The sequence below is a fragment of the Mixophyes fleayi genome, chromosome 2 (genome assembly GCF_038048845.1).
Source record: "Mixophyes fleayi isolate aMixFle1 chromosome 2, aMixFle1.hap1, whole genome shotgun sequence".
Lineage (NCBI taxonomy): Eukaryota > Metazoa > Chordata > Amphibia > Anura > Limnodynastidae > Mixophyes > Mixophyes fleayi.
The window spans coordinates 169,205,337-169,277,425 of NC_134403.1; the positions used below are offsets into that span (position 1 = coordinate 169,205,337).

General features: G+C 41.1%; 2 protein-coding genes across 2 annotated transcripts; one reads left to right on the forward strand and one right to left on the reverse strand.

The window, feature by feature from the left end:
• Positions 1-6,339: 6,339 nt before the first annotated feature.
• DERL2 (derlin 2) lies at positions 6,340-22,848 on the reverse strand. The gene is made up of 7 exons (XM_075194964.1): positions 22,673-22,848; positions 20,671-20,736; positions 19,488-19,561; positions 18,171-18,264; positions 12,872-13,067; positions 8,592-8,682; positions 6,340-7,287 (listed from the first exon to the last, which is right to left on the reverse strand). Exons 1-7 carry the CDS (start codon positions 22,763-22,765, stop codon positions 7,182-7,184), a joined length of 720 nt encoding a protein of 239 aa, XP_075051065.1. The 5' UTR covers positions 22,766-22,848; the 3' UTR covers positions 6,340-7,181.
• Positions 22,849-23,073: 225 nt separating this feature from the next.
• Positions 23,074-31,385, forward strand: MIS12 (MIS12 kinetochore complex component). Its single transcript, XM_075198073.1, has 2 exons — positions 23,074-23,446; positions 29,768-31,385. Exon 2 carries the CDS (start codon positions 29,785-29,787, stop codon positions 30,454-30,456), a length of 672 nt encoding a protein of 223 aa, XP_075054174.1. The 5' UTR covers positions 23,074-23,446; positions 29,768-29,784; the 3' UTR covers positions 30,457-31,385.
• The last annotated feature ends 40,704 nt before the right edge of the window (positions 31,386-72,089 follow it).

Genomic DNA, 72,089 nt, shown 5'->3' on the forward strand with positions numbered 1-72,089 from the left:
AAAGAATGGTCTATCTTGTTACCCTCATTTATCATCAAATGTTCTGGTCCCACTTCTCTCACTGATGACATCTCAAAGGTAAATGCTTTGTGGGCAAATTCTGCTAAGACAGCAGCCCTTTTTGGGATCTCTCAAATAACATACGTATCCTGTTGGCAATACAGCGAATTCCCCTCTAGCCAGATTAGAGCACCTTGATTCACTCCAAAGTGGAGCACCTGAGCATGAAAATGTTACAAGAAGCTCATTTGAATGTATCTTTCAATCTGATGACCTCCATGAAATGGCACACGTGAGCAAAGGAGGAAGGAACCAGCACTGCGTTGCGCTATGGTTTACTGAATTTATTGTATTGAACATACAGTCAAGTCCATAAATATTGGGACATCGACACAATTCTCATATTTTGGGCTCTATACACCACCACCATGGATTTGAAATGAATCTAACAAGATGTGCTTTAACTGCAGACTTTCAGCTTTAATTTGAGGGAATTTACATCCAAATCAGGTGAACAGTGTAGGAATTACAACGGATTCTATATGTGCCTCCCACTTTTTAAGGGACCAAAAGTAATGGGACAAACTAAACAATCCTACATCAAACTTTCACTTTTTAATACTTTGTTGCAAATCCATGGGTCATGGGCTGAGGTTGATCTTGGATTATCACTAACTTCTCTGGTTCTGGCCTAAATTATTCTCCCCCCACATGATTCTCCTGGTACTGAAAATCTGACATCCCAAACTAGTACCTGCCTTACACGTTCTAGATGAACTTCCCAGTGTTACGAGTCACGGCGGTGCCCAGCCGCCGCGACTCTCTCACCTGCATCCCGGCCGTTGCTATGACAACTGGGACGTCACTTCCTGTACTCGGCCTGGCCACTGCCAGGGCAACGGTCGGACGCCGAGCGCTCTGTTAGCACAAGCCTGTGGGCTGATTAAATCTCCCATTAATTAATTAGCTGGGGCCTGGTAGTGATCACAGGTTTAAGCCCTGATTGGAGAGTCTCTGTATATAAGGCAGGGAGGGCTTAGCCTCCCTGCCGGTTATAGCTTCCAGTCTCCTGTTTGCTGCCTGTTGGTGTGAAAATCTTTGGACTTTCGTTTACCGTGTATGACCCCTGCCTGTACCCTGGATTTGCCTTCTGCCTGTGCTCTTGACCTTCTGGCTTGAACCTTGAATACTGCCGATTTGCTTGTGACCCTGACCCTTGGCGTGTTTTCTGACTATTCTATCAAGCAAGTGACCCCTGACATCGGCTAGTTCTCTGGATACGCTGTCTGCCATTACTCTCTGTTCCTGGGTTCTCCACAGTCGGTACACATCACACGACCCTCCGTTTGTCTGCGGCCAAGTCTGTCCCCACCACTAGGGGCAACAGTGAACACCAGACTTTCGGAGCAGACTCCGGGTGGTGTTGTACTGGCTGGAGGGGTTCCTAACACTCAGGTCTTACTAAAAATAGAATTTTATCATTCTTCCCAAACGGCATGACCCTAAACTCATATGGGCCAAATGGGCTGGTAGAACACCAACTGTTCTTGAGCCTCTGTGATCAGTGGTATCTGCCATTACCCCTTAATCAAGCGGTTAACCTTTGGTATGCCTTCAACATGTGTTAATGCTAGGTGTGCTGCCGCATACTATAGCTATCAAATGACACCACAGGTCTCAAAACACCCAGGTCTTTTGAGACCTTGTATGGTCCAGTCCAGGCAATGTAGAGCTTGTTCTGACGTGCGAGCTCAAGAACAAGCATCCTCTGCTCTACATCAAAAACTCTAGCAGACACGGTTTGATCTTACTTAGTTTTCTGCTTGGTCTGCAACTCTACAAGGTTATTTTGAACCAGCCATATTAGATTATCTAACTGACCTGCGAGCCTTATCACATACTCCTACAAAGAAACCCGAGTGGCCAGCTCAACTACCCAAGAATCCCGGAACAGGTTGATGGGTCCTCGGACTCTGTGGTCATTCAGTAATTCAGGTTACAACCACATGTCCTCTTGACCTATAAGACCAATAAAACCTTAATTCTGGCATTTTTGGTAATATCCATATAAAAAGTCAACACCAGGACTCTTTTAAACTCTGGCACTGTTGTGAGCTTCCAATAAAAGGGTTTGAACAACAAGATGTACAATATTCTTAGATGAAGCTTTTCTTTACCAGTTTACACAAAAATGTTTTGTTTTTTTTATTATTCACTTGGGGTGTTTGTCATGTGATATTGATTGTGAATGTTTTCATAGAATTCCAAAGAGAGCTTGGATTCCTTTTTTATGAACAGTCTATTTCTGTCAAGGACATTTTCTATTGTTATGATCCTGATCTACTGTAGTATTGAGGTTGATTCACTGCCTGGGTTTTGCTAATTTCAAGCATATACACATTATTATATTGTGTAGACCACTTGAATGATCTGTGCAATGGTTTACCTTCCTATATAATTTTTTGTGTGCACTAGTACAATTTTCACCCTAAATACATGCCTTTTTGTTTTCTTAATTTAGATGATGTTAGTCTTTTGTTTACTTCAAGGGGCAGGGATATAGTGATCAGCCACAACATTGAAACCACCAGCCTAATATTGTGTAGGTCCCCTTCATGCTGCCAAAATAGCTCTGACCTGTTGAGGCATGGACTCCAAAAGACCTCAGAAGGTGCCCTGTGGTATCTGGCACCAAGACATTAGCAGCAGAGATGGGGCCCCCATGACTCAGACTTGTTTTTCCAGCATATCCCACAGATGCTCAATCAAATTTGACATCTGGAAAATTTGGAGGTCATTATCATTTATTTATATAGCCCCAACATAGTCTGTAGCACTTTACATTTGGGGACAAACACAATAAACAAACTGGGTAAAACAGACAAAGAGGTGAGAAGGCCCCGATTGCAAGCTTACAATTTATGGGACAAGTCAACACCTTGAATTCTGTCATGTTCCTCAAACCACTTCTGAACAATTTTTGCAGTTTGGTAGTGCGCATTATTCTGCTGAAAGAGGACACCGCAACAATGTCGACAACAATATTTAGGTAGATGGTGTGTCAAAGTAACATCCACATGAATGCCAGGACCCATGGTTTCGCAGCACAACACTACCCAGAGCATCACTGCCTCTGCCAGCTTGCCTTCTTCCCATAGTAAATCCTGGTGCCATCTCTTCACCAGGTAAACGATGCACACACACCAGGCCATCCACATGACATAAAAGAAAACGTGATTCATCAGATCAGGCCACCTTCTTCCACTGCTCCATGGTCCAGTTTTGGCACTCTGACTGGTCTGAAGCTACACACAAAGCTGCGATGCACTTTGTGTTCTGACACCTTTCTATCTTAGCCAGCTTTAAACATTTTCAGCAATTTGTGTTACAGTAACTCTTCTGTGGGATTGGACCAGACAGGCTATCCTTCGCTCCCCACGCACATCAATCAGCTTTGTGCGCCCATGACCCTGGCACCGGCTCACTCATCCTTCCTTGGAGTACTTTTGGTAGGTACTACGCACTGCACACCAGAAACACCCCACAAGAGCTGTCGTTTTGGAGATGCTCTGACCCAGTCATCGAGCCATCACAATTTGGACCTTACCAAAGTTACTCAGATGCTTATGTTTGCTCATTTTCTGCTTTCAACACATCAACTTCAAGAACTGACTGTTCACTTGCTGCCTAATATATCCCACCCCTTAACAGGTGCCATTGTAACAAGATAATCAATATTATTATCATAGAGTTGTAAGGCACCACAGTGCTCCGCAGCATCATACAGTAGGGAAAACACTACATACAAGGTAGACAAAATAAACGCAGACACGAAAACAGAGTATGGAGGCCCCTGCTCATTAGAGAGCTTACATTCTAGGTTGTAGAGGGCACATCTGAAACAAGAGGAGCTAGTGTGGCTCAGAGTGGAGATTGGGACAGTTGTGAGAGTGTATTAGTGTGAATAGTATTATCAAGGATAAGGTAAGCTTTAAAAAAAGAGATGGGTTTCTAGAGAATGCCTAAAGATTTGAAGGCTGTGGTAAAATCTGACTGGGCATGGTAGGGAATTCCATAAGTGGAAATAGAAGACAATCTCTGGTTCATTCAGGAAGGGAATCTTACAAATGTTTCTCTACACGCCAAAGCCTGACATATTGTCTATCACTTCTGGTACTTTGTCTTAGAGAAAGAAAACATTGTACATTATGCTTAGTTCCACTCACCGATATCTGTAAACTCTCCCTCTCAGCTGATAAACACCCCCGATTTAATAAACAAGCACTAAACTACTCATATGCATTAAAAAAAAACCCACAAGAACAAAAACAATCGCTTGCCCCTAACACTCTCACACTTCTGTCTCACATATTTATTGTTCACACTGTCATCCGAGCTCTTATGGTACTAATTTAAGGAGGCGCCGCCTGTACAAGGTTCTTTACTAAGCCATGTACATTGTACAGGGGACGCCTCCTTATCCAGCATCGTAAAATAGTACCCAACCCCCTTCAGCCTATATTCCCTCCCCAAAATTCAAGAGAAACTAGTTACATAGTTTGTTAATGACCTCATCACTGAAAAGTCCAAAGGTCACTATTTTATACTATTTATGTTATAACCCAATGAAGCCTTTAACATAGCAGATCATACAATTTTCATTATACTACATTGATTACTGTGGAAGGGAAATGCAGCACGTAAACAATTTTCTTTAGTTACTGCCTCTACTCATCTTCAGTCCCACTATCAGCTAGTGTACTGCAGGGGCATGTTAATGTCATTTGCTAGACTCAATATTTCACTGGTAAATTAACTTGCTGATGATAATGCTCAAATCTGACTCTATTCACTAGGTATCACAGCATCACTTCTGGACTGTGTTACAGAATCCCTCTATTATTGTCTCACCGATGTCATCCTGATATGCACAACTCCAACTTGTTAGGTGGTTCTCATTCAGTATAGGGGTCTTACATTTATCTTACTTATTTTTGTATAAATAAGTTGTTGATATTGTTAAAAACTTAAATGGGCATGTCTTTGTAGAAGTACCTGCCAGAAGTACTCGGACCAGACTCTTTTGACCTAGTTTGAGAAAACTGCGCCTGTATTGTCCGTTTCTAAATTACAAAAAAAAAAATGCTTCACACATCTGCCTAAAGGAGAGTCACAATTAATGACTAAAGTACAAATCAACAGATGCCAAGTTCTTTCATTGTATATGGAAATGCAGAAAAAGAAGGTTTTTGAATACGGTCATTCACATTCACTTGCAGAGAGACAAGTTATGAGCAAATCTACAACTGGACAAACTACACAGTAGAAACATATATATTTTGTGTCTAAGTAGCACTCTGCTGTTATTAGAATACCCATTACCTGCCCTCCGCCCTCAGTACCTGCTCGTACCGCTCTTCTACAAAACCTTCTGTGCAGCACCCACGCTAAAGAACACACGTCTACATTTTATTGCTTTCTTCTAGCTTTCACCTCTGTTCTAAGAGGTCTACCAAATCCAACAGAAAAGCATCAAAATTACATTTTCTTTACTAACTACATGGTAACTTTTCTACACTTACTATACAGGGCTCATAAATATCTTGTCTCCCTCTCCTTTGTTCTCATACTGTAGTAGGTTTGTAAACAAACACAAACGCAACATTATGCACTCATGTAGCACGCCGCACTTGATTTAGTAAACTTGCAATGGAAGCCCTCTAACAGTTTACATCTATCCATTTACACGTAGTGTGAAGTGAAATATCTACTATATAAATGCCTAGTGGCATGTGTGGGGGGAAAAAAACAAAAAAAAAACAAGCTGCAGCGGCACCTGCTGGGCAGAGTTATACACTGACCTATATATTTCTTGAATGAGAAGTGACAGTTGGGAGTGGTTGGTGGTTGCCGGGGGTGCAGTGGGGAGTTTTTAACACCTTAAGTAGCTTGATGAAGGATGTGGCGATGAAGATGAAGTATGAGGTGAAGGAGAAAAATGATGAGGTGGTGACATGTGGACAAAACCACATTAAAAAAAAGGGCGCTTGCGTCTGGAAGTAACGCTCTTCCCCTGGAGGAGGCCTGGGCTAGGCCCAAATGCATGACAAGAACCTTTTTAACACCTTAAGTAGCTTGATTGGACTAGAATGCATGAGTATCATGCACGGGTTAACTACACACACACACACACATACACATATACATATACACACACACACACACACACACACTAAATCAGGAAGGATATAAGCACAATACATAGTTTTAGCTCCCATAAGCACAGGAAAATTGTTTAGAAGGAAAAAAACAAACTTTAATATTCTGCTGAATCCTGGATGTGATGAACTACTAATGGAAAAGGGTTTATTGTGGATAGACAAATAAGTCAGATTTTTTTTCTGTCAATGGTACACATTTCTAAATGCATAAAGTAAATGTATTTATTGTGCACATTAAAAACTGCTCATACATGTTCCCCAATGTGTTTACTATGATGCTGCCACTCTTCTATTTTCTTAATTAAATTCAATAAGTTAGAAACTGACGTTTTTGATGGTGAATCCCAATTATAGTATAACCTATAAATCAGAAAACATTGCAGACTTTATATGCCACTGCTTAACACAGTGAATAGTTTAGGTTATTATTTATATGTAAAAGAAAAATAAAAACCAAATTAAAAACAAAATACACCGGCTCTAGGCATCACGTTTTAAAGAAACACAGCAGAGGAATGATTGCTCTTAAAATTACTCCACCCTATTTTGTTCATTATTTGTGAGGAGTTCATTAGAATTTGCAAAGTTACAGGTTTATCTACACTTCATATAATGTCTGTCTTGCAAACGCCAATATATTTCATACATCTCTTTTGCATCTCAAAAAGAAAAACAACCATTAAGAAGCAATAAACAAGTTTGCATGGTCTAGCTGGTTAAAATTGGTTTCCAAATTTCCAGTTTTTGGGTCCAAGAGTTTCAAGTACCAATGCAAACAAAACCTCAACCGAGAGGCACTGGTGGGAAAATGAAAAAGTTTCCTTGGGTCAATCAACGGATTTTAAAGTGCTTCCCGTTCTGGAGAGCTGTAAAGTTAACTCTGCAACAGGGAATGTGCATTCCAGAAGTTATAACATAAGTTCAGCTCCCAGTTGCCATTTTTCCGTAGACACCTTTTCATTAACCTCCAAGTCGCTGTCCTTCCCCCCAAGCAAAACCCCCAGGCCGATCTTCTGGCAGCGGGTTGTAATTCGGGTCTTCATCTGGAGTATCAAATATTGCTTTCCTGAAAATTAAATTTTGTTTAAGTGAAACTAGTGGTGCAAAATCCCTGTATACATAAACAAAACATGAAATATGCACTCATGGTGAACTGTAAAAAAAGAAGATATATATATATATTTTATATATTTTTCCCCTTTAAAACTCACTACTATCCGTGATGGGCCTATGATCCTGTGGTTGGCAGTGTTGACTAAAGAGCCAGGATTTATTCTCAGTTACTTAAAATAATTAAGTGACTCATTTATTTTCAAGCGCAAATTCTCTTTTAAAATATGTTCGTAGCTATGGTGAATTAGAGTAGAAAGCCCTTCGCTCAATTTAAATACATTTGTAGGGTATTTTCAATGCAAGAAACCCATTTATCAAAAAAAAACACACCACACAAGAGCAACAAGTCTTACTTATCACTACATACTAATTTTCTATATTTGCAAATGCCAATTGGAGCAGTTATTTTTCTCTCCCACTCAGGAGTTTTGAAACATCAACTTTGAATGTAAATGGCAAACTATACACAGTATAAACCCATGGTACAATTATATCTTTAAAAATATGCATTTATACAACTTCCAATGTAAGAATTGTTTGTAATTCTCAGAACTTTCACATAATTGTTGTTGTATATTTCACAATTGCAGTTTTGTGAAGATTGGGTGCTTTCCACTAGCAGAACGGTGCAAACATAGCAGATTGTTGATGTTAACAATGGGTGTGTGATGAAGCAACGGAGCTCATGTTTGTTTCAAATTAAATGGTGCATTACATTAATTTACTCATGAAGGCAAAAGTGACTAGATGCACTGCTCCATCTGTATATAGTGCAGATATATTACAATTGTGGCCCTTAAAGATTTTAATTAATACACATTCCTTATGATAAAAGTAAAAACAACATGAGCTATCCAAGCAGTTCTGAACTGGAGCCACCAGAATGAACTACAGCAGCCACCAGCACTTTCAGGACATTTGTGTGGATACAACAAATCCCAGTAGCTGCATTGAAGAACCACTGCAAGCAGGTAACCAGAAAGCAGCCAGCGAGAGTGGTAATAATTATGGCATGCCCTTAAACAGTTGATCATTGGTGATCAAAAGAGAAGGCAACTGAAAACCACAGCTCTGGATGTTCCAAATTTGTAGGAATGAGGTTTCCCTCTCCTATTTGAGATATCCTGGGCTCTCATTTATAATGCTATAGGTCATGTTTGGATAAGATTCAGCAAACTAGCTAAATCTGAGAGAGAGGGCGTGTATAAGGAGGTATGGGGTAGGAAGTGGTGGCAAATAGAAAAGGAATCTACTTACAAAATATATGGTGTCTTAAGAATTCTTCCTCCTCCAGGTTGGTTAGGGAACACGTCCTCTAAAAAGAAATAAATGTGCCCAACTGCAATACCTAAAAGAAGCCATAAACAGGAAAAAAAAAAACGACATGTACTGTTAAATATACCAGGTCACTCAAATCAGAAGCCTAGAATTTGAAAGCAGAAAAGAACCTGCCATCTCATTGTTACAAAACAAACATTTAGGATGATCATATCAAGAGTATAGAGTGCTTAATGGTCAGTGACCAAATATCTAATTAAAACAAATAATGTTACCTGCAGAATATTAGAATGCAACTATAGATCCATTAGCACTAGTAACTATACGGTCATAGATCTTCAGATAACCCTGTCTAGCACTACTACGTTCAATGTTTCACACTATAGATTATGTTCTTGCAATAGTAACGGTAATTCTATTACAGTCAGCAATGATTTTAAAAATGAATTTAATTTTAGAAAACTGAAGCATGTAGACCAGGCCTGTCCAACCTGCGGCCCTCCAGATGTTGTGAAACTACAAATTCCAGCATGCCCTTCCAGCTACCAACAGGTTGTCTACTGGCAAAGCATGCTGGGGCTTGTAGTTTCACAACACCTGGAGGGCCGCAGGTTGGACAGGCCTGATGTAGACTGTCTAAGTATGCCAAGGTTACAATAAAAAATATGTACAATTATTAGAAACTGTCATTTATTTTGCTATAAATTTTACATTAAGACATGTCAGCTTTTGGACTATTCTTGTCAATCTTACCTACTACTCCACACACAGCAATTAAGGGGTCCCTCAGCCACAGTACCTGAAGCGCAGTGCCACGTTTAGCCAGTCATGCGGTTTGCGACCAGTGCAGGGAAAGGAAGCCTATCCTAGCCTCTCCCATAGAGCTGAATAAAAGCATGTTTCTGGACCTGCTCTCAACTCACTGACAGCGTGATCAACTTGTGGCTTTAGGTAATGATGGTACATATAGGAGATAGGCAAGATAGTCGGGACAAGACTAAAAGAGCAAATATCCTTTACCACAATGGGGCTTAGGTCATTCTACACAGCTCTTGCTCAGCTGAAGTAAAATGCAATACCTGCATTAAGTGCCAGTGTCAATAGTGGCTTTATGCAAAAAGACAAAACAAAACCCCAACATACAACAAAAAACAAAGCCATTCCAGAACCAGCGAACATGCAGCCCATTTTACAAGTAATGCAACAGCAGTCCATTAGAAAAGTCATAAGCCATCAGGAATAAAATCAGGCGAAAAGTTAAACTTGGTCTTTGTCTCAGAGGCATAGACAGTATTCTTTACATAAAACAAGTCATTCCAAGTATAATGTACTTATGCCAAGCAATATATAAAGTGCTACCCTGGCTGTAGGACACCTGAAACAGGAGTGTCTGGCTTCTAAAGCTTAAAGCAAATATATACTTACAAAAATTAATGAGCCAGAGAAATGCTCAAGCCGTGTGCATTGCCAAATCGTAGGGAAAATTAAATTAAGGTTATGTTTCAAGTGACAGTTTGCAATCTAAAATAGTTGTTACTTCTACCTTCTTCTGAAGAAAAACAGAAGTGTATCCATTGTTATCAATGACTTTTACAAAAACCCACACAGGTTCTCAAGATGGGCTTGAAAGACTTGCACTTAAAAAAGCCTGACGCACACCAAAATAAAATAATGGCAATATCAAAACAAATAAGTGTAGTTTATATTCGGAGTTGTATGATGATCACCAGCACAGATCAAGGCACGAGCCCTCTAGTAACCGCAAGAGAATATGGCTCTTCGCAGGTGTATTTTTGGCGGCGTCCAAGCCCGACTCAGTCACATTTACTGTACTCAGTCTACTCTCATCATTTCCCTCCCGCCTCTTTAAGTGGAAGAAGTCACAAGTGTAAGATGCGTCTGAATCTGCATAAAGACGCATCTGTACTAATTTGCTTGTGTTCATGCTCCGTACTGAAACGCATATTTTACGTTAAACAAATGGGAGGTAGGTCCAACGCCATCTGTTCCTCAAAGCATACCAGCCTTCTACCTAACCATCGCCATGCTCAATCTCCTCTCTCTTCCCCAGTCCCTGTAATTACTCCTCTTGCGCGTGATCCCCTCCACTGACTCCTCTTGTGCCTGCTGTCCGTTTGCCCTCTCTTTAGTATGTAAGCTCTTACAAGCAGGGTCCTCTTCCCTCCTGTCTCTATAGCATTTCTTCTCCTCCAACTTCACTGTGTTAGCTATAATTGGAGCTATTGGCATCTTGGTTTTACTTGTTTATTGTTCTGTACTGTCTTACCATATATGGTCAAATGTTTATACTCTGTATGGTGCTGCAGGAAATCTTGTGGCGCTTTCTAAATAAAAGGGTAATAACTCTGCATCAGTCACAAAGTCTGTCCAAAGTTGTGTACGATGGCCCAGGTTAGCATTGCGGCCTTGCAAACACAGGTGGGTTCGTTTCTGACTAGGAACACTGCATGGAGTTTTTAAAGGGCTATTTCACCTGACCCCCACAGTTCAGGAGAACTCACCCCTGCCAGCATAGTAGCCACTGCATATACTCTATATATATATAGTTGACAATGGTCATACGTTTTCCTGGAAAACAGTTTTTGTTTTTTTATTGAATGGCATTGTGGTTGGATCACTTGTAAATAACTTATGGTATAAATTAATTTAAAGGAAATAGCGCAGGGCGTTTATTTATAGAATTGCAAATGTACTTATTTTTGATATTGTGTGCATGTTGGTAAAGGAAATATACTTATTTCTGAGACCAGGGGAGGAAATTATTTTTTTGTTTTAACTTTGCTAGAAGAAATGTTTGGGGTTTTTGTAACTCTTCTTTGGGAATGTGTATTATGTAACTGTCTCAAGTAAGGATCCATCTTAACCTCATGTTAATTAGACCTTTTGATGTGTGAGGGTCCAGCACCTGAAGGCACAGGAAGGTTTAATTAGACTTGCTGTTAGATTTTCTCTGTGTCTAAAACAAGATGCAGAAAATCACAGCAAGTTTTAGGATATCACAGATAAATAAATATTGTTAACTTTGCAATGCATGTAAATCCATATTTGGGTTAACACATTGGATCCGGATTCTAAAAATAGCTCAGAACTCAGGGGGCTGGCTTACCCTGTGAGGGTGTGTCCAAAAACTGTATAAAAATCACTGTTTTGTATTGAAAATTGTTCTTCTTGTTTCATCTGACCTGCTTCCTGGTACCTTCAACCAGGGTGAGCAAATAAACATCACTTGCATCAGAGACCTGCTTGAAAACTTCTCTATCCCTGTGACCTACAGATTAGACCCAACTATAATTCGTTCCCAGCTGCTTTCCAATACCACCGCTCTGCCCACTACCCAACAGCTCTGGCCAGTGTGATAAGCCTGGGGGATCCATCCAAAGCAACCCTAATCCATATGAAGCGTTCAGGGGTACCAGCCCAGGTACACTAGTATCGGTGTACACTAGCAGAGTCAGTTACCCAGAAGAAAACTGGTACTGGATGCTGGTAAGGAGTCCAGTGGTGGCAGCATTTGTAAGCCTCTCCTTTTGCGGTTAGAGGGCGCATTTGGGATAACGAAAGGGAACGATGGCAAAGCAAGCCCAGCCGGTTCCCAGAAACAATAGACAGGGTGGCATAGGTGGTCCATCCTTTCAAAGGCATCCTCACAGTTCTGTAAATGGAGATTGTAGATAAAAACTTTGAGGGGCAGAATGTTTTTAGTTTGTTTTTTTAATTTATTTCCTATATTCACATGGTTTCTTCTCATGGTCCAAACATATACTGGTCATGTTAATTTATTTTTGAATAATCCCACAATCCAAAACATACTAGTAGATTAACTGGATACTATCAAATTCACCCTAATCTCTGTATGTGCGTGTGTGATGGAATTTAGACTGTAAACTCCTATGGGGCAGGAACTGATGCAAGAGTTCTCAGTACATCGCTGCGGAATTAGTGGCGCTATATAAATAATTGATCATGATTATAGGCCCTGTTCGGGAAATCGGACTAGGCACCACTGGAGCATGGAATTATATGCCCAATTAAATACCGATTGCACATTGCTGCAGAGTATATTGTCACTATATAAAAGAATATAATAATAAATAATGCATTTTTGATTGAAGATCCCTATGACGATAGCAATTTTAGCTATATAAACAGTTTGATGAATGTAGCTATAAGAAGCCCACCTGCTTTTCTGACAAGGATGTACGAGTCCTAAGTAGTCAATATAAAAATGCATATCTTACCCAAGAGATCAACAATGATGGAGTTCCCCAGCAATAATGAAAAGCCCATGAGGACCCATGGAAGGAATGGAGCCTGGAAATTCAGAAGCCCAAAGAAGTTCATCCGAACATAAGGATTCCTTCTGCTCCACACATACACAAGCATTATTGTGAAAGCTTGCCCTAGGAACACTAAATTGACAAACAGTCCAAAGATCTAGAGGCCATTAAGGAATATCAAAAATAATTTATGGAGTACAAATCAGATTGGTATCAAACTACCTCAATGAGCCACCCCCACTTACCATACAATGTCATTAATACATTTTATTTTTATTTACATTTATCCTTTACTAGTAGACTGTTTGGCTTTTGAAGCCAAGGTAACATGTATGCGCCTGATACCTTACAAGTAGGAATAGACACCTTATTCTCTGAACCAAGAGTTTAGAACATTCTTTGGTTGGGACACAACAATTTAGCCTGAAAGTTGGATTTAAGTCCATGGTTCAACCTTTCCTTTTAACTACTTTAATGTTAGCTACACTGTTTTTTTTATTGCCCTCTGATCATAATGCTGTGCAATTTAGGACTTCTGTAAATCAAATTCAGAGGGGGAGGGGTGGGGGGGGGGCTAGGAAAACAAGTATAGTCATAAATCAAAGTGAACAAGCACACAAGCTACACAAACAAATCATTATGCAATAAGTTATCATGGGAAGTCTGCACATATGTTAATATAGATATTTATGTACCAGATATAAACTAAAGATTGTTCTCAAATAAGCAAGAGCCTTAAGAGAACAAAACAAGGAACAAAAATGGAATGTGGCCCATTACAAGATAAACAGTTAATGCATACAAATAAACGTCACACCTTCTACACAAGCAACAGAGCAAGTGTAAATACCAGGGAAGTACAAAAGTATTTTGAATTCAAATTCAAGAACCAGGTAGGTAAATCTAGGACCCTTTAAATGATCATGGATCATGTGCAACCACTCATTTGAAAAACAAAACAAAAAGAAAAACCCCATATAAAATTAGGTGCATTTACTACCAGACTCCTGGGATTAGTCCTGGTCAACACCTTATCACCACTTTAGTGTTACTATTGAAGTGCAGTTCACCATGCTTGTTTGGTGTTTGCAAGTGCAATTTTAAATTCAAAAAGTTTTTCTTTGTGGATCTTATGACTTCTTGATTAGCGATGGGCATGCTGCTAAAGCTGGGTACACACTACAGGAATTTCGACCAACTTTTTATGCCGAGCGATTTTACATGCGACCGATGGTCCGATCGCTCGGTCCATGCACTGCATACACACTAGCCTTGTTTAGGACGATAAAGGGAAGAGCGGCCGTCCCTTTAGCGACTTTTTACAGCCATGCTGTTGTGAGCAATGATTTTAATTTCGTACACACTGCAGCGACATTTGCGGGAAATGTAACAAGATACCAAAGACATTAGCATAAAGGGGCAGAGCTTTCACTATAGTTAACACCCAAAGCTGCATAAAATTAGAAGGCAACACTGTCTCTTCATTCATTTCTATAAAATCCCTTCGTATGTAATGGAATGCTCCATTCTCGGGGTGCATCATCGCTGATTGGTCCACAGCAGAAACGAACGCCCATGTCTGAGTGTATAAAATGACAGAGGAGCCTGTTCAGCGCCGAGGAGCATCAGAAGATGGCGAGTAAGAAAGTGTCAGTGGGGGTTGCGGGTGAGGAGAAGGTGTCAGTGGGGGTTGCAGCTATAGAGACGGAGACGGAGATAGAGTCAGAGATGGTGCTGGAAGGGCTAAAAAATGTTGGAAAAGTTAAGGTGGGGGAATGGAGATACTCAAGAAGAGCAAAGAGCAAATCCAATGAGCCCAAGAGAGGTGAAGATGATGGCCAAAGTACTGGACCAGGACGACAACAACATTAAAAAAAGGTCAGTAGCACGTAGTCTACCTGCTAGAAGGACTTTATTTCATTATAATTTCACACGAAGCAATGTAAACTAATTTGTAACCTAATTTTTTTATGTCAGAACGAAGAATTAACGGTGAGAAGGCCTGTTTAGATACCACTAATGTTACACCTGTTAGCAAACAAGAAAAAAATTGAAAAAGAAAAATATACTAAAGAAGTTCTACACGAAGGTTATTTCAGTGAACTTGTGTAGACAACTAATTGCTCTTGGCTCATACCTGTACCGTTATAATAACCAAAATGGCGCCTGTTTCCAGAATGTATGGAGGTTAAGCCCGCTATCATTGCGATTTCGCCACAGGGACCAAAATATAAACTGATCTCGAGCAGTGTGAAAGGTGAGAAAATGAAAGTATTTATGTCATTTAATATAAGTTACAGATATAGAAGTTAAATGGTAAACATTTATTTAATTTCCTTGTATCGTAGATAAAGAAATCAAAGGGGATAGAAACCCAAGCGACATCAAGACCTGTTCTGCCACAAACCAGTAGCACCTTTAAAAATACTAAATACTAAAAATAATATTCTGCAGTACTCTGCGCTCTGATTGGTTTGGAAGCTCACTTCTCATGTGGATCTTTCAGACAGCTGTGTGTGTTAAAATTTTTGTACCTTTTTCCTGCAATAAAACTGTTGCTTGAACACTGTGGTTTATTCTGGGTACTTCACAATTATAAGTTAATAAAGGTTAATATAACTTTAATAGGTTATAAAGGTATAAGTGTATAAAGGGTAAATATGAATACATTGCCGACATAGACGCAAAGGGTAATAACACACGTGCTTTATACAAGTGTCATGGTCTGCAGCCAGACAGGTGCAATATACATCTATACAAAACACAAGTCAGTGATGTGTGGATTCCGCACCACGTGGGACTGGGCCAGACATAAAAAAATTAACACACACGCCCCCCCAGGTCGAGGAAGTATCGGAGGATTGTCGTGGATCGGTCGGAAGTTTATACACACTACACCGTGGAAACGAGATTGGAACGAAAATATTAAACGGTACGACCAACCAAATGAGGTGACAATTGCCCATTTGGGCAGACTTTCGACCATCGTGTCACTGCACACACTGACCCAACTTTTGAACGAACGGTCGTATGTCGGCTGATTGAGCCGATTATTGGACGAAAACCTTGTAGTGTGTACCCAGCTTAAGTGACTTCTAAATAACTTAGCTTCAATATTACTGTTAAAAGAAAACTTCTTTATGTTTGCATGGATGATGGTAAATAACATACTTAGCCACTTAAAAAATGTCAGCTTTTGCCATTCATATCCAGATCAAGGTTCAGTTTCCTCTACAGTCATGGCCAAAAGTTTTGAGAATGACACAAATATTATTTTTCAAAGTCTGCTGCCTAAGTTTTTGAACAATGAACTTTATCCCAAAAACATTTCCACTGCATTTCAGGACGAGCTGACATCAGGTCAGTGATTTTCTCGTTAACACAGGTGAGAGTGTTAACGAGGACAAGACTGGAGAGCACTCTGTCATTCTGATCGAGTTAGAATAACAGACTGGAAGCTTTAAAAGGAGGGCGATGCTTGAAATCATTGTTCTTCCTCGGTTAACCATGATTACCTGCAAGGAAACACGTGCAGTCATCAGTGCTTTGCACAAAAAGGGCTTCACAGGCAAGGATATTGTTGCTAGTAAGATTGCACCCAAATCAACCAACTTCAAGAACTTCAAGGCAAGAGATTCAATAGTTGTGAAGAAGGTTTCAGGGCACCCAAGAACGTCCAGCAAGTGCCAGGACCGTCTCCTAAAGTTGATGCAGCTGCGGGATCAGGGCACCAACAGTGCAGAGCTTGCTCAGCAATGGCAGCATGCAGGTGTGAGTCAATCTGCACGCACAGTGAGACAAAGACTTCTGGAGGATGGCCTGGTATCAAGAAGGCCAGCAAAGAAGTCACTTCTCTCCAAGAAAAAACATCAGGGACAGACTGATATTCTACAAAACATACAGGGACTGGACTGCTGAGGACTGTGGTAAAGTAATTTTCTCTGAGGAATCCCCATTCAGATTGTTTGGGGCATCTGGAAAAACGCTTGTCCGGAGAAGGAAAGATGAGCGCTACCATCAATAAAGCATCCTGAGATCATTTATGTGTAGGGTTGCATGTCAGCCAAGGGAGTGGGCTCACTCACAATTTTGCCTAAGAACACAGCCATGAATAAAGAATGGTACCAAAACATCCTCCAAGAGCAACTTCTCCCAACCATCCAATAACAGTTTGGTGAGGAACAATGCCTTTACCAGTATGATGGAGCACCTTTTCATAAGGCAAAAGTGATAACTAAGTGGCTCGGCGATCAAAACATCTAAGTTTTTAGTCTATGGCCAGGAAACTCCCCAGACCTTAATCTCATTGAGAACTTGCGGTTAATTCTCAAGAGGCAGGTGGACAAATAAAAACCCACAAATTCTGACAAACACCAAGCATTGATTGGGCGGCTATCAGTCTATATGTGGCCCAGAAGTTGATTGACAGCATGCCAGGGTAAATTGCTGAGGTCTTCAAAAATCAAAAATAGGGTCAACACTGCAAATATCGACTCTTTGCATAAACTTAATGTAATTGTCAATTAAAGCCTTTGACACTTATGAAATGCTTGTAATTTTAATTCCATATAGCATAGCAACATCTGCCAAAAACTTTGTGAAAACAAATATTTGTGTAATTCTCAAACTTTTGGCCATGACTGTCAATTCAAATCAGAAAGTATGGCTTATATATTTAAGAGATTTTTTTTTCACAGCACAAATAGGGCTGTCTTTTGGTAGCATAGTTTTACATAAAAAACAAAACAAAACAGATAATTACACCAAAGTTTGGTAGATTAGTTATCTTGGGTAAAAGATTTGCTTTATATAATGTTAAACACCAGAATACCTTATGGTATACCTTGACTGTACACAGGTACAATTGTACAATTCACAGAAATTCTTAGTTTGGAGGAAAGGCAGAGTGGAGCCAGGATAAAGGGAGGTCACCACTATTCTGTGCCATATTCACATTTTCCAGAGCTCCTGGAAATTGTGCAAGTATGACACAAGATGTGATACAGCCTAGGCTAAGGAAGCAAATCATTTTTCATATATTCTTTTAAAACATTCTAATTCTTTGCATTCTTTTATTTTATGTTACTTAGCAGAGGTTAGAAACAGGAAAGCTTACAGCCTGGCTTAAATCCCAAACGGTCTCTATATTAGAAAAAGTGTAGAAGAATATTTTGCACTTTACAAAAGGATAAAAAGAAAATTACAAAATAATACTAAATAAAACCTCAGCACAAACAGTTTACTTATTGGAAAAGGATACAGCCATTAGAAGGCCACCAAAAAGAAACATAAATACAAAATCTGCTGTGCGACCACGAAAAGATCCTTCTTCAAGCATTCGACAGTATCTGTATCTGTAGTAACCATTAGTCAAAGAAAATTTTTATTAAAAATATTTGGACAAGACAAGAAATGTATGGACTGTTTCAACAATATTTTAAAAACTATTTGAACACTTGACAAGTACCTGGCTTTTCAGGCATTTAAACTAAATTAATTCATTGAGTAACGTGCCTATTAAAATAGTTAAACATTGACTAGTGTATAAGAACCTTTTGTAGTAACTTTCAAACCACTGACTTGTCAATCAGTTTTTAAACTGCACCTGGGCTGCGAAATATTTGTGTTTCTTTTCTGCCCTGATGGAACAATGTCCTACTTAATGCATGCCACTCTCACATGTTCTATTCCAGAACTTGATGCATTCTCAGATGGACTCCATTAACTTAACAGATTGCCACTCTGGACAGCCCAGTATTATGTCTACTTCCTACAAAAGCTTCCATTAATTCTATACTGTACACTAGCCACTGGATAAATGGTTCTGTAGTTTATGTGGTCTAACGTGACTATCATCATCTATTTATTTATATATATAGCGTCACTAATTCCGCAGCGCTGCACAGAGAATCCATTCACATCAGTCCCTGCCCCATTGGAGCCTACAGTCTAAATCCCCTAACATACACACACAGACCAAGAGAGAGTAAAGGCAATTTAATAGCAGCCAATTAACCTACCAGTATGTTTTTAGAGTGTGGGAGGAAACCGGAGCACCCGGAGGAAACCCACGCAAACACGCAGAGAACATACAAAACTTCTCACAGATAAGGCCATGGTCGGGAATTGAACTCATGACCCCAGTGCTGTGAGGCAGAAGTGCTAACCACTAACCCACCATGCTGCCCACAATAAGAAACTTTAATTTTACTGGTTTGTACATGACCTGTAACTTACAAACGAATTTATTTTGTCTTTCTGGTTTGGCTCATGTAATTTGTGGCAAGTTGCCAAAGACAAGAAACAATGTATGTACTTTATGCACTTGTCATTTGTATGCAACAAAGCAGTAGCTCCCATTCACCTGTGTATTCTGAAAATGTACCTTAAAAAAAAATAAAAAAAATATAGCAATAATTTGAGGCAAAACATTTGAGATATGAGGATGAAATAATTCAATGCATTTGGGTCTTCCTAAACAAACGACTTGGAACACAATTCTATGCAAATGTTTTATATTATCTAGTATATTCATTAACAATAATGCCATATGGTTGCTAAATATGTTAAAGGATACAGAAAAATCATATTAAATAAAAAATTGAATCCAACTGGTCCAAAAAACAAGAAGTTTGTTATTAATCGCCATACCTGGAGAGAGAGAAAAACAAAACAAATAAACACATGAGTAAATATACTTTTACCTACAAAAGTTCTATGTTAAGTAAAAAACAAAATAAAAAATTATAGACATTTTATTTGTACTCATTTATCAAGTTGTCTACACAATGGACATAATCACTAAAGGCAGCCAAATGTTAGAGAATTATATACAGCCAATCTACTGTGTGACCACAATGGTATTTCTGTAACGTGAGGCTTTCACTAAAGTGTGTAGAGAAGATCTACAATGGATGAAGTCTCTGGTCTAAATTATACTTTTATAAAAAATAAAATAAATAAATCATGTAGATGTAAAAGTGCACTTTAAAAATAGTAAATCAAGTATTTGAGATTTAAAATTGCTGTGCATCCAAATGCAAGCTATAGCCTTAGCAGTATTTCTGCAAACAGTGTCTGAATGTTACCCACAATCAAATCTTTCAAATATCCACACTTCGGAAACTTTTACATGTGTGTGTGTGTGTGTGTGTGTGTGTGAATGTTATTAGTTGTTCTTAAGGTAAAGAGATCAAGCTGTACTCTCCTTCAATACCACAAATCTGATGACTTTTAAAAGGAACACAAAAACACCAAAGTTAACAATTTCAGATATGAGCCATAGCAATAATATATATTGTTCGGAGTTAAGCAGACTTTCCACTTAAAAAATAAAGCATTACCTTCCCACTTCACTATAACCATCTGAAGGTTCTCCCAAAGCATTAGGAAAGTGGCCTGATGGGATCTCATACAGAGCCAAGAATGTAGTCATTTCAATTAATGAGACATCACTGGTCACACTCCTGTGGGTGTATCCACCAATCCACAAAGCAAGTCTACAAAGTGGTCTCTAAATATATAATTTATCTTGTAACAGCTGTGTCTCTAGTCAGGCCATGCATGTAATGTACAGATTATTATTTCCTGTGCATGCAAATGTTTTATTTCAAAGTGAATTGAAACAATGAAAGGAGAATTCATATGTGGTGCACCATTTCCTGCAAAAAGAGCTGCTCTAGAATTTTATGGAGCCACGTTTCAATATCATACAAGATAATCAAAACAAAACAAATAACCAAACTAAAATAACAAATTACCTGATAGTGTCTGAATATCAATTCTGGGTTAAAGTATAGCTGAAATGGTGTTATGAGTTCTAATTGCTGCAAGAGACAAAAAGTAAATAGTTTTAGTACAAAAAAAAAAAAGGAACATAACAGCATGGTATAATCTATCCAACCTTCTGGCTTAAAGTTTAAAAGCCAAAAACCTAATTGAAATGGCAATATTTAGTGTATGCTTCCCTTGAAATACATGCGGAATGCAGAATAAACTGGGAATACTGCCTCCACTGTTGTTGTCCCAACCCAATTGACCACTTTCTTTTAAGCACCACCTTTATTCTTTGCTTTGGCGAGAATCTTTTTTTTATAAGTAGCCCAGCTCTTAGGCTAGAGCCGTACCCACTCAGCACTATTTATTTTTCTTCACATTTGTCACCTTCACTTTTATGTTATTCGTTCCACAGATTTTAGTGTGCAGGTAGGCCCCTTTGGGCTTCGTTTCCAAAGACCATGGGGGGGGAGAGTGAAACTTTGGCAGATCTGAGGGGCTTAAGGGCCCCCCATTGCCTTGCAGCAAAGGGGGCCTTGTTCCCTAAGGGACCTTCTGTTTCCGGGGACTAGGGCCATGTTCCACATCCCCTGTGCACATTTTTCAAGTTTCCCACTTGTTTTTCAAGAATTTTGGATTACGAAAGCACGTTCCCAGGCTTTCACTAACCCCCCCCCCCCCCCAAAAAAAAAAAAACCAATAAAATAAATAACAGGTTCCATGGATGCTGCTCCAATTGCTGAATAATTGCATCTTGTCCAATTTGGTCATCCACGCCAAGCAAGGTAGTGACACTGCGCTTGGATCCTAGGTTGAGCAGTAGGTTCAAAGCATGTGTGGGCAGGCTCAACTAACACTTACAATGTGTCTGTGCACACAAAAGCAGTACACTCTGTAATATGTTAAAATGTAACTATTGAGACTGCTTATATATCCAATTTTTTCAAAATCTAAACCAGGGACAAAAGTTACATTTATAATTTTCAAATGAAATCCACCAACATCTTAGTGTCCTGTGTATGCCACAGGTTGACATACAGTTTACTTGTGAAGTCTTTGCATGCATTTTCTTGAAACACTTATTTCCATAGTTATAAACTATACAATAATCTCTAAAACAACACAGGAAAAAACAGACATTGACTGCTTACAAGTTTAATAAGCTTTTTACTTGTGTAAAAAAAAAAAAAAAAAATCCAGTGCAAATGCCAGGATTTTGTCCAAATAAATAAAAATATGTATCTAAACAAAATCATTCAATATTAAAGTCTTTACATTTGTACATTGCTACAAATAATCTTTTGTTGCACAGAAATAACTGCATTGGTCTAATCCCAATTTGTTAAAAACACTAGAAACCTGTTTTAAATGAAAATCATTTAATAAATCAGTCAAATAGTAGTTGAGCAGTTATATTTTTTGTAAGTGTTTTGCTAGTTATCGTAAATAAATAAGTCTACAAAGATGAAAGTCTAAAACCATTTCTGAGGTGCAGACATGAAACGTTTGGAACTAATAACTAATGAATAGACGACAAACCAGATTTATCCCTAGAAAGAACTAAATCTATAGTAGCCTTACTATGTAGCCGAGTACATATAGGAGTGTGTGTTGGGGAAAGGAGGTTAGAGGGGGTATGACATGCAGTACGTGTAATTTATGCCACAGGTGAGACAGATAATTAGCCTGGTCTGACGTGTCCAATTCCAGAGCATAGACGGGAACTACAGATCATAATACAGAGCAGTGTTTGGAGTGAAGGTATTAATGAGAGACCATGGGTTCAGTCATGGGGTCCTATAGAGGAAGCGCTGTGTGTCAGGGTCTAGATGGCAGAGTACATGACACATATGACGGGAGAATAGAACACACAGGACTGAAGGTTCCGACGAGACTTGTGACCAGCTATGAGCGGCCAGACCAGTTTCCAGTGTCTCAGGAGATAAATGGCCTTTCCGAGAGATTACCCCCCGATCCAGTCCTTACCACTACAGCGGTGGTGAGCACACAGGCTGTGGTATAAGATCGGGTCACCGGAGGTATCTGCATATACTCCTGCCGGAAGGTCTGGTACGCCATCTTGCTGCCTTCAACCTTTCGTTCACTCTCATCACCGCCTTGTCCAGACCTAGTACATCACACATACACATTCAAATGCCTGCACAGCATGTAGCCAATAAGCGTACGTCTACGTTTAGCTCTGTCTTCTTATTGGCCATCTCTGCTGTCGCTCCCGCATACCATGTGTTTTATGTCACGTCTGCCTGCCATTGGTCCGCGTATCTACTGTGTGTAAGCCCTGATTGGAGGGAAATATAACTTACCACTAATTGACAGTTGGTGTAAATTCATGAGTAGGGCTTTCGTATATCAGTCGGAATATAAAATTAAAGTTTGGTTCATACCAAGCGCGAGGGGGGGGGGGGGTTGAGTAAAGCCCACTACACCACGCAACCGTGGAAGAATATTTTGCAAAAGATGGAGACTAATATATGAATCATATGATTAAATATCCGATTTATATCGTGTTAGTGTGTCGGAAATTCAGGAATTATTTGTAAAATTAGACTGTTGGGTTTGCCCGAAACAAACATGGCCACTTTTGATATTCTCCACCTAGTACCGACGTATAGGACGTACTGTTAATGGTGACTGGGTGCTCTTATTGGCAAGGCGGGCCCAGCAACGGGTTATTTGTTTTGCAGTTGGCGGGAAGTGAAGACTGTTGTATAGAGTGGTGTTTGCTGACCATGAAAACAGGTAACTGGAGCATCATTACTTGTTATATAACGTGTCTGTGTAGCCTTCTGCTGCTCTGGATATACGTCTACCGATAGAGACCTTTGTACTTTGTTTATTTGTGAATAGGTAATCTGTGTTGCTAAACAGTTACATTATTTTGATACATAGCCTTCCCCAGGGCCATTTTAACAACATTATGGGCCCCCGGGCAAAGCAGTGCGCCGGGGCCCCTAGATATATAGATGCATACAGATACAGATATAGATATATAGAGATAGATAGATGTACTTGCTCAGTGACCCTTGTAGGTTTTTTTTTTGCAGGATTATTTATTCTCATTAAGAGCCATGCCTATGGGGCCCCCTTGCCCGTGGGGCCTCCGGGCAGCTGCCCATCGTGCCCAATGGAAAAGATGGCCCTGGCCTTCCCGTTTGTATACATCGCTGTGTTGTCTTGGTCATAATGCTATATCACCCTAATGTAGGTGAGGAAGTGAACTTTAGCTTTGTTGTTGGCTCTGAAATAGAGCAGAAGCAACTGTAAGTTCTCGAACAAGCCCAAACATTGTTTCTAGGGGGAAGCTGTCATTTTAGCCTGTCTTTTCTTGCTGATGAAATTCACTGAGACAAAAAAAAAACTTCAAACAAAACAGAATTATAAACTGTAGCAAAGCAAATACAACTAAGCTATTATTAAATAATGCAACAATTGAAATGACAAGGTGAAACATTCAAACTTTTAGGGTGTGGTTCAATTTGATGTGAGTTGCCTTGCAAGTTATATTACCACAGTGCGCTATAAATAATTAAATTACAAGACCTTCTGTACTGAGCGTGACTGAGAATAGGGCTTAATTCATTCACATCCCCATAGCGTACATGGCGCACAGCAAGTAAATATTGAAGAGAAATTCCCAGAGCCATAACTTGAAATTTTAGCGCCTGGGGTGAAAAACAAAAATGCCTCCCCTCTAGCTCTCAATTTTAACCAAATGAACCTAAAATATTTAAAAACTGCGCCCTCTTCTGCGTTGCGCCCTGGGTGGTCGCCCCCTATCGCACAGCCCTCGTTACGGTCCTGGAAATTCCCTATTATTTCCATCCCATTTGCCATAATGCATAGACCTCTCTATGCCGAATGCATACATATGTACATGAGTAACAAACTACCTCTGTTTTAAATTACATTAAAAGTTCTCACATATTTTTAAAAAAAAGTGAAATATTGGCAGTGGCTTGTTCACTTGACAGTGGCATGGTGGTTGGAGGGAAATTTAGTCAAGTGGAAAGTCACAGATTGAGTGTTAGTGGAAGGAGCAGGGTTCACCCACAGCCCAATATAATGATGTGGGGTTGTGCTGTGAAATGAACTGCTGGTGTCAAATATTACTGGGTTGTTTGTAAATAATGCCCAGTGTGATCTTAAATATATTTATATTACAATTTTTCCATTGTTAAAATGCCCCCACACATGGCTCAGTTGGATCTTTTGTCTAAACTGGACAGATAACCCATGAATGGGGAGACCACTACTAGTTTGGCTGATTACCTCACACAACTGTATTTTTTCTTGTTAGTGATCTAGTCTTATCAGACTTTAATCATTCAGAGCAAGGCCACACAAGATGTAACACATGATAAATATGTTTGTAAAGCACCACCATTAGTCCTAACATGATAACTTGTAGAGTTAAGCTAAGTACACACTACAGTTTTCATCCAATAATCGGCTAAATCAGCCGACATACGACCGCTCGTTCAAAAGTCGGGTCAGTGTGTGCAGGGACTCGATGGTCGAAAGTCTGCCCAAATGGACGATTGTCTCCTCATTTGGTTGGTCGTACTGTTTAATATTTTCGTTCCAATCTCATTTCCGCTGTGTAGTGTGTATAAACTTCCGAACGATCCACAACAGTGAGTACGAAATTACAGTCATTGCTCAAGACAACATGGCTGTAAAAAGTCGCTAAAGGGACGTCCGCTCTTCCCTTTATCGTCCTAAACAAGGCTAGTGTGTATGCAGTCCATGGACCGAGCGATCGGAACATCGATCGCATGTAAAATCGCTCCGCATAAAAAGTTGGTTGAAATTTCTGTAGTGTGTACCCAGCTATACTCTGTTGTAAAAACATAATTTAGATAATTACTCTGCAGTAGTGTATTTATCATCCACACATGGATCACTGCATATGCTGAAACCCCACTATAATAATGGTATGCCCTGTTTGCAAGGAAGGTAACTGATTTATATCAAACTCTTGCAAATCTGAGCAGTATGGTGGCTCAGTGGTTAGCACTTCTGCCTCGCAGCACTGTGGTCATGAGTTCGATTCCCGACCATGGCTTTATCTGTGTGGAGTTTGTATGTTCTCCGCGTGTTTGCGTGGGTTTCCTCCGGGTGCTCCGGTTTCCTCCCAACCTCCAAAAACATACTGGTAGGTTAATTGGCTGCTATCAAAATTGACCCTAATCTCTGTCTGTATGTATGTTAGGGAATTTAGACTGTAAGCCCCAATGGGGCAGGGACTGATGTGAGTGATTTCTCTGTACAGCTCTGTGGAATCAGTGGCGCTATATAAATAAATGATGATTATGATCTACCTTACACTTCTAGTGTAAATTTTCTTATTCACTTGATGCTATAAGGGTCATGTTTGTAATATTAAATAATGCAAAAATATATATATTTTTAAAAGATCTATTTAAATAATTTGAAAATAGTGTGCAAGAGCATAAACACAACAAAGCTTCATGAATAATAATGCAACTGGTGAATATTTTAATACATATTTAAGACTTATAACCTGAGTAGATTTTTTTTGTGTTTTTTTTTTTAAGAATAACTAATGAATTTCAGACCTCATGTAATAACTTTGTTTGGAAGTATAGCAAGCATAGACTGAGACATGACCAGCTGGCTAGGTTCTTGATATGGCCTCGGCTTTTCCCTGTTCCATAGGTATTATCAGGCCACTCATCTGAGGCAACTAATGACCTGGCATGTAGCCCCGAATGTCAAAAGATGGGTAGATCTCGAAAATGCTAGGATTGCCTCCAATTCACTGAAATTTTTGCCTTGGCTCCCTAAGTGGCATAGGCTTGTTGTACTCCCATGGGTTACACTTTCCATCTTGGACTCCATGAATACAATCCTGCTGTCAGACCATTTCTCCCCACCCACTCTGATTTGGGACCATCCTCTTTCTACCTCTTTATCAAGAGACTGGTGTGGCCTCGGGGTGGAAGGCTGTGGGGATCACGCAATTCCACCAGATTGTGGGTGACTTCGGCCCACGTTCATTTTTGGACATACATAGCAGACACCACATACCCCCACTCAAAATTTTAGCAGTATCTTCAAATATACCATTTCATTCAGTCTTCTCATGGGTCGTGGCGTGTGCCTCTTTCCACCTTCACGCCTCCATCTTTCCCCGACACTTGGCCCCCCCTCGCCCTCCTAGCTTCCCTATGTTTTCCAGATCCCCCTTGCCAGAGCAGTGACAGAATTGTTTCTACAATATGCATATGTTTTTCTATGCTTCTGGTGTAATACGTTCTGTTATATTGTATGAAATAAAGCTTCTCTGATGCAATTACTGTAGTTCCAAAGCACAAGAGTTTTATTTGCAAAATAGATTACAGGGCAAAGTAATGCGTGCATACTCCTGCACGGTTGGCACCAACATCAAGCTTCTATCAGAGCACTCTGGTTTCCAAAGCCAGAGATAAACAATGTATAGTCATAAAAAGCATGGACATCAAATATACAGTTACAGTATGAAGGTCCACATTCATTCAGAGGTTGATGGGTTATGACCTCGCAAGATCTCAACACCCCATTGGTTGATTCCTATGGTGATTGTTCCTTAAGGTAGGAGGTCATCTCTATGTGTGGCCAGGTGTCCTTCCTCAGGCTCTCGCCTCCTAGACCTGTATAAACTGTTTTTTGTATGACATCTCTGGAGTTGCTAGTTGTATGAAAAGTAATATTAGTTAAAACAAGCGTTTGCAATGGGCGAATGCTTCATAAATACTACTGTAAATGTTCTCCTGCGATTGCGAACAGAATGAAACCAAACTTGATGTAATTAATATGTCAGAAACATAATTTGTTAAATGACAGAAATACATTAAACTTTTACATTTTGCTATGATAATGATTAGGTTGCATATTAATTGCGTCAGAACCGATTGTAGTGTACAGAAATTATTGATTACTGCGTTCATACAATTATTAAACTTCAGGTGATACTGGAATATTTTATCTATTTTTTGCTATTGGCACACAATGTACCATGTATACAATCCTACATTTTTCGTGTCATATTCTATTTACTGTTTATTCCTACTTGTGTTTCTGTAAAACGTTGAAAATTTATAAAGACTTAAAATAACTAATGAAAATTTATCCATAGATGAAAGGACAACAGATAAGGTTTCTCGTTTCCACAACTATCTTTTGCAGTGCTTGAAGCTGACACTAGATGGCAGCAAAGCTAACAAGTTTACATCTTGTGTTCATGAAAATAACGTTTTGATAAAGGTTCATAAATGTTATTTAATTACAGAAGAATGAGTTTTAGTTTATTCTTCTCTGTCGTGAATAGAGAGAACTTGGTTATTTATAAAGGTTAACCAATCGCATAATTGTGAGGAAAAAGGCCTAAATCATAACTGCAGTGTAAATATGGTATATCAAATGAATCCGTTGATAAGTTGAGCTACTAAAGTGTAAAATTTGAAGGCAGAGAGTCTGTGTGCATGTGTGTTCGGTGGCTCTGCACATCCCAGTGTTAGAAGATAGCAGTGTCACCTGTAGGAGCTTCAACGTGTCCCTGCTGTGAGCTGTATCCTGACACAAGTTAGTTTTTGGACACCTGAATAGACTTTGTGGGGCTGGACATCCTTGCAGCCAAAGGCAGCATTTGAAGGCCTATACAGGTATATAGAAATATGACCTTCAAAGGAAACTGTCTTCATAGTTCATATTTTGGGATATCTGGGTTGCACTCCATACTGAGGAGCAGATATCACAGCAAGGTTGTGAATGACAGGTACTGGTAGTATCCAGGAACAGCTATAATCACAAATCTTTGGAAAAGGTATGTCACATTGTCATAATTCCATCATGTTTGGTATTTAAATGTGCGGGAGATTATGACTGGTTTATTGACGGGTGAGTTATGTCTCTGGGATATATCTGTGAAGAATTACCCAGGGGATATCCCTGCCCCCTATTAGCATTAACACTGCACCTGTGACGACTGTCCCATTTCATTTTGCCTAAAAAAATTGTGTTGGGAAGGGGAAAATTGTCAGTCTTTTGGGAAAATCAATCCACATTGATAAGGTGTCCATCTTCCTAGCCAATTTCCCATGGCACAGATTATGCAACTCATGTAAGTTCTACTCTGAAAGTAACCCTTCTTATTTTAGACTGTTTTGCTTGTGTATGTTATTTTACTTGTTTATTAATTTGTTTTAATATCTGAATGCCCTGTACCTTTTGTATATTAAATCTATAAATTTAGTAAGTTGCGTCCTTGATACTCTAACAAATCCATTAATCTGTTAAGAAGAATATACCTCAACCGAGTTAACCCTTTGGGGGGGATTCAATTGCCTCCGATTTAGCGCGGCGTTAAAATGATTACCGTTGTCACGGTAGTTTTAACCCGGCTTTCTGAGCTGCAAGCAAAAAGCTGGCGTTGAAACTACAGTAATAATGGTAATTAAGCGCATTATTACTGTTATGATGGTAATAATGCACAGGCAGCGTTACTTTTACCTGTAACGCAGCCAATTGAATTACCCCCCCTTAGAATGCCGGTGTGTCATATTTTTTTTTTTTTTATACGTTTGACTGACAAGCCTAGTGTGTGCTTGCATTTACTTTTGTGTAAGTCTGGAGGTGTGAAGTTAACAGTTTGTTTGTTTGCTGGAGTGGGCGTTTGCTAGCCTGTGGATAGCCAGAAGCTGTGTGGGACAGAATATTGGGGTCCTATTGCTCGTATTCAATAGGTGGTGAGGGTGTGAGAGCACGGTATGAGGGCGATTCATAACCTGTGTGATAGGTAGAGAGAAACTGCTGTAGGAGGTTACACATCATTCCAGGCCACAAACACTCGAAAGTCACAGCAGCTGGGAGCGTGTTTGTGACATTCTCTCTGCCCTCTTTTGTAAGCTATGTCAAAATGTTGACGGTATATGACAGTACAGCTTTCTCAAAGTATACCTAGGTAGTAAGGATGCTGAACTTTGTGCAGGTGATATATATGCAAGATTAAAGGTCTTGGATGTACTTCTAACTTTTTTTTTTTTTTTAAATTAAATACAGGTCTCTGAAACTTAAGAATGTCTGTTCCAATGTGCTATGAAACCCAGTTTTTTGGGTTTACACCTCAAACCTGCGTACTCCGATTGTACATTACTTTTCAAGACTATCTATTTGACATGTTGCTGGTTGTGGAAGGCGTAATCCTGAAGAAACTAGAGCGATTCCCAGTCTGTGGGATAAGTCGCTTTGAGATTCGAGACAGCACGGAGAAGTATTTGAATTTTATAAATGAACGCTTCAATTACTTGTTTCAAAAAATGGAGAATTGTCTTTTAAAACTGGTTCTTAAAGTACCCAGAAATATTTTGTTGCCTGAAGATAAAGTGCATGTAGAATATTCTTACAATAAGGAAAAGTTTGATGATCTTCAGAATGAAACAAAGGGTTTACAGGAGCAGAACAAGGCAGAAACACTTGCTACTCAATCTCTTTTAGCTGAGTTGGAGGAGCAAAAAGCTGTTCAAGCTGGACTGGAAAAGATACTGACTTGGTTTGATGGCCTGGACAAAATTTGCAGAGAACATGGGAATATAGATTTGTTGGAGAGCTTTGCATTTATGGTTCAAACATCAAAGAAACTGCAGGTCACTGTGAAGGAAATAGATACAAAACATAAAAAACTTAAACTTGATAAGACTTCCAAGACTCCAGTCCAATTAAGACCACGAAGGTCAAACAGGAAAAAATGAAATGCTGTTGAATCATGCTGTGTGAAACATAAAAATCTTAAGAACAAAATGCCAGGTGTGAGTATTAAAATCCTTTCTGCCCTTAGTTGGATTGTGTGGGGTTCCTCCCCTAAGATTTCCTTTCTCTGTGCTGTAGGTCTCTAATGAAATTGTGCACATGGCCTGGTTTGTGAATAGGCCACAGCAAAGCACCGCTTTTCCCGCCCTTTCCTGTTCAAGCTTTCCGACAGATTGCAACACCGCAGATTTCTGTGCGCATTCCGTCCATGATGTTGCTGTACCATAATGACACTTTATACGAGCAGCCGCAAATCCTAATTGAATATGCCTGTGTAAATAATACACAAAAATTAAATATATAAAAAATTCAGGTGAGGGGCCATTTTTCTATGCACATCAAGTTTCCCATAACAACTTCATAAAAGTATTCCCTTGTGTCAGAAATAGCTGATGATGGTATATACAGTCGAACATCTTAATTCCTGATCTGGCAAGAGAACGTTGTCATAAATTTATGACTCCACCCCTGCCCACTCTCCACCTCTTCCCTAGGATTTTCTTATTCAATCAACTAGTGGTTTGGGTCAAGTGTGCTTTCTGAAATTGTTTGACCTTTCTTATTAAGAGGTTAATAACATTTCAACAAGAGGTTTTGTCGAAAAATTGCTTTACTTCAAAAGGCAAAGTGTGCTGTAATTCGATGACCACCGATTGAACATAACCAGTTGAGACTTTCCTACTTTATGTTGCAGCATAGCAAGGTTCAGTTCTCAGCAGAGCAACATGGGAAACATAATTTTATGGTATCAATTAGGCTTTTTTTTTTTATTAAATAACTGCAATCTATGGCACATGCTTATTGAGCTTGTATGAGGTGTTGTGTTTTTATTTGTGATTAATAACCTTTTAATAAATAATTATTTATGGTACCTATTGTATTTGTTTTTCTTACCAACTGAGCGTTGTTTAAGTTTTATTATTTTTAGAAGACTTTTATACTTGACTGACATAGTGTAATGTTCATTTTGTCGCTATCAATAAATATTGTCCAATGCGATTATTGTGGTTACAATGCACAAAGATTTAATAGCAGGATAACAGCAAACCATGATGATGCATAAAAGGTATAACATTTTACAGGAAAGTATATTCGGTCTGCAGTCAGGAAGAGAGAACACTGGTCCAAAGGTTTTCTTATATGCAGTTTGAGTTAACATAAAACAGTGGTGATGTCACAGTCCAGTACTATGCAAATCATAGGTCAGTTGAAAGGATTTCTCTGATAAGGTGGGGGCCAGCTCACTTCAACAGCTGAGCACATGTGCCTAAGGGGGAACCTACTTAATCCAGTTTAAACCAACCTATTTGCATTCCAAACACAATATCATTTTGAGCATTGATCCTTTATCTTCCATAACTAGCGATTGCTTCGCTGATAGTGGCTTGATTCCTGATGGTAATGTCCAGATTAAAATGTCTCTAAACATGATGCATTTCCTATATCGTGAGCCTTGGATGCCTTTTTTAATGAAGTTTTAGCTTTGTTTAACCTTAAAGTTTTGCTATTAAACTGATGTAAATAGTACACATTTATTAAAGTTCCAACTCGCAAATGTATGTATGTGTATTGTTAATCCGTGTGATTGCGTCATTGCACGTGGCGTACTAATCGCAATCGAGCAGTAAAACAAAATTATTTAATTTAGTCGGCTTCATCCAATTATTTGACTTCCACAATAGAAACAAAAAAAACAGTATATAGATACTTACAACTAAATAAGTGTAAACAAGTTGTTCAAATGCTAAATATTAAGTGTTATTGAGTGAGAGCTGGATATGCAAAAAAAGTTCATGATTTTTGAAAGTCATTTTAGTATTTTTTTTCACCTTAAATTATTTGCCCACATAAATATTTTGCCTTTTTAAAATGCTTATAGATTGTTGCTGTGTCAAATTATGCATCTTACTTGTAATTTTTTTTATCCAGTTCCCCAATTTTTACTTTAATCAAGACATGAACTCTCAGTTGTGAATAATTTCAGCTATACAGGGTTATAATATGGAGCACAACTTTTACGGAAATTGCTAAAATTATGTTTGGGTGGGAGTTATTAATCAAAACATGTATAAGGTTTTATCTGATATGTAAAAGGTGTATTCTGCAGGTTGGGGTTAAACTTGTTATAGTTCATAGATATTGATTATTGAATTTGTTTACTGTTTGAAGGAGTCATATTAAAGAATATATAAATGCCGCTGGACCCTGCTTCACATATACAGTGTAGGACTAAACATGGGTAACATGACAACTATAGTAGTCAATCACAGAACTCCCTTCAATTCTGGCTGAGGACAGAAACCAATTAAACTGTTATTACTTACAACCATGGATGAGTCACCATGCTTGATTCAAAGGAAGAATTTGGTGCTGTAATAGAAATCTTCGTGGTAGCTGCCTTCCACAACATTGGCATCCCTTGTCTCTATGGAAACGTAGGTTCAACTCAAAGACCTTATTAAAACAGGAGGAATAACTCTTCAGTGCTTTTCTCTGAGTAGTGTTCATGGTGACCTTGTGATGCATCACAGTTATAAATTGTGGAAGGGAAGAATAGATGGTGCATCAATTGCCTTTATTTATTTTTGGTTTATTTCCTCCCACATTTACTTAGCATTTTTTATTAAATTTACATTTCTAATTACATTCAGTTTGCTCATTGTTGTGTTGCTTTCAATCGGGTCATTAACCCGTACACTCGTACATTGTTTCCCAAACCCAGTCCTTGGGAAACCCCTAACAGTGCTTGTTTTCTATATCTCTGCTGGAGCACAGGTGTATTCATTACTGGCACATTTTGAAAGATTCACAGGTGGTATAATTATTTCACTGGTGACCTGGAAAACCTGCACTGTTAGGGGTCCCAGAGAACTGGGTTTGGAAAACACTGTTCTAGGGCAGTGTTGGCTAACCTGTGACACTCCAGGTGTTGTGAAACTACAAGCCCCAGCATGCTTTGCCAGTAGATAACTAGCTGGTAGCTGGCAAAGCATGCTGGGGCTTGTAGTTTCACAACACCTAGAGTGTGTCAGGTTAGCCATCACTGTTCTAGGGTAAGGGATAGTGACCTGATTGAAAGCAACATAAGCAATGGGTACACTGATTAAATATTTGTTCTAAGCACTATCATTTGTAAGAAGAAAAAAAATGATTTTCTTTATTTAACAACGTCGATTTCTTTATTCTTGGGGTTCTTTCTTGGGTTAGGTAAATAATAGGGGGGCTTTGACTAGATATATGGTTTAGACATGGGGGTATATTTACTAAGCTGTGGGTTTGAAAAAGTGGAGATGTTGCCTATAGCAACCAATCAGATTATAGCATTTATTTATTTAGTTAATTTTACAAAATAACAGCTAGAACCTGGTTGGAGGCTATAGGCAACATCCCCACTCTTTCAAACATGCAGCTTACTAAATATACCCAATGGTGTTTATAATAAAGATTATGGTTTAGGATTTTTTACTTGTAAGATAAGTTGCATAACCACCTAGAAAGAGATTTACTATGTACGCCCCATAGCAGGAGCCATAGTTTTCTGATACCTACACCCCCCCCTCCCCATTCAGGGCTCCAATATTTCTCTTCCAGCACTCCCTCTCCCTCCCCCCAATGACATGACTCCAGACTTACTGACATTGTGGTCTGTCCCATGCAGCAACTACAGTGAGTCGCTGACATTGTCACTCACTGCTCAATTACCAATACCTACCAGTCTGACCTCCTGTCCAATGTGCTGCTGGTGATTGGCTGTCCAGAGTGTCTTTCACTCTCAGCCATCATCCCATGCCGCAGCAGCCAGTTCAGTGTGTCTTTTGTCAGACTCTCTTTAGTTGTGATGAAGAAAGACAGACAGCAGGCATTCCAAAGCACCACAGCGTAATTAAAAAGACAAATTAAAAAAACAAAACAGAACACCAGCTTTAGAAAACATCAGAGGTGATATCTAGTGATGGTGAGGAAACATTGGATTCTCACCATTGCAGGTTAAACATTGAAAACATGTAACCGATGGTTCCCATGACACATCAAATGATTCTCATCCCTAATGTGCCTTACAAGAACACAAAACTCACATGCAAATTTGACCCATAACAATGAAAGTACGATACACAGGGACAAATAACTTGAACAAACAGCAGAAATTAACTAGACTATACAAAGGCACAAGACTAATCACTCTGTAATCAAAATCCATACACCAAATCACATTTGAAACATAATATACCAACCTCCTCAATTTCCTAGCACTAGTTTTTGAAACCCTTAACACATCTTAGACAATAGGCAGACTTGAAAAATGCAGATGAGGTAAAATGTGTGACAAAATCAACCAATGACAACCCAGCATTATTTAAATATAGCTCAATTTTTATGAAGCTGTTGGCGGGTTTCATTGTGTAAACACCACAAATCAACAGCAGCTTCAATTGTTAGCCTTCAATATGCAGAATAATAAACTGTGGTTGGAGGCCAAAATTGATGATGAGATGCGGCAAAGACAAACATGCTGGAAAAACTGACTTTTTATAAATTCGCCCCATTAGGTCAAATGTCCAGTTCTGTAATATTTCAAAAAGTTAGTGGCTCTAACCCCTCCCTCCTGGATTGGTTTATGTAAGATATCCTTGCAGATTAATTTTCTAGCCAATTGCTATTTATTATTAAACTACTAGCAGGAAATCTGATTGGGGGGGTATGAAAAAGATTTAAAAAAACGGAAGATTTTTTTTATATATTTTTTTTATTTGGATGAAATCCTACCCACACAAGTTTTTAATAGTTTGTCCCATTTAGCGAGGTCTGACTTAATTGTCTCTATTAGAGGAAAGTTTGCTGTATCGAGCTGATTATATGTTATGTTTAAGTAGATTCCAAGGTATTTTAACATTTGAGGCTGCCAACAGAAATCAAAGTTGGCAGACCCCATCCCACAACCCTTATCACAACTCACGCCTGCCTCCCAGGACACTTCTGAGACCCCTGGTGAGAGAGGGAATCCTGCAGCTGCTCCTCTATCACCTGGGGCCTACGCAGCATTCCCTCTAGCTGCCACGGGCATAAACCATTCTTCACCCGGGTCACTACACCACACATACACCTCCACTACTTGCCCTAGCCGTAGCTCACCCCCAGCTATGGGGAGTCGCAGCATCCATGGCAGCTGTGTAGGGGCCGGGTTTTACTGGAGGGCATAGACTAGTCTACTGCCTTCTCAGGGAACTGTGGTACATCCAGAGGAACACAGTCACATCACGTGCACCACAATCTCTGGTGCGGGTCTCCTCTTCGCTGTCAATGTCTAATGTAGCTGAGACACGGCTGCTGCTGGAGAGTCTCACCCCCCCTCCCTCACTGCCCCCACCACCCCAGCACAGAAGTATTGTTCCAGGACTACCACCAACTACTGGAGCACCACAATATTCTACGGGCGTCTTACAGTGATCTGCCATTTTAGGGGTAGAGGCACATACTACCTTAATAGACAGCTGCCTCTTTATAGCAGAACAGGGCACGCCCATGAACTGTACCGAGTAATGCCACAGGGCACATTAGGTGAACCCGCATAATATCTTGTATATATCTACCAGTCACATTCCGTTTGAACTTCACACTCCTAAATGCGACCCATATTATACATGAGCTGTGCCGCCTAATTCCTCAAAATGTCGCACTACACAAAAAGGCAGCGTCTATACCCAAGTGCACAATCGTAGAGAGACATTGGAGAAAGTCAGCACATGGCCTAAGTTCACTATGGATCCAGTTGAAGTGGGTTCGGACTCTGATATGACCTCTGTAACAACCTCACCACTGACGGCAAATAATGTGGTTGCAATTGTCAACAAAACCATTCAGTCTGAAATGAGAGCAACCGTATTTGAACTACGCTTCGACATAGTGTAACATGCTCGTATAGACACTGTAGAGAACCAACTTGATGCTGTCTGCCAACACCACCAATGATCATCTAGAGGACTTCGAGAATCGCAACAGACTCTACAACATTAGAACTAAAAATGTTCCTGAGACCGTCACCCCTAATGCTCTCCCACAATTTTTAGAGGGTCTATTTTTCCACTTATGAACTTATCTAAAGACTCGTCCTACCTGCACAAGGCGCTTTGCCCCAAACCAAACCCACATCAAGCCCTTAGGGTCGTTGTTATCCTCTTTCATTATTTTAAGACTAAAAAAAACCAGATCATGGCATCAGTACACAATGTCCCCAATATCTCTTATGTTGGTGCGCAGGTACAACTCTACCACTATCTAGCCCCTTACACCCTCATGAAGCGCAGAGACTTAATAACTAGTCACTAATGCCCTGCGTTACCACTGAAATACAAGTGGGGCTTCCCCTTTCAAATAATTGTGACTAAGGAGGGCCGCAACCACTCCATAACGACACCGGAAAAAGGGCTGGACCTCTTTAAATGTTTCGGGCTCTTACCAGACCCTCCTTTGGACTGTTGTCCCTGCTGCCCTCGCCACACCATCTAAATCTTCTGCTCCAGCTCCAGAGTGGCAGAAGGCTTGAGGTACGGTGATAGATTCTAGACCTTTTGTTGTCCAGTAACTAAACTAAATAAGTTTGTTTTTAAGAACTCATATTTCATTACTGTGACTTTCACCTCGATAGATGTAAATTTTTCTGCTATTGTTATTTCTTAGGTTCTCTACTTAGGTTACCTTGCTTAGACTTGTATTTGTTGCCTGTTGCTACCCTTTTGGGGCTCCCCACTATTGGGTGGGATCTGGGAGTCCCAGCTATATTTTGATGATAATGTGGACTTAATATAATATTTTATACTTACATTTATTTTATTATTTATTGTCAGATTTGTAGTGCCTTTTGTTGATTATGTTGATTAGTGTTCTCATTTTTCACCCTTCATCCTAATGATTCAATTGCTGTTATTGTTTCATATTACTTTTATGTCTAAAACACCAGAATTTGAAAAAAAAAAAAAAAAAAAGGCACTCCAGTCCACTGATACTTAGCATTATATGTTCACATTTAATTGATTAAAATTAATTTGTACTTGTTCAAAAATTGGCCAAAGCCTTTATTTGGAGAACACTGATGGCAAAATACTTAAACTATAGAAATTTATTTGTGCTCAAATAGATATAGAAAGTTGTGAGATAAAAACATCAGAGCCCCTAGGTAAGTGCCGCATTCATATGGTTCACAGTATCGAATGATATGCTCCTAATTTATTTATGTCCGGGGTAATCCATCATTACCATCCTATGAATATACTTATTGCACTGATTTCAAGAGTTACTGTGAATAATCATTGCTTATTCACATATCAACTGTTTGTAAATCAGCCGGCCACTTACACACACTAATCTTTAGAACATATTGTTCACAACTATTGCTACTGCTTATGTTCTTCATATACTGTGAATCTAGTCATCCTTTTATTATTAACCACTATCACATATGTCTGTGAAGATCTCCCATATTGTGATATATTGGATCAGAGGGTATCTAATTTGTTATATGAGTGAACTTATTTAAAGGCTATTGAGGAATCGAGTAATCCTGGACAGAATTGTATTTACTTGTAGGAGGGATTATCTCCTGTGCTTTTGTGTTGTAACCTAGAGATACCACATCATTTTACTGTGTCATAAAGTCATTATTGACACAATAAGGATGGTCACATCTATTATCCATCCATTTCTTGCCTCCAAGGGATACTTTCACTTATTAATTAAGATTCACATATATATGCACACTCTAATCATCTGCCATGGAGTCCAATGTCTCTAAGGCTGTCCCATGGTAGCGGTCTTTTACTGCTAAGTTCCCCAATCACCTTATATTATCCCGATATTGCTTGTACACAGTTTCCTATTAACAAAATATTTATTTAGTCCAGAGGGTTAGACTATCCTACGATAAACATAAGCACTGCCAGTGATTGGAAGCCAAATGCAGCTACAAACAAGCAGTATTCATGAGAAGCGGCTTCACAGCCACTATCGGCTGTTTACTTACGGGTCTGAGACGTCAAAACTGATTTGGCTTCCAATCGCCGGCGAATTACATTTTATGTTGACAGCCTCAGAATCCCATATATTTAGATATATATCTCACTAACCCCTACCCCCAGCTATATGCGGCCAACATCCCCCTCCTTTCAGACTCTATCAAAAGTGATTTGATCCACTGGACCAAATACCTCATTTCCTGGTTTGGGTGCATAGCTAGCAGTAAGGTGAATGTTCTCCCTAGACTACTGTATGCCTGGCAGACTCTCCCCATACATGTCCCCGTACATGTCCTAAGAATCCTACAGCAGACGCTAACAAAATTAATCTGGACAGGATGGAAAGCTAGAATTCGTATGCAGTTCCTCCACAACCACCAAATCACTCATCTCTCTCAATGTGTAGTATAGCACTCCCCACCACACCAAAAAGTATGGCCACATATTGAATCAGACTTATTGGAGTGCTCCAAACCAGAGACCTAAAATGATTAACCACATTACCACAGTTAAGTTCTCCCTCTCCATCTGGGATTTTGCCGCCCAAACTCATCAATTGTGCTCTGGCTATACATTTCTAGCTGCACTCTGGAACTGAAACTCAGGATCACCAGTTTTCCTTAACAGTTCACTCCATAAACTGTTGTTTGTATGGGATCTAGCCCCTATGCCCACCTTCACAGCTCTCAACACCTCACTGGCAATCTCTAACTGCGTATTCTACCAGTACCTCCAAATTCAAAAGTAACTCTCTCAAGCTCCCTCTGGCTTCCGAACAATGTTTGCCACTAGAGGCTCTCTGCCACGGCTCCCTCTCATTGAAGGGTCTTTTTTCCACTGTTTACCAAATATGGCTCCAGCACAATCAACCTCCCAAGGATCCCCATGAATTGACATGGGAGAGACATAAGGGGGAGGTACTGGACCAGAAGGAGTGGTCTACAATCAAATTTAACTTTGGTAAAACATTGATATCTGTTTGGGTGAAAGAGAACGCCCATAAGATTTTTTTATAGATGGTATTGGGTCCCACCCACGTTTGCTCAGTTTCCCCAACTCCTCTGATCTCTGTTGTTTAGCCTGCGGTCAACGAGGCAATTCTCTACTGCACATATGGTGGACCTGCACAAGAATACACCCTTACTGGCAAGAAATTTCACTTGCTCATTTTATCCATAACTGAAGTGAACATAACTCTACATTATGCACACAGTTACCCAGGCCTATTCCTAACACCCCTCGCCACTTACAGCAGTTAATCGGACATATTGTTAATACGGCAACATGGCTCATAGCAGCCCACTGGATAAATATATTGCCATACCTACAATATTCAGCACTATGCAAAGTATATGGTCTACATATTGCATGGAAAGTGTAACAGCCAAATTACACAATACTTCCGCTGCCTTCTAAGTTGTTTGGCTGCCATGGCACACAGACAAAACTGTACGGCCTTGCAAAGCATACATTCCATGAAAGTTATAAACATTTTCACTTCTTGGAAACATTAATTTCATTAAAGCTATAGCATATTGTGATAATTATGTAGTATATGTAATGACTGATTGTTATCTTCTGTTCAATTCATGTATGAAAATGTGTTTATTTTATGTAGCCTCTCAAAGTATGCTTTGCTGACTGACCTAGTGCAATTAACCAAGAGTCTTTTGAAATTAGCCAGATAGATAAGGATCTTGGAGGAGTTTGAAGCCCCAAAGTTATAAACCATCTAGCCACTCAAGCAGATCAGAGGTGAGAGATTCTCTGAGATGCCCAAACATATATCTTAGTGATAGATAATTTACTTTGGAAAGCTCTGTGTCATTTTGGGAATCAATCGGACGTAATAAAAAATGTAATTCCTAAATTGGGGGTGAAGAGCCTGTAAGAAGGGTTTAAAATCTTCTGCTTTAGACATTACAGTGTGCATTTTCATGAGGGGTTTTATCAAGACTGAAATGTCCCATCCTTCTCAATGTCTGTTCCCTCACACAAGTCTAACTAAGTAAGTAGTGACTGGTTTTATTTCCTATTTTATTTTCTAAAGCTTAATTGTACAATATATTGTATGCCTTGTTGTTAATTTTTGTAATTAAGACTTGGAAACATTTTTCAGATTAAATAATTTTAATCTAACATATTCTTCGTGATTCTTTGTGAATTTACGAAGCCCAGGGAGGCTCATGCTACATGTGTATATGATTTAAGTGTGAAACATTAATGAGTTGTTCTGGTGAATGTAAGGACACCATAATAAATCCTTGGTGGCAGAAAAGGTGTATTCGATGCTAAGTGACTAAGGTGACGCCAGTCAGATTGCTGTATCTGGGACAGGCTGGGCGTTTGTGACAAATATAAATATAATCATGGCTGCTAGACTCCATTTTGTAATCCAAACTGAATATTCAAACAATGCTGTATCATTTACATATTTTCCTGTTATGTAATTCAATACCCATGTATCTGTTGATTTATTTTTTTTGTATGTTAATACTTTGCCTCTTAAAAACAATAAAAATTTTGTTAAAAAAACAGAAATCAAAGTTGGCTTTTAGGATGTGGCTCCTATCAGAGGGAAAATTTGAAGTATAAAATTCATATTTATTTGAGTTGTTTTTATAATTAGAAACTTTGCCAAAGATATGCAAGTCACTGATGAGATTAGGGAGTTATATGCGGATAGGTAATAGACCTCAATATTTTGTTCACATACAGAGAGATCTTGAGCTCTGAGGAACCAACTATGATATCGGATATGTCAGTATTTTTTTTTTTTTTTTTTATAAACAGTTTTTATTGAGGTATACAATATCACATATACAATTGGATGCATTATGAAATAAATACATATTTTCACATTTTTTCAAACAATTCAATAAGTCATTAACATGCCCAATCTCCCATTCTCAAATAATCCATCCTGTCTAGGACTTAACCATTAGAAGGTGGAGATAAGTCAATCGGAGGGTCCGCTGAGACCATTCTTAACCCGTACCACTCAGTATTGTGGAAGCTATTCCAAAGTTGTGTACGTGTGATACGGGGTAAGAGAGTTATAAAGCTCTCCCATGCGTCAAAGAATTGCTTTACTCTAACCTCTTTCTGCAAAGACGTCTCTATCCAATCCATTCGGAATATGTGATAGAGCTTTTCTTTAAAAAGGGAAAACATAGGAGGGGAATCCTGGGCCCAGACCTGGAGTATGCTCTTCCTGGCCGCAGCAGAAACTGCTAATAGTAGTTTATTGCATCCTTTACTAACTTTGCAAGTATTTGGAAGTATTCCGAATATCGCCCATTCCGGAGATAGAGGCGCATAATTTACCAGGTGTGTATTAGAAAATCTCCAAATCTGGGTCCAGAATCGTTTAATTGGGGGACACTCCCAAAAACAGTGTGTCAAATCCGCTCTCGGAGACCCACATTGCGGACAACAGTGTGATTCTGATAGACCTATCTGAAATCGGCGAGATGGAGACAGATATGCCCTATGATAGATATTTAGGAACATTTCTGTGTAGGTCATGGCCGGTAATATTTTAATGGAATTGGTCAGTGCCTTTAAAAGAACCTCTGGTGTCAGGTGAGGAAATTGTTCCTGCCACAATGAAAGGCCAGTTTTAGAATGGTTATAGTCAAATTGGGTACGTAATAGGGAATAATGCTGTGAGATGGCTTGACGAGTCAGGGGAGGTCTCGAAAGCATAGCCTCCAAGGGATTATCCCAATCCTCCGGAGAGATTTTACTTAGTACTGTATTAATGTAATGTTGGCATTGAAATATTGCTAGATGATAAGGGGCTAGTTGTGGATAAGTAGAGCTTATTCGAGTATAGGTCATAGGTTTTCGCGTACTTGTATCAATTAATGATCTTATCTTAGTAATTCCTAATTTCGCCCAGTTAGTAAATGGGAAGGAAGCTGATCCGTCCTGAAAGTTAGGGTTGTTTAATAATGGGAGGTTCATTGAGATATAAGGGCTTAAATGGTATATGTGGCAAAGCCTATGCCAAAGTTTACGCACAGTATACAAGATTGGATTATTTATAGTTTGAATTGGAAGTTCTTTTTCATGTAGATGAATAAAGGCTAATAAGCTAAGGTTAGGGATAAAATTCTGATCTAATGTAGTATTAGTATAAGTATCCGTGTTATGCAACCAGTCTTTAAGGTGTCGCAATTGGGCCGCTTGGTTATATTTGGTAGCATTTGGTAAATTCAGCCCTCCTCTATTTTTTGACTGTTGTAATTTGATCTACCCAATACGCGTTTTTTTGGAATTCCAGATAAAACGTCTAAATTCTGTATCCAATTTCATTGCATCTGATCTGGTCAATAATAAGGGTAAAACTTGTAATGGATACAATAGTTTAGGAAATATGATCATTTTAATTATGTTTATTCTACCTCCATAGGAGAGTCAGAGATGTTTCCAACCTTTCATCTCATGTTCCACTACATTTATCATCCTAGAGATATTAAGGTTATATAGAGAGTGAATATCTCTTGGTAGCTGGATGCCCAGGTATGGCATGGTCGACTTTGCCCATGTAATGGGAATATCCCTTGCCCATGTTGGGACTATGACACCCTTTCCCAGATACATAGCAGTAGATTTTTCAAAATTGACAGAGAACCCAGAGATAGAACCAAACTCCACTATTCGGTCCATTAGGGATCTAAGTGAGACTTCAGGATTAGATATGTAGATCATTACATCATCAGCAAAAGCTGTAATTTTGATTTCCTGATCTCCAATCCTTATTCCCTCTAGTTGCGTCCAGTTTTGCAAGACTCTAAGCATAGGGTCCAATACCAAATTAAAGAGTAATGGAGAGAGTGGACATCCCTGGCGAGTACCTCTATGCATTTCCAGTGGGGAACCCGTGACACCATTGACCAATAGAGATGTTTTTGGGGAGGTGTAGAGAAAGGCTACAAGTGCTCTAAAATCAGTGTCAAAGCGCCTACATGAGAGAATTTAGTTTAGAAAAGGCCATGAAACAGAATCGAAAGCCTTTTGAGCATCTAAACTAAGGATCATGTTTGAGGTGGAATTTACACTTGAGGCCACAATCGCTGATATGGCTGTCCTAATACCTTTGACCGAGTGGCGTCCTGTTACAAATCCCAGCTAATGGGATGTTAACAACCCAGGAAGGATACCTTGTAAATGGTCCGCCATGATCTTTGCTAAAAGTTTGTAATCTGTGTTTAAAAGAGTAATAGGGCGATAAGATCCTTCAATCATAGGGTCCTTACCTGGTTTAGGGATAAGGACTGTATGGGCTACATTAAACGATGGGTATACAGGACGTTCCCTATGTATCATTGAAAACAAATCTGCTAAAACATGAGCCAGATCTCCTTCAAGGATCTTATAATACTCTGCCGTAAAGCCATCTGGGCCTGGTGTTTTATTGAGTTTCAAATGCTTGATTGCAATGGATATGTCAGTATTTTGACAGTTTTACAGCTAAAGACTATATCATCAAAACAAAGATTGTTATATTTTCATATCTTACATTAATCATCAAAAAATTATACTGTTAATGGGGTTTGTTTTATTACCACACCATTTTACAAATAATATTATGAAAATAATAATGTAATCCTTTTAAGGTATCTCTTATCACTGAATGTTTTTAATAGGCTTTCATAATTTGCAGTGCATTTATATTTATTTTTGCAGATTTCTGTCCTAGAAAGTTGCTTACATCTAGGATCTACATCTAATAGCTCCAAATTTAAATCACTAACTTATGAGTAATGCGGATAGGATGTCACACAAGCGCTTTAATCGCTCAAACGGTTTTCAAAGCAAAAAAAGCGTTCTTTTTAAGAAATGTTCTCCTATTCAAATCCTTATTTCATCACTCCTGTAAAAATGCTGTGCTTTTGTGATTAAAATAAGTGTAAAAATTCAGCACAAGCATTTCTGAAGCTGTAGCGTGCTATCAGGAATCTGTGCCATAATCCTTAACTTTGTAGATAATTTTAAAAACAGGAAGACACTTACGTGAAATCAGCATCCATTTAACATCTGCGATGCAAACCATACTAATCTGATATTTTTTAATTAAAAAAAAAAAACAGTATCCATGCCTTATTCCAATAGCTGATAGCACTACAAAATGTTATTTATTTTCTACTTACAAACATAGTGACACAGGGCCCTCTTAAGAACCTCTTGGGCCCCCGGGCACAGCAGTGCACCGGGGCCCCTATATATACAAATTTTTTTTAAAATGATTATATATATGGGCCCTGCAGCCCAGGGGGGCCTTCCGGAGGCAGGAAAAAAAAAAAAAAAACCCTGCAAAAAAAGAAGAAAATACTTACCGTGCTGTCAGCTGGCGATCCGGCTCCCTCCCTGGTCTCCTCCTCCGTCGCGCTCCGCAATGGATGTCAGGCAGGCGGGCGTGATGACGTCACGCCCGACATGCACTGCCAGCGCGACGGAGGAGGAGACCAGGGAGGGAGCCGGATCGCCAGCTGACAGCACGGTAAGTATTTTCTTCTTTTTTTGCAGGGTTTTTTTTTTTTCTGCCTCCGGAGGGCCCGCTGGGCTGCAGGGCCCCCGGGCACCTGCCCAGCGTGCCCAATGGGAAAGACGGCCCTGTAGTGACAGACAAATTCAGAAATTAAGCAGACAGTAAAAGCTGCTGAAATCCAGAGCATAAAATAGAAAGACATGATAGGAAGGAGCTTGGGTCCTAAGGTGAAATGCTTGTTGCCCATCACTGTATTAGTTACATAGTAACATAGTTGATGAGGTTGAAAAAATACACCAGTCCATCAAGTTCAACCTATTTTGGATCTCCTGCGATCCTGCACTTATATTTGAAATTCATCCAGAGTAAGCAACCGCCAATCTGTTTCAATCGTGAAAATCCCCCCAGACTCAATATTGCAGTCCTATTTTTACCCTATATCCACTACTATCCTACATTTTAATTAACGGTCGTATCCCTGGATACACCTTTCTGCTAAAAATTTGTCTAACCCTTTATTAAACATATTTATTGAATCTGTCATCACAACCTTCCCTGGCAATGAATTCCATATCTTCACTGCCCTTACTGTAAATAACCCCTTCCTTTGCTGGTTGTGAAATTTCCTCTCCTCTAACCTTAGGGGGTGACCACGTGTCCTGTGTATAGTCCTTGGGGTAAAAAGTTCCCATGAAAGTTCTCTGTATTGACCCCTAATGTATTTGTACATAGTAATCATATCTCCCCTTAGACACCTCTTTTCTAAAGTAAACATGCCTAAACTGGCTAACCTTTCCTCATAACTTAATGACTTCATACCCTTTATCAATTTTGTCGCCCTTCTCTGAACCCTTTCTAGTTCCAAATGATCTTTTTTATTGAGCGGTGCCCAGAACTGTACTGCATATTCAAGATGAGGTCTTACCAACGATTTATACAGTGGCAAAATTACACTGTCTTCCCTTGCATCTATGTCCCTTTTTATGCATGCCAATATGTTTGCCCTTGCAGCTGCTGCTTGACATTGAGCACTATTGCTAAGTCTACTGTCTACGTGCACTCCCAAATCCTTTTCCATTATAGATTCTCCAAAATTAATTCCATTTAATTTATAGATTGTGTTCTTGTTTTTGATCCCTGAATGCATAACCTTACATCTGTGTTAAACCTCATATTCCATTTGGCTGCCCAATCCTCCAGTTTATTTAAGTCCCTCTGTAGAGAAGCTACATCTTGCTCTGATTTTATTACCTCACAGAGTTTAGTGTCATCTGCAAAAATAGAAACTTTACTCTCTAAACCATCACCAAGGTCATTAATGAATATATTAAAAAGGAGTGGCCCCAGCACGGAACCTTGAGGTACTCCACTTAAGACTTTTGACCAATTAGAAAATGTTCCATTTATCACAACTCTCTGTTCCCTATTCTCTAACCAGTTTTCGATCTAAGTACAAATGTTGATTTCTAGACCTAGTTTCCTAATTTTGTAAACCAACTTGTTGTGTGGCACTGTATCAAAGGCCTTTGCAACATCTAAGTAGACCACATCTACTGTGCTGCGCTGGTCTAAGTTTCCACTAACTTCCTCGTAGAAACTAATTAGATTAGTTTGACATGACCTATCCCTCACAAATCCATGTTGATTCCCACTAATAATTTTATGGCATACTAAGTAATCCTGAATACAATCCCTTAAAATACCTTCCAGTAGTTTCCCCACTATTGATGTCAGGCTTACAGGTCTATAATTCCCTGGTTGTGATCTCGTCCCCTTTTTAAACAATGGCACCACATCTGCTATTCGCCAATCCCTTGGTACTGAGCCTGATGAGATTGAATCTCTGAAAATTAAGATTGGCGGTCTAGCTATTTCTGAGTTTAACTCCATAAGGACCCTTGGGTGTATGCCATCTGGACCTGGAGCTTTATTTATCTTAATTTTCTTCAATCGCCTTTGGACTTCTTCCTCTGACAACCAAGTATTAATTAATGGCATGGTTTCATTTCCATTTTTATGTATTACTTCTACCATTTGTTCCTCTCTGGCAAATACTGAAGAAAAGAAAGTGTTTAATACCACTGCTTTTTCCTTAGTATCATTTATCAATTCACCCATCTCACTTCTTAGGGGTCCTCTATTATCTTTTTTTAATCCTTTTGTCATTTATATACTTAAAAAACTTTTTGGGGTTTGTCAATACCAAGTTAATACCAAGTAAAGCAGTAATCCCCACCTGTTTGGTCAACCCCCTGTCCCCAATAGAGAAATATCTTGATAGCAATACGAATATGCCTCATTAGCCAAAACTAATCGATGTCCTATACTTTTAATATGAGTAGTTAAGTCCCTCATTATTAGAACACATTATGTTTTGCAGCCTCCTCTGTTTGCATTAATTGACTGTTCACTCAGAGTTAACCATAGAGAGTGTTCATTTTCTCCAAAGCTTTTGTCCTGCTGGCTGGACCTTAAACAGGATTATTTTTTTAAAATTAATTCTCTATTTAAATTGTCAGCAAAATCAAACAATTATAACTAGAGATGCTTGGGCTTGGTTCTCCGAGAACCAAGCCCACCTGAACTTTGTGGATCCGAGTCGGCTCGGTACTTTCGCGTGTCCCCGGAAGCGAAAAGGAGGCAAAATATCATTGTTGTGTCTTTGAATCTCGCAAGTTTTGGATTCTATAAGTACCACCCTCCACGGAGACCCAGCGTCATTTCACAGAGACACACAGAAGGGGTAGCAGGGTTGTTGGTAGTCTCAACTGCAGTTGGGCAGTGTTATTAATGAAAGAGAAAGAGGAGTGGTGGCAGTGCTCTTGTCAGTTTCCAGTGACATTGTACTGTGGCATAGCTCCCACAGCAACAGAAGAGGTGACATTTTTCAGTGCTGAAAGCAAAATTCTAATAATAGGGCTGGCAGTGTTTTTAAAAGTCTCCAGTGACATTCTACTGTGCCATGGCTCATACAGAAACAGGATGGGTGGCAGCATCCTTGTCGCTCTCCAGTCACATTGCTCTGTGTCATTGCTCATACAGAAACAGGAGGGGTGGCAGTGTTTTTGTCACTCTCCAGTCTCCAGTCACATTGTTCTTGTCACTCTCCAGTCTCAGTGCCGTTGGTCACACAGAAACAGGGGTAGCAGTGTTCTTGTCACTCTCCAGTCACATTGTTTTTGTTGCTCTCCAGTCTCCGTGATGATGATACTAATCCCTCTACGTCATGTGCTAAAGCCTATGTTCAAGTGCACAATGTTTTTAAGTCAGGGAAACAAAAATGTAAAAAAAAAGCTTGTACCTTTTTTAAAGAAACAAAACAGTTCTCTAATAAAGGTGAAAGTTTACTGTAGAAAAACATAAAATTGCCAACATGTCATTTTACCCAAAATATTAACAAGCATACCAGCATTAGCTAGCTCCCTTCTCTCAGCTAGATCTCAGCATCTCCTATCTACTCTGTCATCATCCTCTCCCACATCAGTGTGTACATCAACCTTACACAATACTAATTCATCCCCGCTGGAATCCACCATTACAGAAGTCTCTGTACTTTGATGTAATTGCCGGTAATGGCCATCCCCATGGAATTTGTAGCTCATTTTATGACAGAGCTGTCTTGATTTTTGGACAATTCTTTTACACCAGACCAAATGTCAAAAGGTGGGCTGACTCATCTGCATCACCACTGGGTGTCTTGGGAAAGCTAAGTTTTTGCTAGCAGCAGTTGCCTAAGAAACTAAGGGAGGATGAGTCATCATGTCATGTACCACTTGAGCTGTCAGCTTGCTGACCAGGAGCTCATTGCATCTCTTGAGATCTGAGTCAGCTGGAAAGAAAGAGAAGACATAGCTCTTAACCTAGAATTATGCACAGTTGCAAAAATGTAGTGATCTGATTTCCAGATGTTAATAACTCTCTGATCCTGGTGAAGTGAATAAAGCACTTGATCTATAAGTCCTACATAGTTAGCAGAATTGCTTAGTTTCATCTCCTCCTTAAATTTCTCTAGCTGCTTTTCCAAAAGTCTAATTAGGATAATCACTTGACTCAAGCTAACAGTGTTTGAACTCACTTCACAGATGACTACTTAGGAGTGGTTTCAGCACCTTGCACAATATGGAAAGTATTCTCCATGGCACTGGAATAAAGTACATTCACCCTCAAATTTGATTCTTCATGCAGCAGTGGCAATCTCCTACATGCTGTTGCAGAATACCGAAAATTACCCAAATTATTTCTGGACACAGACAGCATCTCCTGTATGTCACTGTTATTTTTTAAAAAGCTCGGTACCACCAAGTTGATTGTGTGAGCAGAATGTGATGGAATTCTCCCGGCTGTAATGCTGTCACATATTGGTGGCATTATCACAAATGACGTATCCTCAGGAGAGTCCAAGCGGGATATGCCATGTTGCAATGACATCCCTTAGTTTTTCTAACAGGTTGTCATCGGTATGTGGCCCGAAAAATTTTGGGACATTTTCGGCATTCTGCAACAGTATATATGAAATTTCAGCAGCTGCAAGAACAATTTATTTTACCCTGCCACAAACTAAAGCAAGAGGTGGTAACAAGGTAGAATTGCACACTTTATATGCTTGTGATGATGGAGGAACATTGAAAAGCCATCCACGCTTACTCCACAAGCCATTACATTGGGAAAGGAGGGGGAATGTATTTTAGTCCAGCGCAGTAGAGAATACTTTCTGTGTTGTGCAAGGTGCTGAAACGATTCAAAGTAGTCACCTGTGAACTGAGTTCAGATACTGATAGCTTGAGCAAAGTGATAACCTTAATTAGACTTTTGAAAAGCAGCTTAAAACATTGAAGGAGATGAAACAAAGAAATTACGCAAAGTATGTCGCACTTGTAGATGAAGTACTTTAATCGTTTCACCAGGATCGAAGAGTTATCAACTTCTGGAAATCATATCACTACATTTGGCGACTATGCTTGATCCTAGGTTTAAGAGCTATGTCTTCTCTTTATTTCCCACTCTCCCAGATCACAAGTGATGCAATGACCTCCTGGTGAGCAGGTTGACAGCTGAAGTGGTACCTGACACGAGGGCGTCCCCTACTTCAGTTTCTCTGGCTACTGCTGCTGGAAAAAACTAAGCTTTTCTAAGAGACACTAGGATGATGCAGATGATTCAGCAGAACTTTTTTACATATGGTCTGATCTTAAAGAATTGCCCAAAAATTGTGACAGCTCCGATGTAAAAAGAATTACAAATTCCAAGAGGAAGGACGTTACTGGCATTTAGATCAAAGTAGAGAGACTTCTGTAATGGTGTTATGCACGTTTTGTCGCTATCCAATAACGATTGTCGAATCTCGATTTGTGTTTCCAATGCACAAATATTTATTCTCAAAAAGTAGCAGAATAATTCAAGCGAAATAATAAGTACAGCCGTTACTTATCGCAGGCGCTCTGGATCCAGTGAACAGTCACTCAGGTCTGAAGTCTGTGGACAAGATGTCTGAACACTAGATGAAAAGCTCCTGCTTATATGCAAACAGAAATACAGTAAAACAATGCAGATGGTGTGGCTTGCTTCTATTGGTCCAGGCTTCAGGAAGGTCCAGGGGGTTGCAGATCATAGGCTAGTTCAAACTAAAGAATCCAAAGGTGGGGGTCATCTCTCCAGGGGATGTACTCAGACTTTCCCTCCAGGAATCCAGTCTCAACTAGTCTATTAGCATTTTATAGTCCGCATCATATTGAAGGTTTATTCCCTAACGCCAATAACTAGAGTATGCAATGTGCGATCTCTTCTCCGAATGAATCGGACAGCTGCTGATGATTAGGGGATTAACCTGGACCATAGGTTTTACTAATATAACTTATAATATTAAACATGAATACTACTATCTTTCCACATAAATGACTGTGTTGCAACTACAATTAATGTGTACTATTTACAAATGTATATGTTTGTGCGAATGTGTGTAAAAGTGTAGAAACCGTTTATCGCCACGTGTTGCGGCTGGACACGCCCTTCCACGCCGTAGCGTGCTCTATGCATATTTTCAGACAAAGGCAACCAAGTTTGCTCGATATTAGTTGAAATGACTTTATCCAATTTGCTGACTTCGACAGTGGATTCCAGCCAGGATTAATTAGTGATGATGATGATGATGTACACACTGATGAGGGTGAGGATGATGACAATGTAGATTGCAGGATCTAGCTGAGAGAAGGAAGATAGATGGTGCTGAAATGCTTATTAATATTTGGGTAAAATGACATGTTGGCAATTTTATGTTTTTCTATAGCAAAGTTTCACCTTTATTAAAGATGTGTTTTTTCTTTAAAAAGGTAAAAGCTTTTTTTTTCCTTTTTCGTTTTTGACATTTTTGCTTCAGAGACTTCTGTAATGGTGGTTTCCTGTGGGGTTGAATTAATATTGTGTTAGGACGAAGTTTGTTTTCAATCATCCTTTCATTTGCTTCTCTCTCATACGTGTGACCATATACTTTATTTTTCACTGGGTTCACCATCCCCAACTCGCCGGGACACCCTGGATTGGTCCTTGTCTAATAAATACACACATCCCGGGGGGTCAGCGGTCGTTGCCAAGTATTCGCTGTAGAATTACCACAGTTATCCAAGTAATGGGTGGAGTGATCAAAGGAACGATAACTGATTTAATGAGCAATTCTCAGTTTCACTGTACCAACCGTGTGTTCTGGGTGATGGCGTTGTCTTCATCTTCCAAATCTTGAGCTGCAGGGGCCGGTGACACACCCATTTGTTTACTCCGGTGTCTTAGCTGTTTTTTAAACTGGACATATCATCCTGCCTCTGTTGGGCTTAAGGCAGCTAATACCGCTTTCATACTGCCGCCCCGGCAATATCCCGGGTTTTTCAAGCCGGGTTTTTGCCGGGGCTCGGAGCGTCCCAGCTCAGAAACACCATTCATACTGCACCTCGGACCCGGGAATTTCCCGGGTTGACCCCATTCATACTGCACAAGTCTGTGCCCTGGCAATTTGTGGGAGTCATCACCAGAGCAGTTTTCATTGGCTGAAAATGTTGATGTCATTGATGCTATTTCTCCTAAACTCCTTCTCGAATCTTCCACGGGCTCCCACCGATGACATCATCCTCCAGAGACAGGCAGACAGCCAATCAGCTTGTTTTCTGTGCAACCCGGGTCCGACCCGGGAATTACCCCTCGATAAATCCCGGGTTGAAGAACCAAACATTTTTGACTTGTACCATTCATACTGCACCAAGACCCGGGTCGTTTGAGCTTGCCCCGGCAAAAACCCGGGATTTTGGTGCAGTAAAAGGGGTATAAGCTATTGGTAGCTGGTTTTGTGGGGGCCTGAACAAACCAAACACTTCTGCCACAAAAATGGCACTCCTTGTCGCTGGAGTGCTTGGTTTATTAAACCGTACATGTCCTTTTCAATATCTTACATTAGGGTGTGTGGGAGGGCCTAAGGGCAATCCTATCTTGCACCACATTTCTTTTTTTTCTGCCATTGCTGTGTTGCAATGTTTCATGGATGTCCTGTGAACTGCCGTGTGTTTTGTGCAGTCTTTGTCCGAAAGTGTATGAAAATAATATTATGACCTGTGAGGTGGTCAAAATTGACTGGAAATTAGTGAAATTGAGGTTAATAATAATAATGTAGGAACAAAAAAAGAGCAAAATGATGTGATTTTAGCAATTTTTCAAAAAAATACAGAACCAAAACACGCGAGGGCGGTTTTACCACAACACGGCGGTCAGTGAGCATCTCGAATTAGAACAAAGGAAAGCACCTAGAAAATATTTTTATTTTTTGGTATATCATTGCATAATATAAGATGTAAGGTATTTTAAGAAAATACAAAAGATGTATGTGATTGAGTAATGTTTACTGTATTAAAACTAGAGGGAGGTTAGAAAAAGTGGGAAAGGCAAAATACTGTGTGGAATCATCATAACTAACGATATAGGGAAATAACTCCTATTTGATGTTTGTAAGCAACCATCTAAGGACCCGCAAGGTTTTTTTTGCAAGATAAGGCTTGCTACTACTTTAGATAATTATTTGAAATTCTAGGGATAAGGTCTGATAATCGGATAATGACTAACTGTAAGTAGTTTTGAGATTCTCTAAAGAACTAAGGTGTCCCAAAAGATGGAGATCTGTGGACACGTCAACCCAAAGGTGAAACATTATCTTGCATAATTCTTGCTTCCACGGCCTTGGCTGCAGGGTGTTTATTGCTCTATTGATAGTCCTTACAAAGACTGTAGTAAAAATATACTATACTTGACCTTAGCCAAAAGGCCAAGAAGAAATAATGATTATAGTTTGCATTTTAGTAGACACGTAGGATAGATAAGCAGCTAATCGCCAAAATCTCTCACCTATAAGAACTAACTTCTACACCTGAAAGGCTATCATTTACCATCAATATGATTAACATTAGACAGTCAATTTTCACTTTTTTCTTGAAGCCCAAAAATTTGATTTTTATATGCTACTGGAATGTTCTATGCCTTTATATAGGTCCTAGAGACATCTGGGCAGGCCATTCTTCAGGATAAGGCTCTGATTCTGGTTAGGAGGTTGTCTGCAGCAAATTGCTTATCATAGATGGCTCCTCGGCAGGTGAGCCTGTTAGGTTAATCAGTGTGTGGGAATAATGTGCGATTTAAAGCGTTTACATAACCTTCTGGCCCAGCTTGTAACCACTAGAGCGGCGGTTCCCAAACTGTGCGCCGCGGCTCCCAGGGGTGCCGCGGCGCTATCTCAGGGGTGCCACGGGCCAGCCATAAAAAAATCAAACAGAAACACTTACCAATCTGCGCGGCATCGGGACCCAGCATCCTCCTCTCTCACGCAGCTGTCATATCAGTGACAGCTGCTGCGTGAGAGAGGATGATGCTGGGTCCCGGCGCCGCGCGGATTGGTAAGTGTTTCTGTTCGATTTTTTTTATAGCTGGCGCACGGCAGAGGGGGCAAAGTGAGAGAGTGCAGAGGAGAGGGACAGGAGGGGACAGAGCAGAGTGACAGCGTGACAGGAGGGGGACAGAGGAGAGTGCAGAGGAGCGTGACAGGAGGGGACAGAGCAGAGTGACAGCAAGACAGGAGGGGGACAGAGGAGAGTGCAGAGGAGCGTGACAGGAGGGGACAGAGCAGAGTGACAGCGTGACAGGAGGGGGACAGAGGAGAGTGCAGAGGAGCGTGACAGGAGGGGACAGAGCAGAGTGACAGCAAGACAGGAGGGGGACAGAGGAGAGTGCAGAGGAGCGTGACAGGAGGGGACAGAGCAGAGTGACAGCGTGACAGGAGGGGGACAGAGGAGAGTGCAGAGGAGCGTGACAGGAGGGGACAGAGCAGAATGACAGCGTGACAGGAGGGGGACAGAGGAGAGTGCAGAGGAGAGGGACAGGAGGGGACAGAGCAGAGTGACAGCGTGACAAGAGGGGGACAGAGGAGAGTGCAGAGGAGCGTGACAGGAGGGGGACAGAGCAGCGTGACAGGAGGGGGACAGAGGAGAGTGACAGCGTGACAGGAGGGGACAGAGCAGAGTGACAGCGTGACAGGAGGGGACAGAGCAGAGTGACAGCGTGACAGGAGGGGACAGAGCAGAGTGACAGGAGAGGACAGAGGAGAGTGACAGCGTGACAGGAGGGGACAGAGCAGAGTGACAGCGTGACAGGAGGGGACAGAGGAGAGTGACAGCGTGACAGGAGGGGACAGAGGAGAGACAGCGTGACAGGAGGGGACAGAGCAGAGTGACAACGTGACAGGAGGGGACAGAGGAGAGTGACAGCGTGACAGGAGGGGGACAGAGGAGAGTGACAGGAGGGGACAGAGGAGAGTGACAGCGTGACAGGAGGGGACAGAGGAGAGTGACAGCATGACAGGAGGGAACAGAGCAGAGTGACAGGAGGGGACAGAGCAGAGTGACAGCGTGACAGGAGGGGACAGAGGAGAGTGACAGCGTGACAGGAGGGGACAGAGGAGAGACAGCGTGACAGGAGGGGACAGAGCAGAGTGACAGCGTGACAGGAGGGGACAGAGCAGAGTGACAGCGTGACAGGAGGGGACAGAGCAGAGTGACAGCGTGACAGGAGGGGACAGAGCAGAGTGACAGGAGAGGACAGAGGAGAGTGACAGCGTGACAGGAGGGGACAGAGCAGAGTGACAGCGTGACAGGAGGGGACAGAGGAGAGTGACAGCGTGACAGGAGGGGACAGAGGAGAGACAGCGTGACAGGAGGGGACAGAGCAGAGTGACAGCGTGACAGGAGGGGACAGAGGAGAGTGACAGCGTGACAGGAGGGGACAGAGGAGAGACAGCGTGACAGGAGGGGACAGAGCAGAGTGACAGCGTGACAGGAGGGGACAGAGCAGAGTGACAGCGTGACAGGAGGGGACAGAGCAGAGTGACAGCGTGACAGGAGGGGACAGAGCAGAGTGACAGGAGAGGACAGAGGAGAGTGACAGCGTGACAGGAGGGGACAGAGCAGAGTGACAGCGTGACAGGAGGGGACAGAGGAGAGTGACAGCGTGACAGGAGGGGACAGAGGAGAGACAGCGTGACAGGAGGGGACAGAGCAGAGTGACAGCGTGACAGGAGGGGACAGAGCAGAGTGACAGCGTGACAGGAGGGGACAGAGCAGAGTGACAGGAGAGGACAGAGGAGAGTGACAGCGTGACAGGAGGGGACAGAGCAGAGTGACAGCGTGACAGGAGGGGACAGAGGAGAGTGACAGCGTGACAGGAGGGGACAGAGGAGAGACAGCGTGACAGGAGGGGACAGAGGAGAGTGACAACGTGACAGGAGGGGACAGAGGAGAGTGACAGCGTGACAGGAGGGGGACAGAGGAGAGTGACAGCGTGACAGGAGGGGGACAGAGGAGAGTGACAGCGTGACAGGAGGGGACAGAGCAGCGTGACAGGAGGGGACAGAGGAGAGTGACAGGAGGGTACAGAGCAGAGTGACAGCGTGACAGGAGGGTACAGAGCAGAGTGACAGCGTGACAGGAGGGGGACAGAGGAGAGTGACAGCATGACAGGAGGGGACAGAGCAGAGTGACAGCGTGACAGGAGGGGACAGAGCAGAGTGACAGCGTGACAGGAGGGGACAGAGCAGAATGACAGCGTGACAGGAGGGGACAGAGGAGAGTGACAGGAGGGGACAGAGGAGAGTGACAGCGTGACAGGAGGGGACAGAGCAGAGTGACAGGAGGGGACAGAGCAGAGTGACAGCGTGACAGGAGGGGACAGAGGAGAGTGACAGCGTGACAGGAGGGGACAGAGGAGAGACAGTGTGACAGGAGGGGACAGAGCAGAGTGACAGTGTGACAGGAGGGGACAGAGCAGAGTGACAGCGTGACAGGAGGGGACAGAGCAGAGTGACAGCGTGACAGGAGGGGACAGAGCAGAGTGACAGTGACAGCGTGACAGGAGGGGACAGAGCAGAGTGACAGCGTGACAGGAGGGGACAGAGGAGAGTGACAGGAGGGGACAGAGCAGAGTGACAGCGTGACAGGAGGGGACAGAGGAGAGTGACAGCGTGACAGGAGGGGACAGAGGAGAGTGACAGCGTGACAGGAGGGGGACAGAGGAGAGTGACAGGAGGGGGACAGAGGAGAGTGACAGGAGGGGGACAGAGGAGAGGGACAGCGTGACAGGAGGGGGACAGAGGAGAGTGACAGGAGGGGGACAGAGGAGGGGGACAGCATGGCAGAGGAGCTGTGACAGAGGGCAGAGGAGCTGGGACAGAGGGCAGAGGAGTGGGACAGAGGGCAGAGGAGCTGGGACAGCGTGACAGAGGGCAGAGGAGGGGGACAGCGTGACAGGAGGGGGACAGAGGAGAGGGACAGCGTGACAGGAGGGGGACAGCGTGACAGGAGGGAGACAGCGTGACAGAGGGCAGAGGAGGGGGGACAGCGTGACAGAGGGCAGAGGAGGGGGGACAGCGGGACAGAGGGCAGAGGAGGGGGGACAGCGTGGCAGAGGGGGCAGCGTGAGAGAGGGCAGAGTGTCTGGATGCAGAGGGGGCATTTTTGCATACAACTAAATAAGCATTTCTGTCCTGACCTAAATACTTATTACAATTTTTTGACCCAACTACTTCTAAAACAGGACTGCTCGGTAATTATTTTGGAGGGCTGCCTTAAAAAAATTATGGAGACTCTAAGGGTGTCACGAACTGCAAAAGTTTGGGAACCACTGCACTAGAGTGTTAGTGATCAGAGGAGATTTCAACTGCCATGTAGGAGAGGATGGCCACAGCTCCAGCAGCACATCTAAACTGATTTCCATAAGCCTCCTTGCTGGACACAGAGTGTTCCATGGGAGCTGCCTCTGTTAATTATACATAGAACTGCCCCAATCTCTTAGTGCATTCCTGGATTGACTTTATGTTTACTTCTAAAGCAGTGATACAGAACAGGCATGACATGGTTCCCTGCCTCTCCTCAGACCATTCTGTTTTAGGAGGTCCTGGGCAATGATTTTCCCTCTGGCCCAGGCTCCTAGAACTTGAATTCTGCATTGTTGAAAAGGAAGGATGTATTGGAGGGGCTGTTGGATGCCTACATCACATAGAAGAATGATAAATGTTACTTCATTTTCCTACTCCATGGCAGCCCTCACAATGGGTTATTACTCGGCTCAGCTTAGTGCAGACAAGAAAAATTCAACACACCTGGAGGGTATATAAGGTGAATCCTCCTCCACATTTATGTCTTTTTTTTTTTATATTGTAAGAAAAGATCAGAGCGAGAAAAAGAAGGGGGAATGAAGAAAATAATAAAGTAACAAGGATAGGAGAAAAGAGGGGAAGAGAGGGTGGCTTGGCAAAAACCGCAGAGGGATAAGAAGGAGAGAGAGAGGAGAAAAATGAAGGGCGAGGGGGGGGGGGGGGGTATGATTTAGCTGAAGAGGGAGCGGTATTGATGGTAGGACAACCAGGGATCCCAAACCTTGTTGAAGGTTTTAGAGGTGTTCTTAATAATGCTAGTCATGAATTTCAAGGGGCAGAAGGAAGAATTTGGGATCAAGTGGGACATTGATCTGAATAATGGATTCTATCAGATCTTTCACTTTCCGCCAAAAAAGGGTTAATTTCGGGCAATCCCACCATATATGAAGAAATCAGCCTACGCCAGAACATAAACACCAACATCTGTCAGAGGAGTCAGGCAACATTTTATGGAGCCGAGTAGGGACGTAGTACCAGCAGAACAAGAGTTTGTACATATTTTCTGTTATTCAAACACAGATTGAGCTAGAGGCGGCGTTGTCTTGAATTTCAGTCCAGGTTTCGTCATCGAGAGGGTCTCCCAGGTTATGTTCCCAGGCTACTTTGTGGGGGTTTCCGGGGATACCAGCCCTTGTTAGGCCACAAGATGCGCTCTTTCTAGATCAGGGGTGTCCAACCTTTTAGCTTCCCTGGGCCACATTGGAAGACGACGAGTTGGTTTGGGCCGCACATAAAATACACTAACACTAACGATGGCTGATCATCCAAAAACCATAGAAAACATAGTTAACATATTAAACTTACTTGGAAATGAAGTTAGTAAGAGTTAGGAAACCTGTTGCAGAATCATATTTAAAGCAGTAGTCCCATTACCAGCTACAATTTAACTTACCTGCATCTGCCCCTTAGTGGGGTTCAGGAAATTAAAAGCCAAAAACTTTTTTTTTTCCTCTCTTTCTGCACCCATGAATAATTTTTTTTATTGATCAGTTTGAAATGGTCACCGATATAGGTAGCATCAGGAGGACTAATAGAAATCTACAGAGATTTAAAGATAGGGTGGCGGTAAAAACGGCTCATGGAGCAGCCTCCGATGAGGGTAACAGTGGGTGATATTTTCACCCTACTCAGCACTGCACATTTAAAATGGTTTAAAATATTAAAAATGCAATAATCTCTTAATATTTATATTAGATACATACAGAGAACACAGCTAGTTCATAATTGCATGGTGCAGAAAGTCTAAATTCAGAGTAACCACAATAAGATACTGGATAATCTTTCACTGCTGCTATTAGTTCGCGCGGGTGACTCCTCTGTGCTGCGCTACGCAATGGATGTCGGGGGTGATGACATCACCCCCGACATTCACTGCGAGCGCCACACGGAGGAGGAGACCAGGGAGGGAGCCGGAGCGCCAGCTGGCGTGACCGCAAGGTAAGTATTTTCTTTTTTTTTCGTTTTTTTTGCAGGATTTTGTTTTTCAGCGCTGCCCCCCTGCCACAACCAAAACTCCTGCTGGGCCACATTTACAACCATGTTCTAGATCATCAAGTAAAATCCCCAAGGTGTTTCATACCCATAACGTTTTGAAGGAGTTTATTTATAAAGAGTGGCAACCTTGAATAGGAGTCAGCCTAACATGAAAAGGTTAAGTCGTATGTATCCCTTTCAAGATGAGGATGAATCCAAATGGAGTTTGGTGCCTAAAGTTTATTTGGCCATATTAGGCTTGTCGGCGAGAAACACCCTCCCATTGGATTATGGGGGCCCAGTCAAAGATCCCTTGGAAAGAAAGATGGAGAGTTCTTTTAAAAAGTTTCACATCTCCCCTGGAGTCACACTTTAATCAGGTATTGTTATAGCCTCAGTGTCCAGAGCCTTCCTTAGACTGTGGGCTAGCATGTTGCATATAGATATTGTCTATTGTTTCTGTCTTCAAAGTCTGTAGAGGTTATGCAAAAAAGCATTGCTCTTTTATGTAAGACATTGCTGGATACTATTGGCTTCTCTTCCAGGAGCATGTTTTCAGTGGTAGTAGCGAGATGGGCACTTTGGCTACGTCTGTGGGCTGCAGTCAAAAAACCATCTGGCAACGTTTTCCTTTGAAGGTAATTTTCTTTTTGGCGAGAAGCCTGATGATATGATGCAAAGATCAGCTATTGGTAGTGCTTATCGCCTCTAGACAGCAGTTTAAGAAAGCTTGTGCCTATAGACCTGGGAGGCAGTACTCTAGCCAGCTCGAAAGCATGGCAAGACAGTCCTTTCAGCCCTTGAAAACAAAAAGGGGTAGGCACAGACAGCATAGAACTCAATGATGGTCGACAAATCAAATCTCCGCTGATTCCAGCTGGCGGCAGAATTATGCGCTTCACAGAGGTTTGGAAATTGACCACCTAAGATCGATGGGTTCAGGAGGAATTCACCAGTGGCTACAGTATATGGTTTCATACTTGGCCACAATGAAACATGTTTGTCACATAACGAATTCCAGCATCCCCTCTAGAGCAGCAGGCTCTAAAGGACAGCCTCCAGAGCCTGGTGGAAGCAGAAGCTATTGTTCCTATCCTAGTAATCCAGAAAGGCATGGGGCTTTACTCAAAATTGTTCCTGGTCCAAAAGGCGTCAGGAGCTTTCAGGACCATGCTGGACTTATGGGCCCTCATTTGTTTTGTACAAGCAAGACACTTCCAGATGGAGTCAGTCAACTCTCTTCAAGGCATTAGAGGGGAGACTTCTTGACCTCACCAAATCTGCAGGATACATATATTCATATTCCTATTGCAATCCAGCACCAGCGGTTCCTAAGATTCTGTGTCCAAGGATGGCACTTTCAGTTCACCTCCCTCTCATTCAGCCTGTCCATGTTCCCAAGAACCTTTACCAAGGTCCTGGTAGTTCAAATAGCAGCACTCAGGAAGCTAGGCATAGCTCTGTGGCCGTATCTATACAACATCCTGGTTGTGACAAAGTCAGAAGACGTGGCTCAAAGTGTTACATCTCAAGTGACCACTTGAGTTGTAACACTTCAGCAACATGGTTTGCTGATCAACATATCAAAGAGTCATTTGGTACTCTCACAGCAGATCCTGTTTCTAGGGGTCCAACCAGACACAAAAAGAGACAAGTTATGCCTCTCACAGGAGAGACTGATCAAGATTCATTCTCTGGCGCAAACTCAAACGAGAGTCTCAGCGAGAACCTGTCTCTGCCTACTAGGAATGTTTTTTTTTACTATAGACATTATTCCTTGGGCAAGGTGGCATTTGAGAAACATTCAGTCAAATCTAATTGCAAAATGGGATCACAGAGTGGGGCCGCTAGACTTCTTGCTCAACCTTTCAAGAGCTGTAAAAGAACTGTTAGTTGGTGGCAGCATCGAAGTCTAAGGAATCAGAGTGGATGATTCTTATGACAGATCCCAGTTCTGTGGGTTGGGGTGTTGATATGCATACAATGATAATACAAGGCACCTAGTTAGACGAGGAGAGAGATCTCCAGGGAAACATTCTGGAAACGAGATTAGTTTGGCATGCAGTCCAGCGCTTTCAGCCCTGTCTAAATTTCAAACAACTAAAAATATTCTCCGACCACAGAACAGTAGTGGCTTTTATAAACAAGCAAGGTGGCACCAAAAGCAGAGCAATGATGACTGAAGTGACCACCCTAATTTATGGACTGAAAAGAATCTGAAGTCGCTTTAATCCCCTCATGTGACAAGCAAAGACAATGTTATTGCGGATTATCTAAGCAGGCACCAAATACACCCAGGGGAGTGGACATTACACAAACAAGTCTTTCGTCATATAAGTCAGAAGTTCGGGATCCCCGAAATAGACCTTATGACGACAGGGGAGAATTCCAAGTTCCACCAGTTTTATTTGCGTCACAGAGAAAACAAGGCTCTTGGGATAGATGCCCTATCGGTACCATGGAATTTCAAGCTAGGATATGTGTTCCCGCCTTTTCCTGTCATTGCTTTGGTACTGAGGAAGGTCAAGAAGGAAGGGGTAGAAGTGATAGCGATCCTTACATTTTTACCTAGTCACCCTTGGTTTGCAGTGGCCTGGAGAATGCTTCTGGAAAAACTGTCGCCTCTGCCGCACAGACCAGAGGGCAAATGTATTAACTAGCGATTTTTACAAGTCGCCGCTAATCAGCGTCTTTGCAGTAAAAATTTAAAGTGGCAATGGCTATAAAGGCAAAACAATGCCTTTAAAGCCATTGCCACTTTAAATATTCACTGCAAAGGAGCCCTCAATGAGGGCTGTGGCTACCTCCTGGGTACGCAAGGGCCAGACATAAGCGATCGACATCTGCAAGGCAGCTGGATGGTCATCTATGCACACTTTTACTAAACATTATTTGCTAGACATTTCGGCTTTCTGCTGACCCAATTTGAGAGGAAGATTCTCCAACAAACTGTTTTTAATAAATACACAGAGAAATCCCTCGGTACACTGCTATAGCCAGCAAAAGACTTGCCATTTCTACTGTAAATAAAAATGCAAAAGTCTTAGTTGCACACATTTGCAAATGTATGGTAAAGCCACCGCTGGGGGATTTCTCTGTGTGTTTGTTCCTTTTCGGATAACCCCACCCTTTCAAGTACCTGCTATGAGCCTATACATTGATTGAGCAACTTCCACTTCTGTATTTGTCTGAGAGGCATGTTGGTGTCAGTAGCTGATGGGGGAGTGCTGGCGGGGAATTGCTGTTTGCAGACTTCTGGGGTACCTCTTAGTAAGTTAGCTCTCAATTTAAAAACACATATATGTATGGCCCAAATATATGGGGCTCTCACTGTTTAGAATTAGGTCCACCCTATTAGCAAAAGCGCCGTGGAGTGGTGGGTGGCTTTAACATACATTTGCAAATGTGTGCACCTAAGACTTTTGCATTTTTATTTACAGTAGAAATGGCAGGTCTTTTGCTGGCTCTAGCAGTGTGCTGGGGTATTTTCTCTGAGCAACTTCCACTTCTGTATTTGTTTTTAATAAATATTTATTATTTAAAACTTCATTCAAGCCATTGTAAGCATTAGCATTAATTATGATAACTAATGTTAATTAACATTAACTTTCTAAACACTGATTTACTTAATGCAAGATTTAACTCTAACTTTTGCAAATACAGAGTTAACTTTAATCACTACTAGTTTTTGTTTCTCTATTATCATTTTGTGAGTGTCGCCGGAGCAGTCCGTGACGCCACTCCGTGGCAATGTTTCCCATAGAAGTTTGCAGAAAAATGAGCAGAGATTCCTTACAGTAATCAGTGGCGCACGCAGGGGGGGTTTCTGAGTCTCCAGAAACCCCCCCCTGTGCTAACTAAGTGGCCGCTATAGCTGCACTGTCCTATACAGCAGCCGCGGCGCTGTCAAAGAAGCGTCCATGGCGGTGCTGTAGTGTATACAGCACCGCCGCGGACGCTTCTTAGACAGCGCCGCGGCTGCTGTATAGGACAGCGCTGAAGAAACGGAGCTGCTGAGCCCATTCTCCAATGCCTTCATTGATCTTCCCAGCTGCTGTAGATATGGAGTTCCATGCTTGAATGTGCACCCAAAAACAGATTATTTGCACAACAAAAAACACATTGCTTTTCCGTTTGTGCTGAGTGGTTACAGGGAAACCTATTTTGGATCTTGCAAATGGCACTAGACAGGCAACATTGTTAAAAACAGAACACTTTATTACATTTTATTATGCCATTAAAAAATAAACTACTCATTCAGAGGAAGGAATACAATTATTTAAACTGCTAATTTGTAAATATGCTCCCATTATAACTGATTATGTTGCCACCCCTAATGAGAAAATGAAAACCAATAAAATGGCAGTTTTCCTTGGCAAAGTGAGGCCAAGCTAAAAGTCAGTAGGGCCAGCTGTTCCTAAAACAGTGTATCAGTTAGTCTGCCCCTCACTATAAATGTTTAACCAAAGAGTAATACTTATTTAAATTAAATTAAAAAAAGGTTTGTGAAAACCGTGTTCTTTTAGCCCATTTTAGTGACAAAAGCAATGCAAAGTCAATAATTAACATGGGATATACCAGTCACTTATTTGTATAGCAGCTGCCACACAAATGTATTTTGATTTAAAGTAAAGGTATGTTTCCCTTTTAAGTTGTGTAAAATAAAATCCTTATTATTGCCTGCTGTTAGACTATAAATGCTGCTGTGAAGTCATGCGCTGAAATACATTTAATATCCTGGGGCACTTAGTTCTATTCATTGCTCCCTTTCTTATTTCACCCCACAGTGCAGATCTGTGGAACAGTGAGCAACACGACTTCTTTATACTGGCCCATAACCTATTAGAGAAAGGTATATTATCCACATTGTTCGCCTCCACTAGATCATTCTATCCACCTTCCCTATAATTCCACCATTATTGTGTCAATGAAAAAAAGATTTCACTCCACATATAATCACTCTGACTACACCTGCTACAATCCAGCATCCAGAAGCACATTCAATTCAATACATTCCTGGTAGGATGTCTGAAAGTCCTGTTAAACTGCAATGCTGTATGTGTATTTTGTATATTGTGCAATAAATGCTTACAGAAGTTTGGTATTAATAAATGTATGTCTTAGAAAACTCAACATACTGCATGATGAAAATGAGAAATGTGATTTTGCTAGGCTGACACCATCTTGTTGCCTTTTTATAGCCATTTTATTCTCTTATAGCTCAAAGACAGCTTAGATACAGCTAGTTTGTAGGAGTTATTCATTGTTTGAAAGAAACTATGCCCATGACCTTAGATATGGCAGACAGGCGATAAACCAACCCCCACTGGGGAGAATTCCTGTGTGAAAATGTGAGAATGTAGAAAGTGTGTAAAGGAAGCATGAGTGGTTAAAACCTTTTGGGGCGTAGTTTTCTGAAATACGTGATTTTGCGCTATATAGATGTGAACTTGTAACTAATAAATCAGAGCTAATTGCATACGCAGAACTTGCAGTGTCTTTATTTTCTCTCCGGCTGATGAGCTCATAAACTGATAAACTGACACTTACAGGTGAACAGACTGTTTCGATCCAACAAAAACATAGAATGAACAATTTGAGAATAAGACAATAATGGTTATTTTATGAACCACAACAAGATTAATCAAGAGAGTGAAGGGAATTCGGAACTGTGCTCTTTGTGTTGGGCAAGAGAGAGGCCCTGCAGCCAACCTAAATAATCATTTTTGCATGTGGTTACAGAGTGAGGCACATTCCTACCCTCTGCCCACATTCAGCAAGAAACACCCAACTCTTCCCAGCTTCTTCCCCCAGAGGGGACAGATTACTGACAGTCTTGCTTTGCTCAGTGTAGGCTAGCTGCAGGAATGTGACTTGTAGTGGCAGACTGAGGCAGTTGGGGGCCCAGTGCTGAAATTATAAATAGGTCTATCCCCACAATAAGTTGATGTCCTTGTGCTCGGGGTTAATTGATCTCATATGTAAACAATTTTAATAAGCAAAAACAAAGTTATGAACACTAAATTTAACATTTATATACCACGTATAATGAGCCACATATTACACAATAGACCCTACAGTATATTCTACAGCCATAATAGCTTACATATTAGAGTCAAAAGAGTCCTTATATTATTCAGCTACACTAGCACATATGACTTATTGCTATAAGTCATATGCAAAAGTTCATATTATATAGCCACTATACCCTTCATATTAAGGGGGTACTTATAATCTTTCTTCTGTAAGGAAGTAATATGCTTAGCTGTAGAAATATGGCTATAGGTCAGGGTTTCCCAAACCCAGTCATCAAGGCTCCCTAACAGTGCAGGTTTTCCGAATCACATGTGACATAATTAGGACCACCTGTGGATCTGTTACAATGTGTCAGTCAGTAATGAATACACCTGTGCTCCAGCAAGGAGATATGGAAAACATGTACTGCTAGGGGGTCCTGAGGACTGGGTTTGGGAAACCCTGCTATAGGTAATAATACACACAGTATAAGTGTTAATGCTAATAATATTCGCATCAACATGTACAGCACTAGTAGTAATCATTAGTAGTATGCAACACATATATATGCTTATCAGTAGATATTTGCCACATATATGCCCATCAAGTTCTAATGTCTTATTCTTAGGCCTACCATGTAGTACTCCGAAAACTCAAACAATATATTGTGGGATAATATAAAATACCACATTTTAAATGATTAGAATTATAGATGAGTGGACCTGAGTGGATAGAAATTTACAACTAACTAGAAGGCAAAAAAAAGAAAATATTCTTTATGATCCACCATCTCTGTTCTAAAATATAGCTTTGCTGTGATTGCTGCATCTGTGAAGCTTTGATGATTGAGGAGTTGATCAGAGAAATCATCAATGCTCTGTTCTGCATCATGTGACAGCAGGCAGAATTAAAAGTACAGGCCTGGCCAGAGCAGAAGAGTGCACATCTGGACTATAGATCAACACCATGTGATCTACCTCCTGCTTGGGAAAGACCTAAATCCTGACTGGCTAGGTAAGTGTACTTTATGATGTAGTAGTATTTAATAGTTAGTGGCATTTAGCTAATTAGTAGTTATTAGTTGTTAATTAGTGGAGGAGAGGTTATGAAAGGAGGTTGTGAGTGACATGTGAGGAGTTTTGGCCCCCGTCATGTACTTCAAAACTAAGTGACATGTTAAAGCATTTTGTACCACGTGTGGGTCTGAGCGCATGTGGTGGTGTTAGTGGCATATGCAGAGGTCATTTTAGAGCAGCAGTGGCCAACAGTCTTTACCTGTGCCACCTACTTCACGTTTCCCCTCACTGATCTAAGGAGTTACCACAGGTAGGTTTTGCTGGGATAGGCTTTCCCATTTTCAAGGGGAAGCTTATTTTTTAATGAATTATTAATTATATATTTGTACTGTCATGATACCTGTTCACAATCTCAGGATGGCTTTAAGAGGAGCTGAAAAATGTATTTATTACTTTAAAAAATTCTCTTTTTAGCTATATGTTTTTAAAATGAAGTTGGACTATTGCCCCGAAACTAGAAAATAAATATTACTTTTTAAACTGGTAGAAACAAGTAGATGTAATGCAACTTTTAGATTTAATAAATCTTATATTTTTAATATATAAACCTTTTATGAAAAAAGCATTTATTTATTTTTTCTTAAAAAATGAAAACTATAAGCTCAAACCAAGCTTCTAATTCCACGCATGCGCCGCCTCTCCTTCCTGCAGTCCAGTTGGGATAGGGGTGCATCCATCATTGTTAAGAAGACCATCCTATGCCAGTTGGCGGCACCCTTTTGAGTCTCATAATTTTTTCAAGGCACCCCTCCAAAATAATTACAGAGCAGTCCCGTTTTATAAGCAGTTGGGTCAAAATAACGTAATCATTTTTTAAGTCAGGACAGAAATGCTTAGTAAGTTGTTTGCAAAAATAATACACATAAATCCAAGGGAAAAGAATATTTTTACATATTTTTTTTCAATTATATTTCTGTCAAAGAATAATTTACAGCTAATATTCAGAGGAATAAGATCAAACAAAACAACAACATGTATAAAAATCATCACACTGTGCCCCTTCACGATCACACTGTGCCCTCCTTCGTCCACACCCTCTGTGCCCCCTTCATCCACACACTCGGTGCCCCCCTTCGTCCACACACACTGCCCCTCTTCATCCTCACTCTGCCCCTCTTCATCCTCCTCGCTCTGCCCCCTCCATCATACTTTTGCCCCTCCATTGCTGTTTCCTATCACTATTTCCATTCCGTTTCTTTGCTTACCATACTTGGCCTTCTTTCTTCTAATTCGTCTTTTCTTTTGTCTTCTTACCAATTCGGCGGCACCTACGACCCAGAATCCTCCTCCCTCCTCGCTTCTCACTGAATGACGGGCGTGACGTCATCGCGCCCGTCATTCAGTGAGGAGGGAGGAGGATGCTGGGTCCCGGGCACCGCTGGATTGGTAAGTTTTTGTTTTGTTTCTTTCCTGGCCATGGCACCCCTGTGACAGCACCACTGCACTCCCAGGAGCTGCAGCGCACACTTTGGGAACCGCTGTCCTATGGTATTTGTGGGAGCAAAGCACCACAGCCAAGCTCAAAGAAGACTGCTACTCTGAGGTCTTATTCCTATCTTGTTGCCATATTTGTTTTGGAGGGGCACCAGACCTCAAGGAGCCTGGTCCTGGAAGTATTTTGGATGGGAGATTTAAATATGAAATCTCCAAGTCCTAATTTAGTGACGCCAGGGTGGAGAGGTGGCTGAGATCCCCTCACTCTTGCAGTGTGTGGACGGGGGGGGAAACACAGACTTCTGCCACTGAGTTCAATGTTAAAGCTGTGAACAAAGTCCAATCTGATTCATGTAAAAGATACTGTAAGTGAATAAACCTGGACTGGTTAAAGGGACAGTGGCCTGGATTACCTAATGCCAACATGTGTCTAAACAAAATTGTATAAAAAGGCAGCAAAGCAACATGTAATGTGTATGTGTATTTTGTGCTCTATTTCTGCACAAGCCTATACCTGTGTCACATAACTAAGGATGGATGGAGTTGCTTACTGGTTTCTGCTCCACTCAGCAATGAGGTACGGAGTCTAGCGTGCCACAGGTCTTCGCCAGGGACCCCCGCAAGGGAGTATGGATTACGCTGCGGGAGACACGCAGGTCACGGTCCTCAGAGAGAGCAACCAGTGAAGCGTAGATGGAAGAGGAGTCAGGCCGTCCAGGTCAAGCCTTGCGAGCAATAGGTATAAGAAAGGAGAATCCGTAAAGGTCAATACCGAAGCCAGATCAGGTACGTGGAACACAGGAGACTGGAGCCAGGTCAGTAACGTAGCCCGGTCATACACGAGGAGCACTTGGAAGACAGGAGAGTAGGTCAGAGACGTAGCCGGGTCATACACTGGAAGGCACAAGGAGCATATATGAAAATATATCAAGGAAAGCTGGAGCAATGGGGACCCAATACTCTGGCACTCATTAGGTGCCAGAGCCAGATATTTATAGGAGAGAGAGGTAGTCCAATCTATCGGCGGTGGTGACGCTGAACACCACCGCCGGAATCTGGCAATAACGTCCCGTTGCCTAGCAATGGGACGCGCTGCCGACAGGAGTCAGGAAGTGCATCTGGTTGCCTAGCAACCAGACGCTTGCGCCCGGCAGCAGACGCCCGTCCCTGTATAGGGGACACGGCACGGGGACAGCGCCTGAAAACCTGCTGAAATCCTGTGACCTATAAAAAAGAACTATTATCATTATCATCAACATTTATATAGCATTGGCAGATTTCATAGCATTTCACAATTGGGAACAAACAGTACTAAAACAATACTGGGTAGTACATACAGAGAGGTAAGGGGGCTCTGCTCGCAAGCTTGCAATCTATGGGACAATGAAAGTTTGATACACAAGGGTAAGTGCTACATCATATTGCATATTTGGCCAGCTAGAGTGCAAAGTTTGCAAAGTATTTAGTGGGCTGTATGCTCAGTCACACTGAGCTCAGGTTGTTGTCCTGTGTTAGCTATGTAGAGGGTGGTAATAGAGTAACCTAGAGAGATTAAGAGGGTGGTTGAGGAATATTATAAGCTTGTCTGAAGAGGTGGGTTTTCAGAGAACACTTGAAGGTTTGAAGACTAGAGGAAAGCCTTGTTGTGCGAGGGAGTGAATTCCATAAAGTTTGTGCAGCCCGAAACAAATCCTGTAACTGAGAATGGGAGGAAGGGATGAGAGTGGAAGAGAGATGCAGATTTTGTGCAGAACGGAGGTGTCAGGTTGGGAGGTACTTTGAAACAAGTGAGGAGATGTGCTATATGTTGGTGTAATTTTATTGATGACCTTGTATGTTATTAGAAGAATCTTATATTGGATTTATTGAAAAACAAGCAGCCAATGTAGAGACCGACAGAGTGGCTCAGCAGAGGAAAAATCGATTTGCAAGGAAAATCAATCTAGCCATTGTGTGCAAAATAGATTGTAGGGCCTCGAGTCTGATTTTGGGAAGACCAGTAAGGAGGGAATTGCAATAGTCGAAGCAAGAGATGATGAGTGCATGAATTAAAATTTTTCCAGTGTCTTGTGTGAGAGATTGTCGTATTTTGGAAATGTTTTTTAGATGTATGCAGCATGATGTAAATATAGAGTTGATGTGTGAACAAAGGATACTTGCGAGTCAAGGATTACACCTAGGCAGCGAGCTTGCGGGCTAAGATTTATGGTCATGATGTCCACACAAAATGAAATGTCAGGCAGAAAGCTTCTATTGGTGGGTGGGAATATTCTTAATTCTGTTTTTGAAAGATTGTTTGAGTTGGCAAGAGGACATCCAAGACGAAATAGCAGAAAGACAGTGAGTAACGCAAGACAACACAGATGGTGAGAGATCAGGAGAGGATAGATACATTTGTGCATCATCTGCTTTGAGATGATACTGAAATCCAAAGGAGCTATTAGTTTTCCAAGAAAAGTGGTGTAGATAGATAATAGCAGAGCACATAGGTACTGAGCCTTGTGGTACTCCAACTGATAAGCCGAGTGGAGGTTGTTCCAGAGAAATGAACACTGAAAGAGCAGTTAGATAAGTAGGATGAGAACCAGGATAGGACAGTGTTTTGAAGACCTAGGGATTGTAGCGTTTGTATGAGGAGAGAGTGGTCAACAGTGTCAAATGCAGCAGAGAGTTCCAGTGGAATTACAAGAGAGTAATGGCCTTTAGTTTTAGCTTTGATCAGATCATTGGTCAGCGCAGTCTCTAGAGTGTTGAGAGCGAAAAACTGACTGTAGAGAATCCAATAGGTTGTTTGCAGAAAGGAAGCGTGTAAGGCGAGTGTAGGCAATATTTTCGAAAAGTTTGGACAGGCATGCAAGCTGATGGGGTGGTAATTTGAGAGGGAGTTTGGGTCAGAATTTTGTTTTTTTCAGAACAGAAGTAATGACTGCATGCTTGTGTTATGTGCGTATTGTCGCTAACCAATAATGATTGTCGAACCTCGAGTTGTGTTTCCAAAGCACAAAGATTTATTCGCAAATAGTAGAATAAATATGCTCAAGCGAAGTAATAATAAATACAGCCGTTACTTATCGCAGGCACTCTGGATCCAGTGCAGTCATTCAATCCTGAAGTCTGGGGACAAGATGTCTGCACACTGGATCACAAGCTGCTGCTTATATACACAATCAAATACAGTAATACAATGAAGATGGTATAGCTTGCATCTATTGGTCCAGGTCTCAGGAAGGTCCAAGGGGTTGTCAATCATTGGCTAGTTCATCCTAAGGAATCCAAAGGAGGGGGTTACCTCTCCAGGGGGTATGCTCGGCTCTTCCCGCCAAGATTCCTTAGTCTTAAGTAGTTCATAATTCCCTATCATTCATAACTTGTGTATGCACTCTGCGATTCCCTCGCAGAGTGAACTAAACAGTAGGATATGTAACGAGGTTCATTATGATACCACTCATGATGTGATTCCTTCAACCTGTTCCGTGTATTTCACTAATATGCATGTAACTCTGATATAACATATAAATACTACTATATTTCGACATAACTGACTATGTGTTGCAACTACCATTAATGTGTACTATTTTATAAGTATGCGTGTTTGTGCGAATGTATGGTAAAAGACCAATTACTGTCGCTGCCACGTGTAGTGGATGCGTACGCCCTTTCACGCCGTAGCGTGCCCTTGTACGCCGTAGCGTACCGTGCGCATCTTTTTCAGACAAAGACAACCAAGTTTGCTAGACTTTAATTGAAATGACTTTATCCAATTTGCTGACTTCGACAGCTCCACCCTTTGATAGTGTACTAAACTATCACCCAATCACTGTTTCAAGTTCAGGATTATACAATACTTCTTCACAGACCATGATCTCGGTATCTGGTACCACCCTTTCAGTCTCTTTCTCAGTGTTACTCCTATGAGACCATTTTCCACACTTCAACACAGTAGGAACACATTTGACAACTAAACCAATTGCTAAGATGACACCCAGTATAAGGAGAAGGAGCTTACCTACACTAGCAACCATTTCCTGTACCCACTCCCCCAGACCGGAGAACCATTTCACAGGGTTCAACCACGAGAACCAACCCGCCACCTTTTCCCCGACCTCATATAACGAAGAATTATGGCTCTTTCGAAATTCCCATTTAAGCTGCAAAATTTCATCCATCTTCCGGTCTATAACCTCTTTAGGGTCATCCGTATTATTAGTAATGTACGTGCAACATTTGACACCGAACTGGGTGGCCAGTGTCACACAGTACCCACCAGTAATAGAGGTGAGATAATTTAGTACCAGTCTATGTTGCACCAACTCCTTCTTGTACGCTTGTAGCTCCCTTCCAGTAT

Excerpts from the sequence above, each read along its gene's own strand:
- DERL2 (XM_075194964.1), bottom strand. The coding sequence starts at position 22,765 with ATGGCGTACCAGACCTTCCGGCAGGAGTATATGCAGATACCTCCGGTG. Across the intron at positions 19,562-20,670 it reads TGATATTCAGACACTATCAG|GTATGGCGATTAATAACAAA; the intron begins GTAATTTGTTAT and ends CTCTCTCTCCAG. Across the intron at positions 13,068-18,170 it reads TTGGTGGCCTTCTAATGGCT|ATCTTTGGACTGTTTGTCAA; the intron begins GTATCCTTTTCC and ends AATGGCCTCTAG.
- MIS12 (XM_075198073.1), top strand. The coding sequence starts at position 29,785 with ATGTCTGTTCCAATGTGCTATGAAACCCAGTTTTTTGGGTTTACACCT.